The sequence below is a fragment of the Ischnura elegans genome, chromosome X, assembly GCF_921293095.1.
Source record: "Ischnura elegans chromosome X, ioIscEleg1.1, whole genome shotgun sequence".
NCBI classification, from domain to species: domain Eukaryota; kingdom Metazoa; phylum Arthropoda; class Insecta; order Odonata; family Coenagrionidae; genus Ischnura; species Ischnura elegans.
In genome coordinates, this window is record NC_060259.1 from 85,454,842 (window position 1) to 85,526,930 (window position 72,089).

The 72,089-nt window shown below is 37.8% G+C and overlaps 1 protein-coding gene and 2 long non-coding RNA genes across 9 annotated transcripts; 2 read left to right on the top strand and 1 right to left on the bottom strand.

The window, feature by feature from the left end:
- Positions 1-12,153: 12,153 nt before the first annotated feature.
- Positions 12,154-39,959, bottom strand: LOC124170701. Of its 5 annotated transcripts, none has more exons than XR_006867539.1 (3): positions 23,163-23,513; positions 22,185-22,692; positions 12,154-12,980 (listed from the first exon to the last, which is right to left on the bottom strand). XR_006867539.1 is itself a non-coding variant. In XM_046549606.1 (2 exons), exons 1-2 carry the CDS (start codon positions 39,223-39,225, stop codon positions 12,967-12,969), a joined length of 714 nt encoding a protein of 237 aa, XP_046405562.1. In that variant the 5' UTR covers positions 39,226-39,959; the 3' UTR covers positions 12,154-12,966. The 5 variants fall into 5 exon arrangements, 1 of the variants encoding a protein (XP_046405562.1); XR_006867538.1 differs by having other exon boundaries at positions 23,157-23,513; XR_006867537.1 differs by having other exon boundaries at positions 22,950-23,513.
- On the top strand, positions 27,218-27,917 carry LOC124170710. Its single transcript, XR_006867563.1, has 2 exons — positions 27,218-27,444; positions 27,703-27,917. It is a non-coding gene; the product is annotated as an uncharacterized LOC124170710 (long non-coding RNA).
- LOC124170708 lies at positions 30,587-53,954 on the top strand. Of its 3 annotated transcripts, XR_006867559.1 has the most exons (4): positions 30,587-31,161; positions 31,419-31,926; positions 52,013-52,693; positions 52,784-53,952. It is a non-coding gene; the product is annotated as an uncharacterized LOC124170708 (long non-coding RNA). The 3 variants fall into 3 exon arrangements; XR_006867560.1 differs by having other exon boundaries at positions 30,597-31,161; positions 52,013-53,954; XR_006867561.1 differs by lacking the exon at positions 52,013-52,693 and having other exon boundaries at positions 30,597-31,161; positions 52,784-53,697.
- The last annotated feature ends 18,135 nt before the right edge of the window (positions 53,955-72,089 follow it).

Genomic DNA, 72,089 nt, shown 5'->3' on the forward strand with positions numbered 1-72,089 from the left:
TATTGCATCTTCAGTATTATCAGTGGGGAATCTTGTTCTTGCTTTTCAACCGTTGCGCTATCAATCCACCCCTGCTTCGTCAAACAGTATCGCGTCCCTTTACAGCCGTTTTCAGTCCATGTGGTCCATAAATGCACTCCTATAGTTCACACTTCTGTAAGAAAGGACTAGTTTATCCGCAAAGGCGGTTAGTTTCCCACTGAAAATATAGATTACACAGATGGTTGATTTTTAATAAAAATCATACTGGACCTAACGCTAATCCTTGAGCCACTCCAGAACAGATATTATCGGAACTTCTATGGCTATTGTAGTACCTTAAAAAATTTAAGGAAACTTTCGAAATGAGTTTATTGAAATGCTACGAATTTCTGCCAGATGTGGTATATCCAAAAACATCTTGTATTTTTATTGTATCAAAGGCTTTTTTATAACTATGCATACAGCAGCGGTTTATTTATTACATTTAATGGACAGGGATATCGGGGTGATAAAGTGTTGCAAGCGTCCTGTGTACTTTTACCTATCCTAATACGAAGTTCATTCTGTAAGTGCTTAAAATTTCCGAAAAATCGCTCTCCTAGTTTCCAGTTTCCAAAATAAATGTTAGTCAGAAATTAGCACTTGTGGCTCGTGCGCAGTTGAAGTTTGAGCTGTATCCATCTCATAGTTTCTTTTTTGTTACCGATTGTTGAGAACAACTTTTGCTTACAAAAAATTATAGAGCTGAGAGGATACTAAAATCGAACGTATTGGTGCATATACAATTTGTTTTTATATCTTTTTCTAAAGACTTATTGAACGACCCTCGTACTATATTGAGTGTCACAGAACCACTTCATTTTCCGTAAAATTTATCAGTATTCTTTTTACAAGTTTTTCAAGTACGCTAAAATAAATTTAAGAAATCAAGAAAAGAACTTTAATAAATAAAAGAAATCGTACGGTAAATGTGAATACACGTTTTCGATCGATTTTTTTTGTGAACGGAAACAATAATTTCTTGCTTTAAGGATGCAGGGAACCTTTCATTTGGCAAGCTTTCATTGAAGAAATTGCAAATTACATCTGCAATGTCTTATATGATAATTTTGTCATACCAGCATTATTTGATCTGGACGGGCAGCTTTTTTAAAGATTGGCTATTGACAATTTTTAATACATCAGGCGTGGTGACTGGTTCCAAAACGGAGTTCAGGCTTAGATGATTTTTACTATTTGATGAATTATCAATCATTGAATTTATTTTTACAATTGGCTACAATTTAGTAGACTCAAATGTACTTACGAACTCCTTTTTGAAGTCAATATCAATCATAACTGGGTCATTTAAGGTCCGATTTCCTTGTATTAGTTCATGCATCCAAAATTTGTTTCGCTCCAGTTAATTCCTTGAAGATACTCCACTGTTTCTTTTTATATCGATTTACTTTGTTCAATTGCTCCATGTAATAGGAGTTAGCCGCATTACGAACACATATACACAGTTTATTTCATATTTTTAAGCACTCTTTTCTCAAGCCGTTATTGCGCGGGTGATGGCGTAGTTTTTGAAAACGATTTTTTACGCGCAGCTTTGCTCATCGAGGAGTCAGTGATCCAGGGCTTTAATTTTACGGCAAGTTCATTCCTGACAATACTTAAGACTCATTTACACATGTTAACAGTATGTTTGAAAATGTAGTAGAAGTTTAGGAAATTTCATGTTCTTCATTCAATACTTCCCAAGAATACAGTCGAACATTTTCATTTAATGATTTACGGCAGCAATACTATAGCAAAGTGACATAAGATGGTGTACTTTCGTTTTCCTAGCGAGCAGAAAGATTGGAGATTGGGTTGGACTGGAGAGTGATGCGTTATGCCTAAATGCATAAACTTGGCTCGAAGGTCTACATTAAATGTGTTGAAGAACCGAGTGATTACATGATCTGAATAGGTAACTCATTGTCTAGTAATTCTGGTTCCTTCATTTATTGAGGTAGTCAAGCCACATGAACTCATGATGATTTGTGAACTGCTTGGAATCGCAGCTGGGCATTAGTAACTGAACATTCATATCACCGACTATTACTAATTTTTGAGATATGACCCTTGATTAGGGTTCAAAATGTAAAACAAATTGATCAATAGAAATTTTTTATCCCTGTAGACGACAAAGAGATCAAATATACAAAACTTGCATGAAACACTGATCAACAGTAGGGCTTATATGACAAGGCCTCAGTACGGTTGTTATGTCATGTCTTATAAACGGTAAAACACCTCTTGCTCTTTCAAAGGTATTATAATTTCCATAAGAATAGTGCCTACCCACTCACTGTACATAATTTAATCAGATTATATTTATATTTAATTCAAAGGTATAATATCCGGCAACTGTGACTATTTAAATGTGAAAATAGTAAATTAAAATTGCGTCTAACACTTCGGATATTTTGATGGAAGATCAATAGGGAATTATTCCATTAAAGGCATTTACAGTAATATTTACATCCATAAGTTTGGCTTATAGTCTAGGTATACCTTCTATACCATTGAAGTATGAATCACAACAGCAATGATAAAAGATGTTTTACATCATCCATGATGCTAACTACAATTGTGGGCTCCTTTTCTACTTTTCGCATATAAATTTTACCTCCACGAATCCAAAGATACTTACAGTGCTTATCATTATGCGCCACCCCACCTTTCTACCAGCACATAAGGGTCTCATTAATGTAAACAAGTATTATCGTTTTCAATAATATGCAGACACCCATCAGACCCATTTTATTGATGGGGCCGTGTCGGTGACCACTGAAAGGGTTGGCACTCAATGCAAGCTGCTTCCTATTCCTTTACATCGCCGACGAGGTCGGACACGGATGAAGCGCGTACGATGTGTACCGGCTCCCGGATTTCGAGGGTACGGCCTATGTCCCCGCTTTGTTGGGTCCCGATAAGACTTCGCGTAGCTGCGACCGGCATAAAAGGGCAACGAAACGGATATTTGCGTCATTCATTCGTTTGCGTGGGAAAATATGAGACGAAAATTTGCTGGTTTCGTCTTCCTTGTCAAAAACCTTCCGGGCGAATATTTCCTTTGTTAGTAGCGAAAGGGTTAATTAGATGTGGCGCTTAGGAGGGGCGAGGGGGTCAAGCCGATTGTCACCCAATCTCAGGTGGGGGACCTTGCAAGTATCACGTATTTTTTCATTAAAAATGATTAAACACTTTAAAAAAATAAATCTAACGAATGAAGGTTAATTAAACGTATTTACACTAAAAATTCGCACTCGATTATGTCGTGATAATAACGCATGGTTATGGGTCATGGTTTTAAGTTATTTAGTTTTCATTTTACCACTAAGATACTTCGGAAAACATAGAAATAAGGTTCACTTTACTGTCTCTTTTGTTTCCAGTATCAATTTCAACGATTTATGTAAAAAGCGAAAAATTTTGTTACATAAATATTGACTCTGATTATGGATGCTTCCGTACTAATTTATCCAAAATAAACTAGATAAAGTTAAATCGTGATCTCGGTAGAACAAAGCAGCTTTGAATTCCAATTTGTACAAATCCTAAACAGTTGAATAATCTTGCTCTACTTGTAATATACTAACATCGTGTGGTCAATAACTCCAATTTTTTATTTATGTATGTAAATTTTTTGTCTCCCTATTTAAAGAAATAGTTGATACGTTGTAATATACTGCCGAAAATGTTTGTTTGCTATGTATTTCTTTGTTACTGCTTATTCTACGAATTCACTAGTATTGCTAATATAATAATTAAAGTTATATATTTCTAAGTTAGTTTAAAAGTCTGATTTCTAAGTCTGATGTTTAAAAGTCATTGAGAAAATATGTGAATTTCTCGAGAATTTTTTGGTTGTCCTTCATTTTAAATAAACAGCCTTCGTTTTAGTATCCATTTCCTCGATTTTTTAAGACAAACGGGTATAATAGTTTGAATCATTCCACCTCAATTCCAAAAAGCTTGTCCCTTAGGGTCTCAGATTTTGATGTTTTCATGGTTGATAGTTTATAAATGACGCTATAGATCATACTACTATGATATAGACTACCAGTCTATGAGTAAACGTCCATAGACTGGTATTAGGAATAATCAGAGAGCCGCACGGGAGAAAAAGTAAACGTTTAAATATTTTCAAAAAGATATCATTCAGGAGTTGATTTATATTTAATTTTTGTAATTCTAAGGTAATTAATGAGCCTACACTCTAAAGAATAAAAGCTTTGGTCAATTCTGAAATGGATTATTCGAGAAAAGTTTCCAAGTAGGCTTCCGCGGAGTTTATGATGAATTCTGCTGGTTTTTCCGGGTATTCTTCCGCGTTTATCCATTTTGTAGGATGATATTTCGCCAACTGGAAGGTTGGCGAAATATCGTCCTACGAAATGGATAAACGCGGAAGAAAACCCGGAAAACCAGCAGTATTCGAGAAAAGTTGATTAACAATGTTTTAAACATTTAAGTATAACAATAATAGGGAAGTGCCCTTATAAATTTCTTACTAAGAGTGTTTTCCGAAAGGACTAAGCTCTTGAATAAGCAATAAATAACGGCTCTAAGACTACTTGATATGTAAATCATGGGATTTATATGATTTAAGTTGGAGTGACCCATATTTAATAATCTAACCCCCGAATTTAATTTAATTTTTTGCTCTCTCCTTAGGTGCAAGCCATCCCCGGACGTGAAGGGAAGGATGAAGGGTGGAGCAGGAAGAATGAAGAAGAGAAGAAGACATTGGCCTCGCGGGACATCCAATGCTTACTCCTTTTATGTGTTTCGATGAGATTTGACTCGAATTTTAATCCAAATTTTTGCCTTTTCATTTTCAGAATGAATATTGAAGAAATAGAGCACCATTCATCGACTTGACTTAAAGCTGGGAAGAGAGCAGTTTTCCTCGGACGCTGTGCATTGCCGTATATTTTCATCAGGTTTACATCAGGTTATCTTCAACGTGAAATGGTAAATTAGGGCCGACTTGAACCACACAACTGGAGTTATGAGAGACTCCTGGTGGAAAGTGAATTCACCCTCGGTTATCAAAACACGAGCTGTAGGTAACAATGGTACACGAAAGGTAACGGCTCGAAGGAGCAAGTTTAGAAAAGTTTCGAAACAGCGCTGAAACAAAGGTACCAGAAAGTGCACTAAAAAGTTATTTACTACGAATGAGACCGGTCCTAGGAGACAAAGAATGCATTCTTAGGCAGGAAATCCATGTGGGTATTTTTGTGTGTGTAGTTTTTTTTAAGGTATTTGGGTGGTTTTTGTACTAACACCATTTATTACAGGAGTGAAGAATGAAGAAAGAAGACGTAGCTGAGGCCCCGAAGATTGAAGACATCGCAGGGGGCCTCGAAGAATGAAGAGAGAAGATAATGCGTGTGTGTATTGGGATTGAATGGATATTGATAATCCCTCGCCTGAACTGAGAGTATTTTTTTTGTACTTAATTGTAACATGTCTGTAACTCTTTCCCTTACAGTCATGAAGATTGAAGACATCAAATTGAGCTCGAAGAACGGCAAGAATCCGATTGCGTGTGTTTTTTATCTATCGTGTGATTTCGTGTGATATTTTTCTGCGTGTGATTATTTATATTTGCGTGTGCTGCGAGTATTTGTGCGTTGCGTCGCGTTAGGGCTTGCATGTCAGTGTTCTTTATTTATTTGTTTGTGCATGCACTAATCTTACCTCTTCACAGATTCAAGCCATCGCTGGACTTCAAGGAAGGAAGAGTGAAGACTGCACGAAGAAGAGGAGATTGAAGACGCAAGTATTCACTGAAGACAGAAGAGGAGCATCGTTAGAAGACGCGTGCGATATTTGCGGCTTAGTTTTGGGCCCTTCTGGCAAATAAATAAAAATTTGCGTAAGGCTAGGCGTTTTTTACGTGCGTTAGTTTTAGTTTTTTGTGCCGTGGTTTTGCATTACATATTCCATTGCGTCATGCAGGAATGTGGCGGTGGCTAGGTAGGAAATTTATGATTTCCTATTGATGCCATTGTCACGTTCTTGTGTGCTGCTTTGGACTGGTGCAAATCCTCGGAAGGGTTATTTATTTCTGTATGCACTAATCCGCTCTCTCCCTAGGTACGCAAGCCATCGCTGGATGTGAAGAGAAGAATGAAGATTCATCGGAAGAAGAGAAGACAGAAGATGTATGGCATCGCGGGACCAGAAGAAGACGACATCTTAGCTTTGGGCCCTTCTGGCCAAAAAACATAAATTTCCGTAAGGCTAGGCGTTTTTTCCCTGCGTTAGTTTTAGTTTTTTGTACCGTGGTTTTGCATTACGTATTCCATTGCGTCATGCAGGAATGTGGCTGTGGCGAGGTAGGAAATTTTTGATTTCCTATTGATGCCATTGTCACGTTCTTGTGTGCTGCTTTGGAGTGGTGCAAATCCTCGGAAGGGTTATTTATTTGTGTATGCACTAACCCGCTCTCTCCCTAGGTCCGCAAGCCATCGCTGGACATGATGATAAGGAGAAAGAAGATACCTGGAAGAAGATGGGATGGTGCACCTAACCGAGCCGGCTTCTTGCGGCTCTACATGAGTTGCAGCAGATAAGGAGCGGTATGATCTCATAATATTCATTCAAATTTGGTTCATTTTTCCCATATAAATTTTTAAGTTAACGAGCTGCTTGAGAATGTTCAATTTTGCATTCATTAACGGAACTCAATTGTGCTCATGCTTATACTGAACTTCTGAATTGCCCATAATGCCATCAAAATTAATTAATAAACTTAATATCCTCCTGAATTTAGTCATTGACTACTTAGTTTGAAAATTGTACTTGGTACTAAGTAACTGGAAGCGATATTACATTGATCTATTAACTTTGAATTGAATTGAAAGGTTGAGAAAAAATATTGCAAATATTTTTTTGTGCCAACATTTTTCTGGATGACTCATAATCACGCATCAACGTATTTTCTTTACTAATGTTTTTGAGCCAAAATATCACCTCCCTTAACAGTGTCCGCAAAATATTTTCACATTATGAAGCAGTCTGAATAACTTTTATATATAATTAGTTTCTAATTATCTGTTTAATCATTACAAATTTTATTCTCCATCATGTTTTTGCATTCTGAAACAGAATTATTTAACTATTTTTTGTCCTTTGAAAGTTTACCCTCTTCACAATTAATCCTTAATTTTTCCTATTTAAACTAAGATATAATTCCATTTGATTAGAATTATTTTATCATAACAAGTATTATTACTTAATTGAATATTATTTTAATTTCCTTTGCATTACGGGAAAGTTTATTTTTCACTCAAAGCTTTTTAAATCTAATTTAAAGGTGAGCCTATTCACTGTGTAACGTCCATGCACCATAAGAAAATTTATCGATTGATTCGGCCATGAAGCCGATTTTCGAGGACATTGCTTTGTCTCTTTATGAGTGTTCGTTTTTTTTCAATTGCAGAGTTCGTTGGATAGTATTGTGTGAGTTGACTACTGGAGGCCTCGATGAAAGCACGTGCAAAGAGATCGAACGAATACAGCTCGTTGGCGCAGGCAGACGGTAAGATTTCATTCATTCTTCTTCCAAGTTTTGAGTTCAGTTCAGAGCCATTATTTAGTGATCACATAGGTACACCATAATTTTTACATTCAGGAACCTCGATGATAAAGGTAATGATTGCGTGAGAAAATAAATTAATATTTTCACTTTTCCAACGCAAAAATATTTAACTAAACCGCACCCAAAATTAAGATCTCGCGCTTTTTTGTAACACTCACAAAACTTACATCGTGTGGATCCCGCGCTGAATCTTCATTTCCATTAAATTTGATAATTCGAATGAAGGACAGTTATGGGGATTTTCGTGAATGTTTCATAAGGATTTACTTTGCTGTTTAATTTTCTCAATGTAATGTGGTGGTCGAGGTTTCCAAATTGGCCTTGCATTTGGTAGGTAACTCAGCATCCCTCATGCGCGCTCAAGTAATAACTTCCTCGGAAACCCTACCTGAGGGAAACGTGAGATTCCGGTCATAATTTCTACCTTTCTGAATTTTTCCGTGAATTATATATTCCGAGTATAATTGACATATTTTTAAAAAAGTCGCCACAATAATGTCACAATGATCGATACTCTTTTTTGTTTAATTTTGGGTAGTTATTTCCGTTGACGCTTTTTTTCCTTGCTATTAAATATTTATTATGCCAATAGTGTCGGAAAAATCAGTATATATTTGTCATTATTTTCGGTTACTTTGTTTCTGAAGTGATTACTTAAACCTCTGGCTCCATATTTCATGGATGGACTCCATATACATAATAATAATAATTAATATATTTGTAACTTCTGTTTTCGTGTTTTTAAATATTTTCATCGTATTGATTTTTATAATTTCATTATAGTTTTCCATTTTATAAACTAGTACATATATGGTAGTATAATAAGTGGTATATTTTTGCTATCAATTTTTAGTATTACCCATGAAGTCCAAGTAAGTCGTAAAAAAAAAGGTATACATAAATAACACACTCAGCTCACTGTAATGGTTTCCGGGAAAATTTTTAATATTGCCCATTCATATCTTTAAAATGTTTAAATAATAATTAAAATACATTGAAATATGGCCGATGAGATTAGCGTCAAATAATTTGGAATTACCCACTCTTGCATTTTTTTAATTTAAAAAATTGCTGGACACTTAAAAAGTTAATATTTTCTAAACGTCTTCCTCGAAATGATATTTCTGAGCTGAATGTTAACTTTTTAGGTCTCCCCATTGTTGGATTATGAGAATTTTTTTTGGTATATTACCACAGGTCAAGCTTGTGGACAACGACAGCGATTGCTTTTGGAGACAACTGTTCAGGTCCATGACATGGACACCTGAAGGTTACTGCGCCGACTACTAGAGACTTGAGGATTTTATCATGAAGGAAGGAAGAATGAGGATAGGAAGAAAGAAGACACCGAGCCTGAAGATGGTTTTTTTGCATTTTTTGTTGCAATTATTGTACAGGGTGTTTGTATATTTTTTATTATTGCATGTATTTTTTCCAGCTATAGTTAGGATTTGCGGCAGGAGAGTAGGGATTTTATATTGCGTCCTACCGTCGAGTAGAAATAACTCAGATTAGGCAGGTCTTCGTATACCGTGGCCACGATTCTGTATTTAGGCGTTTAATTAATTCAGGCGTATAAAGCAGTATTTAGGTAGGCAGGGCTGTATGAATGGATGAATGTGATTTTATGAATGAGTGAATGGAATGTGATTTTATGAATGAATGTGTGCTTGTAGTAGTAGTGGTACTAATGGTGGTGTTAGTAGCAATACTGACACTAACTGTCCCTTCCTTTCACTAAAAATCCCTCCCCACCCTCCCTCCCCCTCAAAATCCAAACTGCTCCCTCTACGTGGGGAGGGGGATAAACAGAGGAAAGTCTATACCAATCAATTGTTGATTTTAATGAATCATTTATGTTATATCCTGCTTGAATTATAGCGTTGGACTTTCCTCTGGCTAAAGCAGTATGGTATCCTAGGGCAATTTCATATTCTGTATTTATTCTTTGTGCTTAGGAGGTTTGAAGTGATAGAATGTTATCAAATTTTTGGCTCGTATAATTTTGTTCTGTTTATAATGTTTTCATTTTTTTGTTATTTTAATTCTTTTGTTTGAAATATGCTTCATGGTGACATTTATTTTTCATTCACTTTTTTATTATCTTAGCTGATTTTATCCACCAATTTTTGGTGTTTTTTTTATATATATTTAATATAAAATTAAATATTAACTTATACTCCCATTTAAGCATATTTTTTGTAAAATACATTTTTATTCCTCCTTTTTCGTTGGTGTTGGGGATTTTTTGTAAAATGCATGATTCAACTTTCTCTACATTCTAAATTTGGCAATAATTTTTCTATTACCCTTATGCATATTGTTTTTTGTAAGCATATGTAGAATTAGCTTGAATTAATAAAAATTTGAAGTACTGTGCTTTTTGAATCCCTTTTTTGGGTAGGCTATTCTTTTATGCTATTATAATGAATGTGATATTATGAATGAGTGTGTCCTTGTAGCAGTAGTGTTAGTGGCACTAACTGTCCCTTCCTTTCACTAAAAATGCCTCCCCACCCTCCCTTCCCCTCAAAATCCAAACTGCTCCCTCTATGTGGGGAGGGGCTTTTAATATCTTTGTAATCGATGACATAAAATAAAACATTTTACATGTAATTTTTGTGAAAATTAAAGTGCTGGTGCAAATCCAGTAAAATGGAATGCAGTTAAGGTATTGACAAAATTTCACTTTTGTCAGTTGACAATAAACCTAAATAAAGTGAACATATTCAGAAAGCATCCATCAAGGTGCAATTACCTACATTGGCCATATATTGTGTGCATAACAATATTTTAATTCATTCAATTGTATGCAAATAGGCAATTTGTTAACATTGTTAATCCATTTTTGGTAATGTTAATATGACATTGTTACACAAAAAGAAACATGTATAGGTACATGTATTTTTTCGGCTACAGTTAAAATTCACAACAGGAGAATATGGGTTATATATTAACTATATAATGCTGTTGATTATAAATAACTCAGACTAGGCAGGCCTGCGGACATCGTGACAATGAGTCCATATTATGGTGTTAGATTAATTCAGGCGTTCATGTTGAGGTATTTAGTTAGGTATAGCCTTAATAATGGATTGGATAACAATAGATGAATGTGATTTTGTGAATAAGTGTAATGGTTCTGGTAATGCTTGATCAGTATAAATTGTTCTTAATAATGTACGATTTAATTTTTTATGAGCATAGGGGTGTATTGGGGGCGTAAACATCCCCCATATTTTTCCCCTGGAGGTGACTACCTGCAACGCAACTGCTGAGAAGACCACAAGCCCTCCAGCACTCCAATATACAAATTATGTGGTTACATTTCATTATGTCTTCCAGTAATCAATGAATTTTTATATTGCTGAATGATTATTTCATCGTTAAGTAGCAGAAAAGTTTTTGACGAGTGTATCGTTGTCTGATACCTCCATAGCAACGACAAAAGAGTATCAGTGCAGGCAAGCCGTATAACACCAAAATTCTCCATACCTTTCTGGCTACGTGGCTGACTGAGAACTCAGTAGCGATCTGCTAGGTCAGTTCAACCCTGAAAATTAGAACCTCATTTGCATAGCTAATTTGAATTTTTTTGTTAAATATATAACTCTCACTGTTAGACAGTAAGATTGAGGGTAAGGGGCTTTGGGATATCAGCCTGGAATATTTATACATATAAGATGAAAATATTCCAGGTGGGGCACACACAGTACAAGACAATTTAATAAAAATATTTCCTAACCCTGAGGAAGAAGGTAGCAGGTGCCCCTGAAAATTTATTTATTTTCATCTTTAAGTGTGTATTTTACTGTGTGCGCCCAACCTGGGACATTTTTGTGCTATACACCTCACAGAGGAATTTTCTGAATTATTTATACACATAATGGTAAGCAGGGGCAGATCCAGGATTTCTTTCTGGGGTGGGGTGGGGTGTCACAAGCGCGACCGTATCCAGGATTTTGTTCTAGGGGGCACAAGGATACTTCCTAATACAAAGCGAACGCAATGATTATGGGACTGTATTAGAAGTATGGCATATTTTTTTAAGGTTCTGGAGGAGCACTAGCCCCCATGCCCCATCCCTAGGTCCGCGATTTTAATGGAGCAACAAGATGGTCCTCTACTTGGAAATTACATATCTACAAAGATACCTTCTGACATAGCATACGACACTAATTCTGGCCTCAAAAAATATCCCTTTAAGGATAAAATGACGTCCCAGAAGGAAATTCTTCGAGATTATAGCCTTTGTCCCCACGGCAAGAATAACATGCAAGAAGGTATATCTGTAATTTGCTCCACTTGACCATAACCGTGACGTATACGAACGACAATTCATCCCCCTTTTCAACGCTTTTTTATCTATTGTTCGACGAGGTAGTAAGCGGGAAGGGAAGCTCTGGGTCGTTAATAAAAAATTAACGCGTACTGGATGCCATTCAAATAATGAAATTCAGTGGAATATATAATCTATGGAGATCAATGGGAGAATAAGGGTAAAAAATTATGATGCAATGCAATTAGATAGCCAACTAAGTCATCAAATTTTAATGCATCCCTAGGTACATTCAATGAAATATAACTTGGCTTTGGCATGGCATGGTGATGATGTGACGATGCCTTTGATGACATCAATCGTGTGATGTGTAAGACAATTTGGCCATGCAGGGAAAAATCACCGTAACACACCGAATTAAAAAATCAAAGCGTTCAATTAATATTATTTAAGCTAATATAGTTCATCGTGAATGACCTACTGCTCTTACACAATTTTTCGTGCCATTGCATGAACAGGATGCGTGACAACTAACAATTTTGATTTTACAAAGAGCAAAGGAACAAAATTTGGAACTTGATCACCTATTGTGACATAAGAACCGTGAAACTAATAATATTGCCTCATAGGTTGACGAGAGTGAATAATGTTTTTGGATATCAATTCCATAATATTGATCCATTTGTGATAGTTGTAGTTTTATCATATTTATCTTGCATGTGACGTTATCCAGCACTGTGTCATGTGGTATTCTAACAACCTGGGGTTGTACATTCAGCTTCGACAGTCTCTCCAGCCCTTCGTTGTATGCCGTTATCAAGGACTTCCTCTTCTTCTCAAGCATTTTCAATTCGTGTACCATTTCTTCGTACTCTTGGATATCGGAAGCCATATCTGATGTACCTCTCCGCTGTCTTCCTCGCAGCTGGGTTTCACCAGCTACCATTCTTCCCAGAAATCCAGTTCTGCCTTGGTACTGGTTTCTTTCCTCCATGGATGAACGGCAATGGTTTGGGAATGATGTCTTCTTTCTCTACCTTCCCATGCATTGCCGTAATCAATGCGATACGTCTGCGAAAAAAAGAAAACATATTGTTATGGATAATGTTTAGCTGATCTCTAAGGTATTATGAGAATTAAATTTTGTATCGTGTCGGTCACCTAGAAAGTCGCAACTCTTTGATAGAAAATTAAGATAAGCTTCGACCAAAAACATCCTTTCCATGTATTTCTTTCTCTTTTAAGTTCAGTGTAAGAAAACACGAAATTTGTCACCCAGTTTCCACGAGTTGGTAACTTCATTGCATTTTATGGTTCATTTCTTCGTTTTTAGGAGATCATAAATTGAGTTATCGCTAGTGGTGGCGGGTCCAGGATAGGGACAAGGGGACTAGGTGCGGTCCTGATGGGCCATTCCCAGCAAGGTCGCAGCTAGGAATTAAGGCTGGGGGGGGGTTTAGGGGCGATTAGAGCTTAGGTGTGTGGTAATCCCGCCAGGATAAGCGGGAGGTGCGGGGGCCCTCCCCCAGAAAGTTTTTAAGTTAAATGGTTCAAAGTGTTGAGTTTTATGACTTTTTGAGGGATATTTTATTAATCCTTACACTCTTCTAAAAGTAAATTAATCAAATTAAGCATAATGGATTAAAACTAAAAGTTTCTCTCACACGGAGAAAAAACTTTGTATAAGTTACCTTCCCTATGCTGTTGCAGCAAAATTCGTTTGTCAGTATAGTGACAGCAAAACTCACCGCAGCCTGAGCAAATGGCGTTTGTTGCCTCTGCTCCGCCAAGCAAGCAATAGTCATCACAATGGAAAAGGTAGAAATGCACTTTACCTTGACGATGACTGCAAATCTATTTGTTTCTTAAGGAAAATAATAGCTTGCCTTACAAACGCATTTCTAAGAGTTACAAATTCAAGGTTACCAATAGCATTTGCACCTCAGCTGTTGGTCGCCTCCTCCAAAAAAAGCATACCAACTTTACAGTTACCTTCTAACATTACAGTTTGAAACAGCAAAAGCGTAGCCTTCAAAAGGACGCTCCAAATATTCATCTACGCCACAGAACGGTGCCGAATCAGGATGGTGGATTCAACACTCTTGAAGAGGGTAGCTCCTAAGGTTACAGCACCAGAAAAGTTTGGCGCTGCAACCAGAGAAGTCGTGCAAGGCAGTTATCCTTGAGACAGGTTCACTGACCCATTGAATCAGGAGCAGCCATAAACGCATCAACACCCAAAGTGAAAAGGTACTCATCAAAACTCACAGTTTGTGCAACATAACGATCATTATACTTTGTTTTGGAAAGAAAGATTGGAGTGAATAATAATAATAATATCTTGACATGAATTAAGACATTGCAATATTTCCACTGAGTTTTATTACCAAGTCTTGAGATAAAGTTTGGCCTGGTATGCTATGCTAGCATTACGAATATCTTGTATGATGTTGGGCACGATATGGTAGAAGTACCACGTCCATCGTCAGAATCGGCCGTTAAAATAAGAAAGAGAAATAGATGAGAGGGGTTTCCGTGCCATAACTTTCGTTCAAATACTGCTATTTTCAAATGGCGCACACGATTCAAAAGAGGGAATATGCCATGCACACGATCAGAAGACTCGGAAGTGGATATTAGTCACGTGCGGAGGCAAGTTTCACATTCACACCCCAACTCTCCGTTGTCGTGTGATTGGGCACATCCAGTCCACGGGATGGAAGAAGTTTTTCAATCGCTCTCTTCTGCTGAATGCTGAGGCCCCATAAATAAATCAGCCCTCTGCCTTGGATCGTGCTCACACGATTGGGGGCATTGAGTTCACCCCTCTATATAGTCCGACTGCCGACAATTGTCTGAGGACAGCCACAAGGGCATAGTTCGGGGTATGGGGTGAGGTTTCCAGGTAAGAATGGGAAACGCACACGTTACTTGTAAAAAAAAGAATGCTTCCATGAAGAGAGGAGGCGGAAGGGACAACGACCCTGTTTTGGTGATTCGAAGGAAGGGCTTGTTTTGGTTTTTCGGGCTTGTTTATTTGCTTCATACGCATGTGACAACTGTTGTATGACTAGGCGAGAGCGTGAGGTGCATTTTGGGGCCAGTGATTGGCTGCAATCCGTGCTGGTGGAGGGTTCTACAGTCCTCCTATTTGCTGTGTCATTGGGCAACTCTCGCTGGCCGGACTGTAGTCAGAGAGTTTTCTGGAGAGCGATTGCGATAATATTTTACTTAATTTACAAAACCTTCAGTTCCTCAGAAAGAAATAACCCTGGGCGGTTCATATGCCTACGATAAAAGCATCGCATGGGAACGGATTAGCGAGGATGCATGTGCTGATTCACAAAATTCGGAATGGAGTATTATTTTTGACATACAGGAGTCTTATATAGGAGCTTTTAATCATTGCCAAGAGATTCAAAGGATCTGATGTAAGAAATAGTAATTTTTAATTGTGCTCGCATAGTACATAGCCACTGAGGGTAACCCGCATCTAAGTTGAGCCATTAGTTTAAACAAATTTCAGGGAATGTGCAGAAGTGCGTCACAGTTCTGCTGATATGATGTGAAATTTTGAATTATTAAGAAATTTGGAGAGTACGAAGAAGAGATATTGAAGATTCACTATGATTGGTCTCTAAGAAGATGGCCTCTGCTATCAGCACAGAAATTCTGATTTTAAATTTTTTTTACAGTTGATTACTCGGCGGTGCTGAGTCCTCGTTCGATAACCTAAGGTTTATTGTAATCTTACACCATCTTGGTGATAATTGTGATTTTCCTACATGGCAATAGCTGACAATGTCTTGATCAAACTACATTCCGATGCACATATGAAATATCGAAATAACATCGCTGGATAGCATGCAACGGCAGGTAATGTTGCCCTAGTTTTCCATAAGTCGGAAATCAATGTAAGTGTGCCAATCTAACTACAACAGTGTTGCGCTTTCAACTTTCATACCTCACACTGGAGGAGATGCAGGGGGTTTCACTACGATGTTAACTCCCGCACTTTAAGGCCTGGTTACACGGTACATTAACACGAACCAGTTAATGTACATTTGGATACGTTTGTAACAGAACATTTACGAATGCATTAACCAAATTAGAAGAGGTTCTATTTTCTATGCATGCATTTTGGCGTTCATTCTTGCGTTAATAACGTTAAGACATTACACCCGTACATGCTAATTTATAATTCGTGTAACCAGGCCTTAAGACTTAGCCTATTATATTATTATAGTGATGAAGCCAGCCACAGAGGATGGGGGGGAACTAACTCCCTCTCCCACTGTCATCTTCCTCCCACTCCCATCCCACTGATAACTGCGAATAACAAAAGATGAAGGTAAAACGGGAGCAAGCAGAGCGTACTCAAGGCCATAAATCACATAAATGCATGGACATAACTGGCTTCAGGTGTTGTAGATCTGACACACATCTTGTATTTTTAGTTTAATGAACAGATAATACAAAACATAATAGTTAATGATCGCTCAGAGGTGCATCACCCTCGAGAAATATCTGTCGTAAAACCGAGCGTACACAGTGGAAGGAACTTTTTGACCTTGCAAAATCCGATTTATTTTACATGTAACACATATGCCAATTGGCAGTACAAGGACTATCACTCGCAAAAACGCCATTCTCGTAAAATGCCATACCAGCAAAACCGGGCTTCCACTGCATAAAGAAATGAAAAATTGAATAAGGCATGAAACTAAGAGGGAAAGGGAGGCTTGGTGGAAAAGACAGTGTGAGGACATGGACAAGTTTCAGAAGGAAGGAGAGGTAGGCACTTTGTACACAAAAGTTAAGTTGCTATAGAACAGAAAATGAGGCCAAGCAATGTATAAACATAAGGCTAAAGACAGAACGATGCTAACCAAGTGAGAAGAGGTACAGAGTAGAGTAGAGTATCTGTATGGTGGAAGGAACAGGCCGGAGGGATTGACTTTAGAGGAGGGAAGTGCAGTGGAGGAGGATAAATATATGGCCAGGGGATCTTAGATGCTGAAATCTAGAGAGCCCTTCATTACATGAAGGCTAGGAAAGCTGTGGGCATGGAAAAAATAGAGTGTGAGCTTCTGAAGAATCTATGTAGGGAAAGTAGGAAGGATTTATCAAACTAGTACCAAGGAACTATGAGGAGGGATGTTGGCCAGAGGATTTTGTGAAGACTAGGACGTGCATTCCTGTTTGGTGGATTTCAAAAAAGCATTTCATAGAGTGAACTGGGTAAATTTAATGAATATTCTCAAGAAGATAGGCTTAGATTAGAGGGATAGATGTAAGATGTAGAGGGAACATTTGTAATGCTTATACGGCCCAGGCTGCATAAGGGAGAATAAAAGAGGAGGAGGAACGTGGTGGATATGGTGGGTGTGGAGAGACAGCTTCTGGATGAGATACGGAGAAGACAGAAGGTACCTATGGACAGAGCACTTAGCACTAAGCTGGGAGGGGATGTTGAAAACAGGGTAAGAGGGTAGAATGTTAGGAAAACTTGGGAGAGGAAGGAAACGAATAGGTTTATAGTAGGGATGGGTCGAATAGTAGATTTCTCGAATTCGAATATCAAATCATTGCTCGAATATTCGAATACATCGAATTTCGAACACCTCAAATACTAAACTATGAATGTGAGAATGTTTGACTAGGTCGCATATGCAGCAGGAAACCCAAGTAATTGTGATTGCCTTTAAAGGATTCAAACAGCTGATTAATGGAATATTTTAATTTTATGTAAACAATAGGGTAGTTTCCTTCATTAAAAAAAACAAAAGGCATTGATTGCGATTCGGTACCCACAATTACTGTATTCATAATACACAAATTACTTGGTTTTAGAAATCCCAGTTTAGACAAATGTTAAATGGTCAATTTTAGCTGCATTTGAAAAAGGCCAGATTGGTGCCCATGCGATGCCGCTCCACGTGACGCCACAGGGACCTAGTTGTTGAGGAACTATTTCTTTTGTTTGTATCCATGCGCTCACTCCGGCCGGCCAAGGGAGTCAGTCTCGTGGTCAGTCAGCCTCGCGCAATCGTCTTGGGTGGACGTGTGGGACAGTTCCCAATCCTTTCAAGATCATTTAGTTTACTTTGTGCTCTTCTTACTAGTGTAATTTCATTAAAGGAATCCTGATAACAAACCAGCATTTAAATTAATACAGTCCACTATAATTCAATACCCAAACATTTTGGTCCTTCGTCAGCGGATTCTTCTTGAAAAATTACGCACACGCACTGCGTCGTAAGAATCGAGCCTTTAGTTCCCCTTATCATCCCAAGCAGCTGGCCGCGAGGGGAAGTGACCAGCCCGGACTGAATGCCGTGCAGAAGAGACACGCAGCCGCCTTCTATCTCCGCTATCGCCGACGATATACGCGCCGTGTCGAACAAGTGCCGACTCAACTCAACACCCCATCCCTGTTCGTGTGGTGCCGCACTCAAATCAGAGGCTCATCCAAGGTCAGATCCTTCCATTCCTAAACCTTTTTAGTCATTTTCCCATATGATGGATTCAATAACAAAGGGCAAATTAATAAAGCAAAGGGGCGTGATTAAGGGAAAATTAACACGTGCTCTCAACTACGTCAACTCATTCTCCGTGAATGATAAGCTAAAAAATTTACATGCTAGGCAAGCCAAACTTAGAGAAATATGGGATCAATACGATGAAGTCCAGTTACGCTTAGAAATTGAGGATGAGGAAGACCATGGCGCGGACAGAGAAGATTTTGAACGCATTCATTTTGAAGTCGAAGGGAATATTATGACCATAATTAATTCCCAGCCAATAGTGAAACATGAATCTTCGAATAAATCTGAGCGATCGAGCCAATCCAATCAAAGTGAGACGCCAGATATGAATAACATAAAATTGCCACGCATAACACTGCCTAACTTCAACGGAGAGTTAGGAAGCTGGAATCAATTCAGGGATACATTTGAAAGTCTAGTTGTGAATAATCAACTACTTTCTGAGGTACAGAAGTTCCATTATTTACTATCTGTGCTAAAGGGTCAACCAAAAGAGCTAATTCAAAATCTACCTGTAACATCAGCTAACTTCAAGGTGGCATATGAAATCATCTGTGAACGATACAACAACAAAAGATTAATTGCAATGCAGCATGTCAGAGCTCTACTTACGTTACCAAGTGCTCACAAGAATTCGGAACCAGAAATTAGACAATTAATTAATCAAGTGGTTAGCAATAAAAATGCATTGGAAGCAATGGATCTACCCATTCCTATTGGAGGACTTGCTGATTTCACAAATGATTATGGAAAGGTTGGACAAAAATAGAAAAATTGAGTTCGAATGGAGGTTCGATAACCATGATTTTCCCAGTTTAGAAGATTTGAAACAATTTCTGGAGGGAAAATGTCAAACTCTGCAGTTAGTACAGGCTGAAAAACCAAATGGTAGTGAAACGGAGGATAAGTTTAAACAAAACAAGAATCACAAGAACTTTAAGCAGAGTTATGTAAACACCATCACTGCATGTGTAGTGTGTAAGGGATTGCATGCCTTATTCAGATGCAATGAATTTATTTCAATGAATGTTCAAAGACGAATTGGAATAATCAAGCATAAATTGTGCAACAACTGCTTAAGAGGGAATCATTATGCAATGGAGTGTAAATCGAAACGCTCATGCTTCAAATGTAATCGACATCACCACACCTTGTTGCACCAAGACAAGCCACACCACGTCGAGTCACCAAGAGTCAATTCAGAACAGACAGGAACAGGTCAGGATCAAGAAACCCGTGCTTCAGCACAGCCTCACCTGAGTTATTACACAATGAGAAGAAAATCAATATCGCAAGTATTACTGAGCACAGCCGTCATCCAAGTCAGAGACAAGACTGGACGGTGGGTCAATTGTCGAGCCTTACTTGACAGTGGCTCACAAACACATTTCATTACTGAACATTGTGCACAACTTTTGGGAATACGAAAGAAAAGAAACCATATCCCACTACAAGGATTCAATAGCATCACGTCATCAACCACTCACAGTGTGGACACAGAAATCAAATCAATAACGACTGATTTCACTGCTAAATTGAATTGTGCTGTACTTCCAAAAATTACAGGCAATTTACCAACAACACTCATCTCTGCAAGAATCTAGGTTTGCCAAGAAATATTCAATTAGCTGACCCAAGATTTAATAAACCACAAAAAATCAACATCCTAATTGGAGCAGAACTGTTTTGTAAGTTACTGTTGCCAGAGCAAAAGACCAGACCTGGACCATACCCAGTTCTTCAAAATACAAAATTGGGTTGGATCATAAGTGGAGAGTATAAAACAGATCAAGACCAAGTAAATCAGACTCAACAACTAACTTTGCTTGCAAGAAGTGATTCCATGCTGGAACAACAGTTAAGTAAGTGGTGGGACATCGAAGAAATGGAACAACCAGTTCATTCTAAGGAGGAACAGCTTTGTGAACAACATTTCACAATTCATACAGTACGAGATGACAAAGGCCGCTTTATTGTAAGACTACCAACAAAAAACGGCATTGAAAATCTAGGAGACTCTCGAGAAACGGCACTGCTGAGATTTCACCAAATCGAAAGAAGATTGGAAAGGAACATCGCCTTGAAGAAGGACTATACGAACTTCATGCAAGAATATGAAGAGCTTGGACATATGATATTGAGTACTGAAGAAGGAGGAGTCAAATATTATCTTCCACATCACCCGGTGTTCAAGGAAGTAAGCTCTACAACAAGACTACGAGTCGTCTTTGATGCATCTACGCGTACAACCAATGGAAAATCATTAAATGATATGCTACTTGTCGGACCCACAATTCAACAGGACCAATGGTCTACCACCATGAGGTTTAGGTTTCATCCAGTCGCCTTGACAACTGACATATGAAAGATGTATCGTCAGATACTGATGCATCCTGAAGACCAAGGACTACAAAGGGTCCTGTGGCGGAAAGATCCAAATGAGGATCTACAGGAGTATAAACTCACCACAGTAACTTACAGCACAGCAGCAGCGCCATTCCTGGCAGTGAGATGTTTGCAGGAATTAGCAATGAGAGAACGAGAAAACTATCCCGAAGCAGCAGAGGCCTTGACAAGAGATTTTTACGTGGACGACGGTTTAACTGGATCAGATACTCCAGAAAGTGCAATCAAACTACAAAGGGAACTACAAGAATTATTAGAACTAGGAGGATTTCAACTCAGAAAATGGTGCAGTAATGACAGGAAGGTGTTGGAAGCCATTCCAACGCAATTAAAAGAGCTAAACCATTCGTTGGCAGATGATGATAGTCAGATGGTGAAAACACTAGGTTTGAAATGGCTACCTAAATCTGATCAGTTTGTTATTGTGAATTCAATCCACAAACCTCTATTGCCAGTTTTGGATTCATACTGCACGAAAAGGAAAATTCTCTCTGTAATATCATCAACATTTGATCCCTTAGGATTAGTGAGTCCAATCACCATAACCTTCAAAATATTCATGCAGAAACTGTGGCAGTGCAAATTTAATTGGGATGAAAGATTACCATGTCAACTATTACAAGAATGGTTTTCTCTATGTAAACAGATCCCAGCAATGAATGGCATTATGATTAATCGTTTCGTGCTAACAAGAGGTTAAATAAGATCGATTGAATTACATGGATTCTCAGATGCTTCTGAGAGAGCTTATGGGGCATGTATTTACATCCGATCTACCAATCAAAACAATGAACACACAGTGCATTCTTGTGCTCAAAGTCAAGGGTAGCGCCCATTAAACAAATAACTCTCCCAAGATTGGAACTATGTGGAGCATTACTACTATCAAGATTAATGAAGAAACTGCAGAAAACGCTCATATTCATAAAATTGACAGCGTACATCTATGGACAGATTCAACAGTAACCTTGGCATGGGTGTCTGGATGTCCGACGAAATGGAAAACATTTGTTGCCAACCGAGTGGCTGAGATACAGAGCAGTACAAAAGACTGGAAGCATGTACCATCTCAAGACAACCCTGCTGATCTTATTTCCCGCGGAATATCTGCCGAAATGCTACGTGAGTGTTCCTTATGGTGGGCGGGTCCAGATTGGCTGAAACAAGATCCAAGTAATTGGCCGCAGGACGTAAGGAAGAGTGCTTTGACGATATTCCCGATGAGAGAAATGCAATCATTTGTTTAAATGCATGCAAGGTTGAAAGGCTATTCATTCATAATTATTCAACCTTTACCAAATTACAGAGGGTAACAGCCTACCTGCTGCGATTTGTTTCAATTGTCAACGGAAAAAACAGCATTCCTCTGCATCACTGACCCCGCATGAGTTGAAGGCAGCAACAAGAAAACTTGTCAAAATTGCACAAGTTGAATCATATTCATCTGATATGACTTCATTAAAGGAAAACAGCGTCGTAAATGGTAAGAGTAAACTCAAGCAGCTACATCCTTTTCTAGATGGTGAAGACATATTGAGAGTAGGAGGGAGATTGCACGCTGCAGAATTACCATACAATTCTAAACATCCTATGATACTTCCACCAAGGCATCATATCACAAAATTGCTAATTGAATATGAGCACCAGAGACTACTACACGCAGGACCTCAGCTGATGATTGCTTCACTTAGAGAAACCCTTTTGGATACATTAAATGATTAGGCCAGCAGTCAAGGCAGTGAATTCAACACGAATTATCACCCCATCTCCTCGTGCAAGGCCACAGATTCTTTTCTGATATCACTCGATGTGAAGTGCAGCTCACACACCTAAAATTAATAAATAAGAAAATAGCAACTAAATTACTGTCATTTCATTTTCAATTTAAGGCATTTCTGAACGAGAAATATATCTAATGACTTGGCTGGAAAATATAGGAGATAAATATACATACCTCAATGATTTTTTTTATATAAAACTAGATATAAGCATAAGATAATTTGAGATGATGAAAGCCGGACACAGTTAAATTCCGGTTCATTGCACCACTCATGATTATAAGAGAAAAACGCATATTTTCACTCACGGCGGTTCATCCACACTACTTAATAACATATACAAGTTTCTGACGAGACTCGATGAATTACTCATCATTGCTTTCCATGCAACTCATTAAGTGATCATTCAAAGAAAGTTATCAAAAATCCTATCTTTGTGTGGATATGTTACAAACATTGAATCCGCAATCATCTGACAAGCAAAAGATTTGTAAAAAAATTTCAATATCTCCTACCATCACCTGCTAAATACTTCCTTAAATCGATGCGACAGATTTTTTCTATGCTACATTAATTCATCAATTATATTTATCGCTTCCTCAAGTACAGTAGAGCGATAGATACTAACAAAAAATATCAGCTGAAAGACGATTTCGACGATTTGCGCCTTTTGCATGACGTTTTATGAAACAATGGAACGGCCGTTATTCGCGCTGTGTAAACGGGAAATTATGATCATACTATTGTGGTGTAAACGGGAAAGTATAGATGTGACCATGGTCGACACTTTTGTAGTGTATATGATAGGCTAACTCTATACAAATTGCGCAGGATGCTATCGGCCTCTCAGCTGTTGACGTTGTGTGATGTTAATATGGATGGACCTCCGTTCACCCTCCCTAAAGTTAAGATAAAAACTACGGTAGGGTTGAGTTATTCGAGTGGTTGTATTTCGTATTATAACAGCTATTTATTAAAAGTAATCGTGAGAACTAATAACAAGGCAAGGGATACGAGAGATTATGCTCGGAAATATATTTAAGTACTGCGATCGACGACCCAGAAATTCAGACCAAGAAGGAAATACCGTTTAGTTTACCGCTTAACCCATTGGTTGTTTATATAGAAAAGCACCCTATAAAATTTATTGACTTAGAAATAAAGAGCGGCTTTAAAATAAACATCATTTCACCTCCATGAATAACCTAAAAAATTAACATGTTAAAAAGTAATGCGTTATTTTCTAGCACCTTTCGCCGCGGTATTTAAGGAGAGAAAAAATTTATGACGCTTAACAACATTTATTTAAAATAAAAATCAGATATATACATTTTCCGGTAAACATTTCATATTGAAGAGGTCAAACAACATATCAAACAATGTCACAAGGCATGGCCATCAAAGCATAAATATTACTCCAGCAAGTGGAATAAATAAAAGCTGCCACAGGTTCTTAATTTCAATTTCAGCCGGAAACAACCTCCATAGATCGTGCCATTTGAAGTTCACCGATGAACCGTCACCAGCAACAGCTATCAGTTTCACAGGCACCACATTATCTGATGGAAAAATTTGACGAAAAAAACATGATCAGTACAAATGTAAGGGCTAATTAGAAAACTTTATGTGATATTACAAAAAAAACTAGTCTTAACATTCTATATATTAGACAAATAATGTTTAAAAAATATGAAGCCATAAGGAAAATAAATATATTGTCAATCTAATATTTCTAAACACCAAGACCAGTATAATGAAATAATAATGACTTCCGAATTGGAGAAATGTCTCGACAAATAGCATTATACTACCGTATAACTCAATACTGATTAAAATCAAATTTTACAAAAGAGAGGAAATTATTGAATTAATCTCGATAATGGTAGCCACACCAGGTTCTTCGATAATTGATTATATGACCAAATTTTCAAAGTTCACTCTAAAGAAAGTTTTAGCTGCAGAGAAAATTATTATGTTGTTCTAAATACCACATATATACATAATTTCACTCAGCACTCATGGATTTTCCAATATACCTACTGTATTGGAAGGCGGCTAGACGTCAATTTACTAAGTCTTTTCAATATGAGAACTTATATATCGTCATTTCCTCAGTAGTTCTTTCATGCTCTCACTAATTCATACAATATTCGTTCATTTCATCTCCAAGAAATACTTCATCTTTAATTATTTCCACAGATTTTCATGCTTCACCGATCACAATAAGGAGTTTTACCTGCAAGAGTAAGATGGATTAATTAAAAAATACCACGCATAGATATGATATCACTCAGTACCCTTGGATTTTCAACATACCTAGAGTATAGTAAGGCAGATAAATATCAATTAAGGTACCCTTATCGATAGGAGAACAAATATTGACATTTCATCTATGTTCTTTCATGTTCCACTGATTCATAAAATATTTGTTGATCTCATTTCCAAGATCTTATCTGCTTATGTTCACAGGTTTTCATAGTTCACTGATCACAACAAGAAGTTTTACCTGGAAGGGAAAGATGAATTAGTTCAAAATACCACTTATATATTCCATATCACTTAGTAGCAATTGATTTTCCAATGTACCTTCAGTATTAGAAGGCGGCCAGATGCCAAATTAGCATGTCTTTCGGAAATAAAGATATATATATTGTCATTTCATCAGCAGTCTTTTCATGTTCCACTGATTCATACAATATTTCCTGATTTCATTTGTTAGAAGTACAACTCATCTACTTATGTTCACAGATTTTCATGGTTCACTGATCACAATAAGAAGTTTTAAAAAGAGGAGAGGGCCTGAAACACTGTGGGAGTAGCACCAGCAGGGGACAACTTTAGGCGATCTAACTCGTAACTTTTCACTTCACCGTTCTTATTCATGCAAGTTACTCTGTGTAGGATATCCCGCTCAGCAAAATGCTTGAAGCAAACTATTGCGCTTGAAGAAAGATTCCAATCTTTCCGAGGGATATTCTTCAGCCACTTCTGTCTACTGCGTTCATCTTTGGTGAACTGGAACACAGTCACATACCCCTTGTTTTTGGTGGATAGGTAGTTGCTTCTGCAATATGCACACAACAACGCTTGGGCTCCTTTAATGAAAACAATGGAAAGTTGCATTAATAAAGATACTTTCGCAACGAGTAGCCATTCGTTGTTCAATAATATACGACGTTATTATAAACACAACTACACATAGTTATTCATAAGGCACACCAAATATAGCAATCAATGTTAACCCGAGAATAATAATATTGTAAAAACAACGCAGCATTTATATACCCGACAAATACGCCTCGTTTCATTTGTGTACTCTCAAGGTTACTTCGTGGCCGGCCGCCAAGAGACGCTATGCTTTGGATGAAATACTGCTGAATATCCACTCACAATTCACTGAGAATATCTTTAAACTATTTTACTTACCGTAAGGCAAAACAAAGAACAGAAAAATAATTCTTGTTCCCCCTTTTAAACCAGTATTGTTGCACTCTCAATTCCCCACCATTAATGGCCGGCCGGCATGTGACCGCAACTCTTTTGAAGTAATAAACGTGATTTTCCTCCTTCAGCTCCCAAAAATTATCTTAAAACTATTGTAAACTAATTATACACGTAACACTAATTCAGGTTGATTCCATTCCTTTTATCCATCATGGATACATCCATCTCTTTTCCACCATGGATTCCATGAACGTGTGCTGTCTGGGACAAATATAATTTTCCTCGATCGAGAATGTGAGCGAGAATGTCAAAAGCATTTAAGTCTGTGGTAAGAATTTATTGAGAAATAATTAAAACTATTAATTATTTCTCAATAAATTCTTATCTGCTTATGTTCACAGGTTTTCATAGTTCACTGATCACAACAAGAAGTTTTACCTGGAAGGGAAAGATGAATTAGTTCAAAATACCACTTATATATTCCATATCACTTAGTAGCAATTGATTTTCCAATGTACCTTCAGTATTAGAAGGCGGCCAGATGCCAAATTAGCATGTCTTTCGGAAATAAAGATATATATATTGTCATTGTTGGGTTGGGTTGGGTTGGGTTGGGTTGGGTTGGGTTGGGTTGGGTTGGGTTGGGTTGGGTTGGGTTGGTGGCAGCACCTGTACGAATAAGTTCAGATTTTGCCCGTCGAGTGGCAGTACATGTGTGCATTAACTCCGCAGTTCTCTATGTGTTCCGTGCTTCTCTTGTGCACCCACTCGCTGTGGTTGGGCTAGGTGGCAGCACCTGTACGAATAAGTTCAGATTTTGCCCGTCGGGTGGCAGTACATCCGAGCATTAACTCCACAGTTCTCTATGTGTTCCGTGTTTCTCCTGCGCATCCACTCTCTGTTGTGACAACAAATGAAATATGAGAATCGTTTTAATTGCTCTTTAAGTTAAAAATATACTTACGGTACCCGAGTACGTTACGAAGGGTTTTCTATATTCCAAAGGACGTGGATACGTAGAACCATCGTGAAACTGAGACAGTTAACAGTCATCTATCATTTTTGATTTATTAAATGCGTTTAATGATAATAAATTCTGCGGAAACTATCGACGGCTTCTTTTTCATCAAAATTTTTTTTAATTTTCAAGTATGTATCATTTCTTCAAATATTTTTTTTTAGAAATTACTATCAGTATTTAAAATTACGGTATTTTTTGTAGATGAAGCAGTAGAAATACTTCCATTAAATAGACATATTCCTATGCATCTGGTAGATATTTAATGATACTTGCCATTCCATGTAAGATTCTTCGATGGCCACTCCAAGAAACGAGTTCCAGCCGACAGAAATTCCTAGGTGGGTTTCTATCCTTTTATTTCATTTTGAACTCCACTATTATTCAGGGATATCCTAGTAAATTGGTAATTTATATCGTTATTAAAAGTGATTCACAAAGAGATTTCATGTAAGCATCGATCGGTGGACGAATTAGTGTTGGTTTCTCGAAAAAATCCTACGCGCGAGTGTATTTGGAGGTTGATTTTAATATTGTTTGTGTATTATTGCTTCAATAATTAATAGTTTTAATTATTTCTCAATAAATTCTTACCACAGACTTAAATGCTTTTGACATTCTCGCTCACATTCTCGATCGAGGAAAATTATATTTGTCCCAGACAGCACACGTTCATGGAATCCATGGTGGAAAAGAGATGGATGTATCCATGATGGATAAAAGGAATGGAATCAACCTGAATTAGTGTTACGTGTATAATTAGTTTACAATAGTTTTAAGATAATTTTTGGGAGCTGAAGGAGGAAAATCACGTTTATTACTTCAAAAGAGTTGCGGTCACATGCCGGCCGGCCATTAATGGTGGGGAATTGAGAGTGCAACAATACTGGTTTAAAAGGGGGAACAAGAATTATTTTTCTGTTCTTTGTTTTGCCTTACGGTAAGTAAAATAGTTTAAAGATATTCTCAGTGAATTGTGAGTGGATATTCAGCAGTATTTCATCCAAAGCATAGCGTCTCTTGGCGGCCGGCCACGAAGTAACCTTGAGAGTACACAAATGAAACGAGGCGTATTTGTCGGGTATATAAATGCTGCGTTGTTTTTACAATATTATTATTCTCGGGTTAACATTGATTGCTATATTTGGTGTGCCTTATGAATAACTATGTGTAGTTGTGTTTATAATAACGTCGTATATTATTGAACAACGAATGGCTACTCGTTGCGAAAGTATCTTTATTAATGCAACTTTCCATTGTTTTCATTAAAGGAGCCCAAGCGTTGTTGTGTGCATATTGCAGAAGCAACTACCTATCCACCAAAAACAAGGGGTATGTGACTGTGTTCCAGTTCACCAAAGATGAACGCAGTAGACAGAAGTGGCTGAAGAATATCCCTCGGAAAGATTGGAATCTTTCTTCAAGCGCAATAGTTTGCTTCAAGCATTTTGCTGAGCGGGATATCCTACACAGAGTAACTTGCATGAATAAGAACGGTGAAGTGAAAAGTTACGAGTTAGATCGCCTAAAGTTGTCCCCTGCTGGTGCTACTCCCACAGTGTTTCAGGCCCTCTCCTCTTTTTAAAACTTCTTATTGTGATCAGTGAACCATGAAAATCTGTGAACATAAGTAGATGAGTTGTACTTCTAACAAATGAAATCAGGAAATATTGTATGAATCAGTGGAACATGAAAAGACTGCTGATGAAATGACAATATATATATCTTTATTTCCGAAAGACATGCTAATTTGGCATCTGGCCGCCTTCTAATACTGAAGGTACATTGGAAAATCAATTGCTACTAAGTGATATGGAATATATAAGTGGTATTTTGAACTAATTCATCTTTCCCTTCCAGGTAAAACTTCTTGTTGTGATCAGTGAACTATGAAAACCTGTGAACATAAGCAGATAAGATCTTGGAAATGAGATCAACAAATATTTTATGAATCAGTGGAACATGAAAGAACATAGATGAAATGTCAATATTTGTTCTCCTATCGATAAGGGTACCTTAATTGATATTTATCTGCCTTACTATACTCTAGGTATGTTGAAAATCCAAGGGTACTGAGTGATATCATATCTATGCGTGGTATTTTTTAATTAATCCATCTTACTCTTGCAGGTAAAACTCCTTATTGTGATCGGTGAAGCATGAAAATCTGTGGAAATAATTAAAGATGAAGTATTTCTTGGAGATGAAATGAACGAATATTGTATGAATTAGTGAGAGCATGAAAGAACTACTGAGGAAATGACGATATATAAGTTCTCATATTGAAAAGACTTAGTAAATTGACGTCTAGCCGCCTTCCAATACAGTAGGTATATTGGAAAATCCATGAGTGCTGAGTGAAATTATGTATATATGTGGTATTTAGAACAACATAATAATTTTCTCTGCAGCTAAAACTTTCTTTAGAGTGAACTTTGAAAATTTGGTCATATAATCAATTATCGAAGAACCTGGTGTGGCTACCATTATCGAGATTAATTCAATAATTTCCTCTCTTTTGTAAAATTTGATTTTAATCAGTATTGAGTTATACGGTAGTATAATGCTATTTGTCGAGACATTTCTCCAATTCGGAAGTCATTATTATTTCATTATACTGGTCTTGGTGTTTAGAAATATTAGATTGACAATATATTTATTTTCCTTATGGCTTCATATTTTTTAAACATTATTTGTCTAATATATAGAATGTTAAGACTAGTTTTTTTTGTAATATCACATAAAGTTTTCTAATTAGCCCTTACATTTGTACTGATCATGTTTTTTTCGTCAAATTTTTCCATCAGATAATGTGGTGCCTGTGAAACTGATAGCTGTTGCTGGTGACGGTTCATCGGTGAACTTCAAATGGCACGATCTATGGAGGTTGTTTCCGGCTGAAATTGAAATTAAGAACCTGTGGCAGCTTTTATTTATTCCACTTGCTGGAGTAATATTTATGCTTTGATGGCCATGCCTTGTGACATTGTTTGATATGTTGTTTGACCTCTTCAATATGAAATGTTTACCGGAAAATGTATATATCTGATTTTTATTTTAAATAAATGTTGTTAAGCGTCATAAATTTTTTCTCTCCTTAAATACCGCGGCGAAAGGTGCTAGAAAATAACGCATTACTTTTTAACATGTTAATTTTTTAGGTTATTCATGGAGGTGAAATGATGTTTATTTTAAAGCCGCTCTTTATTTCTAAGTCAATAAATTTTATAGGGTGCTTTTCTATATAAACAACCAATGGGTTAAGCGGTAAACTAAACGGTATTTCCTTCTTGGTCTGAATTTCTGGGTCGTCGATCGCAGTACTTAAATATATTTCCGAGCATAATCTCTCGTATCCCTTGCCTTGTTATTAGTTCTCACGATTACTTTTAATAAATAGCTGTTATAATACGAAATACAACCACTCGAATAACTCAACCCTACCGTAGTTTTTATCTTAACTTTAGGGAGGGTGAACGGAGGTCCATCCATATTAACATCACACAACGTCAACAGCTGAGAGGCCGATAGCATCCTGCGCAATTTGTATAGAGTTAGCCTATCATATACACTACAAAAGTGTCGACCATGGTCACATCTATACTTTCCCGTTTACACCACAATAGTATGATCATAATTTCCCGTTTACACAGCGCGAATAACGGCCGTTCCATTGTTTCATAAAACGTCATGCAAAAGGCGCAAATCGTCGAAATCGTCTTTCAGCTGATATTTTTTGTTAGTATCTATCGCTCTACTGTACTTGAGGAAGCGATAAATATAATTGATGAATTAATGTAGCATAGAAAAAATCTGTCGCATCGATTTAAGGAAGTATTTAGCAGGTGATGGTAGGAGATATTGAAATTTTTTTACAAATCTTTTGCTTGTCAGATGATTGCGGATTCAATGTTTGTAACATATCCACACAAAGATAGGATTTTTGATAACTTTCTTTGAATGATCACTTAATGAGTTGCATGGAAAGCAATGATGAGTAATTCATCGAGTCTCGTCAGAAACTTGTATATGTTATTAAGTAGTGTGGATGAACCGCCGTGAGTGAAAATATGCGTTTTTCTCTTATAATCATGAGTGGTGCAATGAACCGGAATTTAACTGTGTCCGGCTTTCATCATCTCAAATTATCTTATGCTTATATCTAGTTTTATATAAAAAAAATCATTGAGGTATGTATATTTATCTCCTATATTTTCCAGCCAAGTCATTAGATATATTTCTCGTTCAGAAATGCCTTAAATTGAAAATGAAATGACAGTAATTTAGTTGCTATTTTCTTATTTATTAATTTTAGGTGTGTGAGCTGCACTTCACATCGAGTGATATCAGAAAAGAATCTGTGGCCTTGCACGAGGAGATGGGGTGATAATTCGTGTTGAATTCACTGCCTTGACTGCTGGCCTAATCATTTAATGTATCCAAAAGGGTTTCTCTAAGTGAAGCAATCATCAGCTGAGGTCCTGCGTGTAGTAGTCTCTGGTGCTCATATTCAATTAGCAATTTTGTGATATGATGCCTTGGTGGAAGTATCATAGGATGTTTAGAATTGTATGGTAATTCTGCAGCGTGCAATCTCCCTCCTACTCTCAATATGTCTTCACCATCTAGAAAAGGATGTAGCTGCTTGAGTTTACTCTTACCATTTACGACGCTGTTTTCCTTTAATGAAGTCATATCAGATGAATATGATTCAACTTGTGCAATTTTGACAAGTTTTCTTGTTGCTGCCTTCAACTCATGCGGGGTCAGTGATGCAGAGGAATGCTGTTTTTTCCGTTGACAATTGAAACAAATCGCAGCAGGTAGGCTGTTACCCTCTGTAATTTGGTAAAGGTTGAATAATTATGAATGAATAGCCTTTCAACCTTGCATGCATTTAAACAAATGATTGCATTTCTCTCATCGGGAATATCGTCAAAGCACTCTTCCTTACGTCCTGCGGCCAATTACTTGGATCTTGTTTCAGCCAATCTGGACCCGCCCACCATAAGGAACACTCACGTAGCATTTCGGCAGATATTCCGCGGGAAATAAGATCAGCAGGGTTGTCTTGAGATGGTACATGCTTCCAGTCTTTTGTACTGCTCTGTATCTCAGCCACTCGGTTGGCAACAAATGTTTTCCATTTCGTCGGACATCCAGACACCCATGCCAAGGTTACTGTTGAATCTGTCCATAGATGTACGCTGTCAATTTTATGAATATGAGCGTTTTCTGCAGTTTCTTCATTAATCTTGATAGTAGTAATGCTCCACATAGTTCCAATCTTGGGAGAGTTATTTGTTTAATGGGCGCTACCCTTGACTTTGAGCACAAGAATGCACTGTGTGTTCATTGTTTTGATTGGTAGATCGGATGTAAATACATGCCCCATAAGCTCTCTCAGAAGCATCTGAGAATCCATGTAATTCAATCGATCTTATTTAACCTCTTGTTAGCACGAAACGATTAATCATAATGCCATTCATTGCTGGGATCTGTTTACATAGAGAAAACCATTCTTGTAATAGTTGACATGGTAATCTTTCATCCCAATTAAATTTGCACTGCCACAGTTTCTGCATGAATATTTTGAAGGTTATGGTGATTGGACTCACTAATCCTAAGGGATCAAATGTTGATGATATTACAGAGAGAATTTTCCTTTTCGTGCAGTATGAATCCAAAACTGGCAATAGAGGTTTGTGGATTGAATTCACAATAACAAACTGATCAGATTTAGGTAGCCATTTCAAACCTAGTGTTTTCACCATCTGACTATCATCATCTGCCAACGAATGGTTTAGCTCTTTTAATTGCGTTGGAATGGCTTCCAACACCTTCCTGTCATTACTGCACCATTTTCTGAGTTGAAATCCTCCTAGTTCTAATAATTCTTGTAGTTCCCTTTGTAGTTTGATTGCACTTTCTGGAGTATCTGATCCAGTTAAACCGTCGTCCACGTAAAAATCTCTTGTCAAGGCCTCTGCTGCTTCGGGATAGTTTTCTCGTTCTCTCATTGCTAATTCCTGCAAACATCTCACTGCCAGGAATGGCGCTGCTGCTGTGCTGTAAGTTACTGTGGTGAGTTTATACTCCTGTAGATCCTCATTTGGATCTTTCCGCCACAGGACCCTTTGTAGTCCTTGGTCTTCAGGATGCATCAGTATCTGACGATACATCTTTCATATGTCAGTTGTCAAGGCGACTGGATGAAACCTAAACCTCATGGTGGTAGACCATTGGTCCTGTTGAATTGTGGGTCCGACAAGTAGCATATCATTTAATGATTTTCCATTGGTTGTACGCGTAGATGCATCAAAGACGACTCGTAGTCTTGTTGTAGAGCTTACTTCCTTGAACACCGGGTGATGTGGAAGATAATATTTGACTCCTCCTTCTTCAGTACTCAATATCATATGTCCAAGCTCTTCATATTCTTGCATGAAGTTCGTATAGTCCTTCTTCAAGGCGATGTTCCTTTCCAATCTTCTTTCGATTTGGTGAAATCTCAGCAGTGCCGTTTCTCGAGAGTCTCCTAGATTTTCAATGCCGTTTTTTGTTGGTAGTCTTACAATAAAGCGGCCTTTGTCATCTCGTACTGTATGAATTGTGAAATGTTGTTCACAAAGCTGTTCCTCCTTAGAATGAACTGGTTGTTCCATTTCTTCGATGTCCCACCACTTACTTAACTGTTGTTCCAGCATGGAATCACTTCTTGCAAGCAAAGTTAGTTGTTGAGTCTGATTTACTTGGTCTTGATCTGTTTTATACTCTCCACTTATGATCCAACCCAATTTTGTATTTTGAAGAACTGGGTATGGTCCAGGTCTGGTCTTTTGCTCTGGCAACAGTAACTTACAAAACAGTTCTGCTCCAATTAGGATGTTGATTTTTTGTGGTTTATTAAATCTTGGGTCAGCTAATTGAATATTTCTTGGCAAACCTAGATTCTTGCAGAGATGAGTGTTGTTGGTAAATTGCCTGTAATTTTTGGAAGTACAGCACAATTCAATTTAGCAGTGAAATCAGTCGTTATTGATTTGATTTCTGTGTCCACACTGTGAGTGGTTGATGACGTGATGCTATTGAATCCTTGTAGTGGGATATGGTTTCTTTTCTTTCGTATTCCCAAAAGTTGTGCACAATGTTCAGTAATGAAATGTGTTTGTGAGCCACTGTCAAGTAAGGCTCGACAATTGACCCACCGTCCAGTCTTGTCTCGGACTTGGATGACGGCTGTGCTCAGTAATACTTGCGATATTGATTTTCTTCTCATTGTGTAATAACTCAGGTGAGGCTGTGCTGAAGCACGGGTTTCTTGATCCTGACCTGTTCCTGTCTGTTCTGAATTGACTCTTGGTGACTCGACGTGGTGTGGCTTGTCTTGGTGCAACAAGGTGTGGTGATGTCGATTACATTTGAAGCATGAGCGTTTCGATTTACACTCCATTGCATAATGATTCCCTCTTAAGCAGTTGTTGCACAATTTATGCTTGATTATTCCAATTCGTCTTTGAACATTCATTGAAATAAATTCATTGCATCTGAATAAGGCATGCAATCCCTTACACACTACACATGCAGTGATGGTGTTTACATAACTCTGCTTAAAGTTCTTGTGATTCTTGTTTTGTTTAAACTTATCCTCCGTTTCACTACCATTTGGTTTTTCAGCCTGTACTAACTGCAGAGTTTGACATTTTCCCTCCAGAAATTGTTTCAAATCTTCTAAACTGGGAAAATCATGGTTATCGAACCTCCATTCGAACTCAATTTTTCTATTTTTGTCCAACCTTTCCATAATCATTTGTGAAATCAGCAAGTCCTCCAATAGGAATGGGTAGATCCATTGCTTCCAATGCATTTTTATTGCTAACCACTTGATTAATTAATTGTCTAATTTCTGGTTCCGAATTCTTGTGAGCACTTGGTAACGTAAGTAGAGCTCTGACATGCTGCATTGCAATTAATCTTTTGTTGTTGTATCGTTCACAGATGATTTCATATGCCACCTTGAAGTTAGCTGATGTTACAGGTAGATTTTGAATTAGCTCTTTTGGTTGACCCTTTAGCACAGATAGTAAATAATGGAACTTCTGTACCTCAGAAAGTAGTTGATTATTCACAACTAGACTTTCAAATGTATCCCTGAATTGATTCCAGCTTCCTAACTCTCCGTTGAAGTTAGGCAGTGTTATGCGTGGCAATTTTATGTTATTCATATCTGGCGTCTCACTTTGATTGGATTGGCTCGATCGCTCAGATTTATTCGAAGATTCATGTTTCACTATTGGCTGGGAATTAATTATGGTCATAATATTCCCTTCGACTTCAAAATGAATGCGTTCAAAATCTTCTCTGTCCGCGCCATGGTCTTCCTCATCCTCAATTTCTAAGCGTAACTGGACTTCATCGTATTGATCCCATATTTCTCTAAGTTTGGCTTGCCTAGCATGTAAATTTTTTAGCTTATCATTCACGGAGAATGAGTTGACGTAGTTGAGAGCACGTGTTAATTTTCCCTTAATCACGCCCCTTTGCTTTATTAATTTGCCCTTTGTTATTGAATCCATCATATGGGAAAATGACTAAAAAGGTTTAGGAATGGAAGGATCTGACCTTGGATGAGCCTCTGATTTGAGTGCGGCACCACACGAACAGGGATGGGGTGTTGAGTTGAGTCGGCACTTGTTCGACACGGCGCGTATATCGTCGGCGATAGCGGAGATAGAAGGCGGCTGCGTGTCTCTTCTGCACGGCATTCAGTCCGGGCTGGTCACTTCCCCTCGCGGCCAGCTGCTTGGGATGATAAGGGGAACTAAAGGCTCGATTCTTACGACGCAGTGCGTGTGCGTAATTTTTCAAGAAGAATCCGCTGACGAAGGACCAAAATGTTTGGGTATTGAATTATAGTGGACTGTATTAATTTAAATGCTGGTTTGTTATCAGGATTCCTTTAATGAAATTACACTAGTAAGAAGAGCACAAAGTAAACTAAATGATCTTGAAAGGATTGGGAACTGTCCCACACGTCCACCCAAGACGATTGCGCGAGGCTGACTGACCACGAGACTGACTCCCTTGGCCGGCCGGAGTGAGCGCATGGATACAAACAAAAGAAATAGTTCCTCAACAACTAGGTCCCTGTGGCGTCACGTGGAGCGGCATCGCATGGGCACCAATCTGGCCTTTTTCAAATGCAGCTAAAATTGACCATTTAACATTTGTCTAAACTGGGATTTCTAAAACCAAGTAATTTGTGTATTATGAATACAGTAATTGTGGGTACCGAATCGCAATCAATGCCTTTTGTTTTTTTTAATGAAGGAAACTACCCTATTGTTTACATAAAATTAAAATATTCCATTAATCAGCTGTTTGAATCCTTTAAAGGCAATCACAATTACTTGGGTTTCCTGCTGCATATGCGACCTAGTCAAACATTCTCACATTCATAGTTTAGTATTTGAGGTGTTCGAAATTCGATGTATTCGAATATTCGAGCAATGATTTGATATTCGAATTCGAGAAATCTACTATTCGACCCATCCCTACTATAAACCTATTCGTTTCCTTCCTCTCCCAAGTTTTCCTAACATTCTACCCTCTTACCCTGTTTTCAACATCCCCTCCCAGCTTAGTGCTAAGTGCTCTGTCCATACCTTCTGTCTTCTCCGTATCTCATCCAGAAGCTGTCTCTCCACACCCACCATATCCACCACGTTCCTCCTCCTCTTTTATTCTCCCTTATGCAGCCTGGGCCGTATAAGCATTACAAATGTTCCCTCTACATCTTACATCTATCCCTCTAATCTAAGCCTATCTTCTTGAGAATATTCATTAAATTTACCCAGTTCACTCTATGAAATGCTTTTTTGAAATCCACCAAACAGGAATGCACGTCCTAGTCTTCACAAAATCCTCTGGCCAACATCCCTCCTCATAGCTCCATAATAATTAATTAAACCAATAAATGCTTTGACTTCAGTGACAGTCTTAGGAATAGGTGCATTAACTATGGCTGATATTTTAGACTGAGAGGTCTGCAGTCCCTCTTTGTCTATGATAAACCCCAGGTATTCTACCTGGTCCGCAAAAAACGTGCATTTGTCTTTTCTTACTGTAAAGCCTTTTTCACTAAAGCGCTTGCATACTTCTTGCAATCTACGAAAATGAGTTTCATTATCAGGAGCAGTGATAAGAACATCATCCATGAATACTGAGATACCTTCTAAGTTTTGCAAGGCTTGTTCAATTACCCTTTGGAATATTCCAGGAGCTGACGAGATTCCGTAGGGCATTCAGCAATAAGAAAAAAGACCCTTATGCGTACTTATTGTACATAGTTTTTCAGAGTTCTCGTCTAACTCTAATTGCATATAAGCTTGGCTCAAATCTAATTTGCTAAAACTTACTCCCTGCTGTAAATTAGCAAATAAATCTTCAATCCTAGGGATAGGGTATTTATCTGTTTCCAAGTACTGATTTAAGGTAACCTTAAAATCACCACATATCCTCATATCGCCGTTCTTTTTTAAAACGGGTACAATTGGTGTTCCCCACTCAGAACTTTCTATAGGGACTAAAATGTGTTCATCTATTAGGCGCTGGAGTTCTTTTTCAACCTTGCCTTTTATAGAGAAGGGTATTGGTCGTGGTTTAAAGTACCTTGGCCTAGCGTTTTCCTTCAGGTTAAGCCTTACCGGTTCTCCCTTATACTGCCCCAATTTGTCAGTAAATACTTCAGGAAATTGACCGAATAACTCGGCTTTCATTATTTCAACATTAGTATCCTTACTGAAACGTTTATCAATGGCACACAAGTTGCTCTTAAATGAAATATCTACTCCAAGCACTTTGAGCCACTCACGACCCATTAATGGATGTGAGCCTCCCTTAATAACATAAAAATCCAAATTTCTATAATACATATTTTCATAGCACACATCAACCGTTACCTTTCCTAAAGGTAAAATGGGTTCATTAGTATACGAACGCAGAGTGAGATCACAAGGCGACAACAATGTGCAAGAACTGAAATTATTTTTGTAAAATTGGTCACTACAAACAGTGACACTGGCTCCCGTGTCTACTTCAAAAGTTGTTTCCCGACCTTGAACTAAAACCTTAATTTTAACAGGGTCAACCTTAGTTACTTCTGTTACTCTTTCACTCACATTGAATAAATGTTGAACATCTTCAACGCAACCTTCGGAATGATCGTTACCCGAGATGCCTTTGGAATTACACACATTAGAGTGATCATCACTCACGAAATTGTGTTGCCCATTATGTGCAGATCTTTTATTTTGAAATTTAAACTGATTTTGCCCATTTTTCTTAAACTTATAACAATGGTAGTCTGGTATCTTACCAGATTCTGCTGACTTACACACTTTAGAAATGTGATTTCTCTTACCACATTTATGGCACACAACACCAAACAACCTGCACTGCTTTCTGTAATGGCCACACTGCCCACAGCACAAACACTGCACTTTCTCTAATCTTGACCTCTGGTTTGCTCCGCACCCATCCTTCGTCTGTGGACGTTGTTGTGCTGCCATCTGCTGGACTCGGCCGCTGCTGTCGTTGACCGTCAGCGTCGCTGCATCCTTCTCCACCGCCTCCACAAAGCAGACGATTTTCACTGCCTGGTCGTAGGTCAGGGCTGCCTCTCCCAGTAATCTCTGCTTGGTTGATTCACTTCTGATACCGCTCACCAATCGGTCTCTGAGGTAGTCATTAAGAGCCGCGCCAAACTCGCAGTAGGTGGATAACTTTTTGAGACTGGCGATGTACTCTGCTATGGATTCGCCATCATGCTGATTCCTTTTACTAAACTTGTATCGCTCGGCAATGAACGATGGCTTAGGATACAAGTGTTCCTGAATCAACTTCACTAACTCGTTTAAAGTTTTTGAAGATGGTTTTGCAGGCGTACATAGATCCCGCAATAAACTATAAGTTTTCACACCTACGACAGTTAGTAGGGTGCTCACTTTTTTTTCATCTGCTACATTATTGCAGTCCACAAATAGTTCAAAACGCTCAATATAAGAGTCCCAACTTTCCACGCAGTTATCGAATTCACCGATTCCGCCTATAATACCTGACATAATTGCTCCTTTTCTAAATGAATAACGGCGTACTTATTCACCGTTACCTGTTTAGACATCAAAATGTTCAGATTTTGAGTCCCCACGTGGTGCATGATAATGAAGGTACAACTTCCTTCCGTTTTAACTTTCGTAAAAAAAAAACTAACCGCGTACAATCGAACTGGTTGCATTGCACACACGGGTTGTAATTAATTTTACGGAATTATACGAAACTATACATCTCGTCGCCAATTGTAACGTACAGGTCTTGAGAGGGATTGGCTAATTGAAACTTCAGTGAACTGCATTTCGTGAGAGGCACACACAGACTGACTGACTCCGCCGGTTCTTTTCAGCCTTGCTTCTACAGTGGCGCCAATGTTGGCCAATCACATTTATTCTTTTTCATACATTACAACATACATTTTCATACATTACATATGTTGTCTCAGGTAGGGTGCAATTTAGGTGCATACTGCTATTTGTACTTTTCTTTTGGGTGTTCTATTTATATTAATGTTTACATTGTAGTCGTAAGATATTTTTGTCGTATATTGCTTTATTAATTGGTTACTCCATGTTTAGGTACGTTTTGTCAATTTGTGAATAGGTGACCCCGAGAAATATGACGAAAGTTGAGTGCCTAACTACCCGACTCTTCAGGTTGATTTAACGAAAAGTGGAACCTGTTCCAATCTGGTTTTTACATTTAGTTTAAAATTAGACTGTTCACACTATTAAGTACATCATCGTGAACTCTTTATTTTTATTTACGTTTTGCTGTATATTATATGAACCAGATAGCAAAATAGAGTTCATATCAATTCAATTTTAAGAAGAACTAGTTTCCCCAATTATGCGCAACTGAAGCAGCCTATAGGAATACATGTTTGTTTTCGTTTGTGTCCTTTACAGAGGATCACCTGCGTCCAAAGGCTCCGTTTTTATACGTAAATAAATTTGACAAAAGTTAGCAATAACACAGAGGTAGATTACATGGTTTGAAAAAAAATGTATACACAACCATAGACTATGAATTTCAACCACCAACCAACCATTAATAAGTAATCTTAAACAAATGATAGGTACTATCTTTTATCAATAATATGCCATTAATAGAATGTCATTGATAACTAACCATGGGCTTCCAAATGGATAAAAGGCAATTCTAAGGAAAGGCACTTCCAATGCTGCATGACTTTCAAAGCCAGAGAAGAACATTAGGAGTTGTAACCAGCTGATTATTCCTCCTATCTGGTAATTATCTCTCGTTGCTCTACGCCAATTGATGAAAATATAACTTAAGATTACTCAGAATGTTAATTAACAAAAGTACCCGCAATACTCAAAGTGCCAGCATTTATTTTATGAAATTTTATACGTGAACATCTCTCGCACGTAATTCAGTGCGCATAAAATGACTAAATATGCTTCAACATGTACTAGTAAGAAATTCTTGTTTACTAAAGAAACCTTTAACTATATATGTCCACTGGAGGTGTAATGAAAACATCGCAGATAATGAAGTTCATTCGAAGATGTATTGCCGACAATGGAAAACAAGGTTTGAATACAAAATTGAAGCTCAAATTTCACTCCATCAAAGAAGACTATAAATTTTACATTCTTAATGACCATAAGTATGTAAAAATTTAGATTTTCATTAAATACGTTGATTCAGAACATTAAATTGAAAGTTTTCTTAATCTTCTAAAGAAACAGTACACAGTAAAGGTACAGCAATACACACCGTGCAATTTCCAAAAATCAAAACATGTACTACTCAGTTTTTTGCTATTAGTTCTGGGAACTGTACAACTGCATTTACAATAGGCCGTCCAAATATCTTTCCTCCTTTTCAATAGAAATGATATATCCTGCCAGTGGAATTAAATACTTTTTATATCATTCATGAAAAATGTGTCCATATATTTGGTAAAACATAGGGGAACCCGGTGCGGAACGGGGCGGCGGGGCGGAACGGGGCAAGCGATTTTAAAGTGCGAAATAAAGCAGGAGTTAATATAACTATTCCAAAGTTGTTGTTTAACATATAAGCAACATCAATATGGGCTAGATATAGTTATTGCTGCTTGCGCAGCACCTTTTTTCGCGTTTAAAAAATCGCTTACCCGGCCGTTCCGACCCGCCACCTCGTTCCGCCCCGTGTTCCCCTATATATCAATTACATAGAATTCCAACGCGTTTTGCCCGGTCGTGTAAAATAACAGTCGCGCCATAATTCTTTAACCAAACTACTTTCAGTTTATAAATTACGTAGGTCTACGCGGAAGATGCTATATTTTGACTTAACACACTTTCTGATGTGACTGAGGTACCTACTAAGTAAATTATTATAATATAAATATCAATTTGATCTTACAATACCTTCAAATGAACTTCCAAACAGAATATCATCGATAGGCAAGAGTCAGGAGCAGCCTTGAACCATTTATTCCGTATAGCTTGTGCTTAAGGCACGGGAATGAATATCTTCTCCAGGCTTTTGTTTCGACGTCGAGATGAAATTTGGAACAAAAAATCATTTATAATTCTATTTTGAATTCATGTTCTCGGTACTAGACGACATTTTTAGGAAGTAAACTCCTCCGATTCCCGGAAACTCTCGCCGCGCTAAAGAGGGCGACGGAATACAGAGATACTCCACTGGTGACTACTGCCTTGTGACGTCACATCTCAATCAATGCACTGTGTTTCAGCGCAACATGAAATTTTCCGACTTTCAAAACGTTTTAAAGTGCATACCCCAGATGCAGGAAATAAAAGTGACGATACTAATGTTTCTTTTTTAGGCTAAAATTTCAAATTCAGCAAAAAAAAATTAGTGCACTTCCCTTCATAATAATCGTTTAATTCTCCCCAGGTGGATGGGCAAAAGAAAATAATACTTCTCGTTAAACGCCTTTGCCAGTATGGAATCTATCTTATGCACGCCCGTCCGATTGCAATTGATCCGACTGTGTTCAATGATTGATAGATTTTCAACCATAAAACATCGATAGGCCTCTTGTACAATAAAACAGCAGGCAGAAAAAATTAGGATGCACCGTGACCTGACCCTGGTATTCGCTCAATAGGGTAGTTTCCTTCATCAAAGAAAACGAAAGGCATTGATTGCGATTCGTTACCCACCATTAGTGTATTCATAATACACAAATTATTTGGTTTTTGAAATACCGGTTTAGACGAATGGCAAGGGTCAAATTTTATCCTCATTTGAAAAAGGCCAGATTGGCGCCCATGCGATTCCACTCCGCATGACGTCACAGGGACCTAGTTTCTACACGAGAGGATAGGAGTTATGCATCGTCTGAGGTTACCAATGCAAGCATGAGGCACAGAGCTCAGGGAAACATGTCTTAATAATCACCTATTAAAACTGGCTAATGTCGGAAAGTTTTCTTCGTTTGATAAGGTATTAATAAACCTTTTTTAAGCCAAGCGCTACCGTTCAGCAAGGTACTCAGCTATCCGCTAGCATCCTGCGACGTATCAGAGCTAAGCCTCGCCTCAAGGTCATCTCACCGGGCGGGAGGGGGAACCAGAAATACGACGTACGGAGATATTTCCCGACATTCATACTTAAGCGTCGCGTTTTCGCGCGCTTGAAAATTTTCACTTTTCATTTAATCGCGAAAAATAGATGTTGTCATTTAAAAATCTAAAAGCGCGAAATACGTACTCCAGGAGTAATAATCTTTCGATTAAGGCAATAAAAAAATAATAGGAAACCACCCTATTCTCTTGCTGTATAACACGTGACGAAAGGGTAGCCTTGGACCGGTCCCGTTTGAATCGCAGAATGGTAGGACCGATTCGAAATTCTGTCTCGTGGTTGTTTCAATTTCAGGCATTATTGCATTGAACGATCACAATAAATAAAAAACATAATAAAATCTAATGATTTGTTAATATTCCCGGGTTTCGGCACCAAAAAATATTGCGTCACGGGGCCGCTTTGTCCCTCCCGAACATGGACCTTATCTTGAGACACTACGGCCAGATGAAGATAATCGTCGAGGGACAAGTAGATGGCGAGAACGAAAAAGGAAGACCTTTAAAGACATATATGGAAAAGGTAAAGGAGGATGTGATATATAAGAAATATGCGGGTCAAAAAAGATTAGCTGGCAGGAGAATTGAGTTGAATTTTTCATTGACCATTAACAATGTCTGGCCGTCGAAGGTCAACTGGGATATATGAAAAGAGGGATATGTGGACCTCTGTAGTGGCATAGCCACTGAGGGGGGGGGGTGTTATCGGGTCTCAACCCCCTCCTCGAGTCTTTAAAAAAGGCACGTCAAATACAATGGCCTCAATAAATGACTTTTAATATATAACTTACAAAATTACTGCCTTTAAACAGTTGGGCATGATGTTTTCCAGATATTTCAGGGCTAATCACAGTAAAATTTTACTCATTTTCAATCCCAGCACGTAGACTGTACCATTGACTTTAGCACCCTTGAAAACCTTACGTTTGACACCTTGGTTTGACCAAGCTCCTTTTTGGACGTAACTGTCACATCAGTGATGACCATCCCTGTGACCTCATTATGAACAACGCTGGTTTGCTAATAAAGATAGTTCCGTTAATTTTCATTTTAATATCCAATCAGAGAATAAAGGAGAGGAATTAAAAAAGAACTTTATTGCTTGGAAAGGTCACAGGGGTAGCCTAAGGGTAGGCAGAGCTAAGTGCATCACTCTATATCAACGGTGCTCCTATTAAGTCGAGAAAAAACGGAATTCAGTTGATTCCGCGAAAGCGCTGTCTATTTTCAATTATTTTAACACTCCTTGGCTTGTTCAAACAATGTTCTAGCGAGATGCTTAAAAAAGCACTACATTTGACAATTTTGGTAACCGAAATCCTGATATTTGCCGCCTTAGTATAAAAACATGTCCAGATTCTTACTAACATTTACATTGTTCAGCTGTGTATGTGTGTGACTTAAATAAACACTCCCGAAAAATATAATTATATACTTCTCACCAGTGAATACGACTCAAATAACCTTACTATGTTGATATTTTTTTATGTCGAAACCACAGATATGAATGCATTAACCATAATAGGGTAGTTTCCTTCATTAAAGAAAATGAAAGGCATCGATTGTGATTGGTTACCCACCATAGTCATAATAAACAAATTATTTGGCTTTAGAAATCCCTGTTTAGATGAATGTTATTGGTCAAATTTTGCCTCATTTGAAAAAGGCCAGATTGGCGCCCATGCGATGCCACTTCACGTTACGTCAAATATGCTATACGAGTGGTGCATGCATACATTTCTGTACTGATGGGCTTGGGGTATTGCATACCCGCCAGGGTTAGCGGGAGGTGCGGAGGCCTTCCGCCGGAAAAATTTTAAGATATATTGTTCAAAATGGTGATTTTTACGGCCTTCTGAGGGATATTTACTTAATCCTCACACTATTCTATAACCAATAGTAATCCAATTAAGGAAAATCGATTTAACTTGAAAATTTCTCTGAGCTCTGGGTTTATCCCCCAAACCCCCCCCCCCTCGCTGTGCCACTGCATGCATGCATGAGGCACAGAGCTCAGGGAAACATCTATTAACAATCACCTACTAAAAATGCCTATGGTCGGGAATTTCCCTCCGTTTGATAGGGTATTAATAATCCTTATTTAAGCCAAGCGCTACCTGCAAGCAGGGTACTCTGCTACTAGCCTGCATCGTAGTGGCGGTCATAGCCTTGCACCAAGGTGAACTCGCTCAGCTTCAGCCGAAACCAGAATGTCGTCACACGGGCTTTTCCCAGCATTCATACTTAGCCTTCGCATTTTCACGCCCTTGAAAATTTTTGCTTTTCATTTAAACGCAAGAAATAGATATGGTCATTTCAAAATATAAAACGGTGAAATAAGTCCTCCAGGAGTTTAGTTTTTCGATTTAGGCAGTAAAAATATTGGAAACCACCATATTGTAGACATTGCTTCCTCCCAATAACAATTGAGAAATAGCTCTAAGAAACAGAAAGATATCAGAGAAACACCGACTGGATAAATAAAAATACCATTGGAAGTAAATAATTATGTAAAGATATACAAGAAGAGAGAAATGGAAAAAGCGCAGTACTTCAAATATTTAATTATTGTAAAAAATTCTGCATGCAATTACAAAAATATAGGAGAGACAAAGGCAATGAAATCGTTATAACTATAATATAGCACACAGGGATACTAAAATCGTTTAAAAAAATCCACAATCAGTAAAAAATAAAAAAAACCTATTAAAGAAACATGCATTTAATAGGCATAACAGGAATTATAATACCTCACAAATCACTATCATTTCAGACCAAGGCATAGGCGAGCAATAAAAATAAATATCACTAAAATATTCATCAGAATAAGATTTCTTTGATAGTGAAAAATAAATACAGCAGGTATATTTAAAAACAGTTTATTTCTTAAAAAAAAGACTGCAACACCCATTTCAATAATGATTGTAATAAAAAAGAATTTGAAAAAAAAACAGATTTAATGCTAAAAATTGGTGCATGCAAAGAAACTGCAAAATATAATCCTCCATAGTACATGAAATACCATCAGTAATACAATAGTTGACAATCAATGAAATAAAATTATATACAAGGAAAACTATGTAAACAGAACGAAATTACTCGAGCAAAATATTGGATAAAATTCCATCACCGTATATTTTCAAAGAATCATTACCGCATTTGAAATTACTCTTGGATACCAGACTGCTTTAGCCAGAGGAAAGTCTAATGCTACAATTCAGTTTCGAAGATTAATAATTCATTCGCATCATCAATTGAATTGCTTAGACTTTCCTCTGTTACTCCCCCTCCCCACGTAGAGGGAGCAGTTTGGATTTGAGGGGGAGGGAGGGTGGGGAAGGATTGATAGTGAAAGGATGGGACATTAGTGTTAGTGCTAGTGTTACTACTATTAGTACTACTACTACAGCAAACAAAATATCACTCACTCACTCACTCATCAAGCGACATTCATTCACACACCTACGATAGAGCCCATGATTAAGTTGCCATGGCAGCAGCCCCCAGTTTGAAAACACTACGAACCTAAATATATTGCTCCTAGCTAAGATACGCACGGCGACGACCTAGCACTTGTCGATATAAACTATTTTCCTAGTCGGTACGCTACGCATGTCGACAACCTAAGAATCTAGTTTCCTAACGGATTAATACCTACTCTCCTGCCTAAATCTCCCACGATGCTGTAAAAAAGAAATACATTACAATAAACAAATAACAATAAATCACACAGCAATTAAAAACACACAGAAATAGTTCACAGTTCACTGATGAGAAGAAAACAATTCCAGGCCTTCTGCTTCTTCATATTCTTCAATCTTCGACTCTTCGACGTTCGAGTTCGACGCATTTCTTCTCCATGACAACGCAGCATTCAGCAGAATCTCCAGCTGCAACAAAAGAAAGGATTTGTACTATCGAAAAAACTAACCACCACATCAGGGTTTAATCCCACGGCACTAAAAATTAAATTTGGAATTAGAATAACTACAGGCATTGTCAGCACTGGTTGAGGCACATCAAATAAACATTTAAATTATGCATGCAAAATGGTGTATTCGAGTATTACCGGAATAAATTTGTTTGTTATTTAAATAAGTGCCATTTACTATGCATAGGTGTAGACCTGTTTTTACATGAATGTTACGTAAAAACTTTCAGTCCCACGAATGATTCAGAAAATTTAAACATTTACAAATATGAAAACAAACATGAAAATAAGGAACTGGAGATATAAATTTAATTTTGAAATCAATGGAGAAATAAAAATAATATCGTCTCAATTGGGTCTCAATGAAGGATTCCAATTAATAATGTATAACCTATAACATAACTATAATAATAACCTATTAGGAAACAAAAATGATACCTCCAATGATAAAGCTACCTTCATGATCCATTTAAAAATTACAGTCATATCAAACAATATGACTAAGGGGGGGGGGACCACTCTCATAAGTTGTAAACGAACTTTTCAGTGCTAGGTAATTGCATAAAGAATAATAGCTTAATATCACTGGCTCATAAATATTGATATTCAATTGAAAAACTAAAAATATGGCACTTAATGAGGCACTTACAGTGAATCCATTTCCTAATGCATGCAAAATGATGTATTTGAATGTGACCGGAATAAATTGGTTCGTTATTTAAGTGGATATCAATTCCGAGTGATATTTAGTTCTATCAAAATAAACTACTCTATAATTTATCCAATTGATTCCATCAAAAAATTCAATGTATTAATTTAGTGTTCAAATTTAGTGCAATACATTCTAGTACATTTGTGTAGTGCTGTGCTAAAGCATTGCACATAAGATTGAACATCCATTATGCATTCGTGTAGACCTGTTTTCACATTAGTGTTACACAAAGATATTCATTACCACAAATAATTCAAAAATATTTGCAAATAGTACATAAAAATGGCACTGGAAATATTGATTTAATGTTGAACTCAACAGAGAAATAAGAGGAATAACGTCTTAATAGAGGCCCAAGGAAGGATTGAATTAAATAAAGTGAACCTACTTGGAAACAACTAGGAAAAAGCTACCCTCATGATCCGTTTTTGGAAAAAATAACAGCCTCATCAAAGAATATGACTAATGGTGAAACCACTGTCTTATGTAGAAGATGGACTTTTCAATGTAAAGACATTCCAAAAAGAAGAATAGCTCAATAAAATTGGCTCGTAAATATTCATATCCAACTGAAAAAGCATTATGCAAAGAAGCAATTTAACAAAATGGAATTATTTAGACTAACAAGTCAGAATTTCAGTTTAGCAAAAAGTGGTTTTTTTCCTTATGTATGAACAGAATTTAATTTTTTATGTGCAGGGTGGAAACATGGTAATTAGTTGAAATAACATAAAATTCATTCCTACCATTTCTCAAGTGCGTCCCACACGTGAAATTCCAGATTACCAATCCAGACTAGTTCTGCCCTCCTCTCAAATTTAAAATTGAGTTCCAGCGATGAGTTGCAGCTGTAAATAGAAAAATGCAAATTATATGAGAAACTCAACTTTACAAACGTGAAAAGACTGTAGAAAAAACTTTTAACTTTGAAAATTCGTTTAAGTAATAATGATAGCCAATAACAAGAGAATGATATTAGTTGTTTAGATAAATCATAAAATGGATAAAACAAGTTTACAGAATAATGCATTCATTAATTGCTCTCGCTGTCTATTACACTAGAATTGCCGAACATATGTGACATAAGTCTTCCCATTAACGTTAAAATTTAACTTGAAATGCAAAGTATGACTTCGACTGTACACTTAAAATCATACAATTTTGACAGAAAAATCCTCCTTTACACACTTTATTTTATCAAATAATTAAGGTTCTTGATTTAAAAGTGAAGTCTCGAAACATATGATTATGAATAAAAACGAAAAACATTCTTACTGTTACGTGATGGCGCCATCAACGGAGATTCTTCAAGGAACGGAGAAGCATGCTATACGTCTTCTTCGACCGTTGTCTTTTGATCGTCAAATCCGGCGATGACTTGAGGCTAGGGAGAGGTAGGATTAGTAGCACATGCAAAAATAAAAATAACCCTTACACAAAATACCCCCAAAGCCTCGCATACACTCCACGACAACATACAGAAGGCAGCTTTGCACCTAAAACAGTGGCAAAGTGCTATTTCTGTATGCTGCAATGGATTAGCGTGCATACAATACTTTGGTTCGAAAGGCTTAAAATAAACGCACGCATGAAAACGCCTAGCCTTACGTTACGCAAACATTTTGGCCCGAGAGGCCCAAATCAAAGCTAACACTCGCATTATCTTCTTGTCTTGGTCCTCTTCTGTCTTTTTTTCTTCAAATCCAGCGATGACTTGATTCTGTGGAGAGGTAGGATTAGTATGCACATGCAAAAATATAAATAACACTTCCCTCCCCTACCCTCCTAAAAACACACCCAAAATGCAAGACAAAAGGAAATTATACCATATCACACACACACCCCTACCTATTTTTGAGCTCATAACCTAAATAAACCATATCAAGGTTTATGAAGCATGCTTTTTTCCTATTCATTTTGATATCATACCTTAAGCGCTATTTTCATAATTTTCTCAACCTTGTTCTTGGCCAATTTTTATATTCACGTGATTTGGTACCATTTATCATATACCTCTCATTTATTTTAACCATGTAACCATTTATTCACCATTTTTTAATGTGAGAGTCAATTTTTGACTCTATGCATTGTGTTCATTTGATTGACGTCGTCACTGAGATCTCTTGTACCTTTATGCCTTGATTCATACCATGTGTTTTGTGTGTGTTAATTTGAATAAATGTGTAAAAGACGAATAAATATAAACCCTAATTATCGCCCGAAAATATCGCTCCTATGCCTAAAACTTGTAGCGATGAACAGCCTATCATTTCCCCGCCCACTGTTGAGTATTTCTCTTTTTCTTTGCAGTCCAATACTTGAATTTCTTCATTTGGTGATTTCACTTTTCGATGCTTCGAAGACACTTTCCCAAATCTTGATTCTGTAAAGAAGAAGAAAGATAATCCAAGTTAGTTTATACCTCCAAAATCACGGATGTCCACAGCAGCGCATAGAATTCAATCTTGATTCAATACATTTAGGAAATTATTAATACTTTAAAATTAAAATTATACAACTATGATAAATGAGAAACATTCTGAAAGCATAGAATGATGAGCAGGAAATGTCAATAATGTTAAGTATTATCATACATTAATGGATATTAGGTAAATATTTAACCAACAATTAAGGTTATGCCCTTTTGGAGCATTGAAGAGTAAATAACATGAGCAAAGTGGAAATCAAGTGAAAGCAAAGTCATAGAAAAATACAAAGTGGAAAATAACGTCTTGTTCTTATAATATTCCCATTCACTGATCTTCTATTGCTGACAAGCGAAATCAACAATAGCAAAGCCAAAATACAGCTACGTTTTAGAAAAAAATATTATTTTTAAGTGATCGTATTATGATTACCGTACCCGAAGGATTTCATTTGGTTTTTATTGAAAGTTGCTTCAATACTCGTGTTAATGCGTATTCACCGAAGATTACTTCAGTGGTGGCTTAGTCACTATTTCAATCTAAAAATCACACAACCAATTAGCGACAAAAACAAATGACTAGATTCAATGTATGCTGATCTAATGAAAATAACATTTAAAAAATAATCAATCCATCAATAGCAGAATTTCCATGTTTTACTAATCTCGCGAACATAAAAGGCCACTGCATCAACGTCATTCATGATTGAGAAATTAAGAGAGCAAACTATATGTACTATAAGTGCAAAGAAATAAAATAGTAGTGAGGAAAGGAAATATGGTTTGCAGTGGTAACAGGAGAAATGGGGAAATGAGAAATGTGGTGTCCACTCATGGCCCAGGATGATACTGTAACTCCCATACTGGCTTGTCAACTCTAGAAGGTACAAGTAGATTGTGCTGCAACAATATGTGCTTCTTGATATTCCTCAATGAGGTTTTTAACACAAATACAACCCAGTTTGGGTAAGACACAGCATAGAAAACTATGAAAGACACAAAAAACACTCACACAACTAAGCAGAATGCATTTTATGTGTTGAATATTATGCTGATGAAAATCTTGAAATTAATGATGACTGTGATTTGGATAATATGAGTCACTTATTTCCATGTGTACTAGTGAAGAGTACTTTGGAGACTTGCATCCTATCCTTGCAACTTCAATTTGATGGAAACCTAACATGAGTCCCAAGTAAAGGCCGTGGAAAATGAAGCAACGAAATTAAGCAAGGAAATATTATTGAAGAGCAAAGCTTTAGCAGTGTCAAGGACATACCCAGGATCAAAAGTAGGGGGGGGGGCAAGTTGGAAAGCTTAATGAAAACAAAATTTTAAGAAAATTATGAGAGCGATTTATTAGTTTTTAATAATTATCTGCTTGAAAAAATATTGATTTTTATTTTAGTTCCCTGTCTATACTAATACAGTTTTTCTTTAAAAGAAAATTCGTTCAAAACTTTCGCTTTGAACTAAATTTATTTTCGCTTCTGGGGGGGGGCAGCTATCCCCTCATGCCCCCCACTGGGTATGCCCATGAGCAGTGTATGACCCTTCAAAAGACCTATTTTTCATTAGTATTGCTTCTCCTGTTAGAGTGGAGGATGTTTTGGCTATTAGAGAAGGGAATGAAGAAAGGCCAATTGAATTTAGGTCCAAGATGTTGACAATCACGCAGCAACGATGTTCTCGGTTAGAAAGAGAAGCTTTGGGAATAATCATTGCTTTGTAGAAATTTCATAAGTATCTATGGGGCAGAAAGTTTAAGATTGAGACTGATAACATGCCATTAAAATCTATGTTCTCACCCACTAAAACGACACCAAAAGTATCTGCTCAATGATTGCAGAGATGGTCAGTCATATTGGGCAATTATGACTACTAGCTGGAGTACAGAAAATCAAGCCAGATGGGCTCAGCTGGCATGCTATCAAGGTAACTGGTTAAAGAGCATATGGTGTGGATGAAACTTGCAACTTTATTGTAGACCTGCCTGTCTCCTGTGAAACCATTATTCTCGAAACTGACACTAACCCACAACTAAAGGGTGTGACATCTCTTATCCTGAAAGGATGGCCAGAAACTTGTCCTGGTGCAGATATGAAGGTCTACTTTGACTCAAGGCATGCACTTTCAATTGAAAATGCTTGTATACTTCTAGGAGATTGAGTAGTTGTTCCACCATCTCTCCAAGGAAGGTGCTCATCAATCTGCATGAAGGTCATCCCGGTGTGGTCCAAATGGAGCTGAGGACCTGTTCCATCATGTGGTGGCCCAGCATCACCCAAGGATATTGAGGACTTTGTGGCCACATGTGACCGTTGCAGCAAGGTCAACTCTAAAGCTGTGTCCGCAGAACATGTTCCATGGACTCCCACAAGTCAACCATGGGAAGGGATTCATATTGAATTTTATTTCCTGAATGGTGTCACTTACCTATTGTGTGTTGACAGTTACTCCAAATGAGTTAAGATTTCGAGCATGTCTAAAACTGATGCCAATGCCATCATAGACAAACTAAGTTTGTGTTTCTTCGAGTGACAATGGACCCCCCCCCAGCCTTAATTCCTAGCTGCGACCTTGCTGGGAATGGCCCATCAGGACCGCACTTAGTCCCCTTGTCCCTATCCTGGATCCGCCACCACTAGCGATAACTCAATTTATGATCTCCTAAAAACGAAGAAATGAACCATAAAATGCAATGAAGTTACCAACTCGTGGAAACTGGGTGACAAATTTCGTGTTTTCTTACATTGAACTTAAAAGAGAAAGAAATACATGGAAAGGATGTTTTTGGTCGAAGCTTATCTTAATTTTCTATCAAAGAGTTGCGACTTTCTAGGTGACCGACACGATACAAAAGTTAATTCTCATAATACCTTAGAGATCAGCTAAACATTATCCATAACAATATGTTTTCTTTTTTTCGCAGACGTATCGCATTGATTACGGCAATGCATGGGAAGGTAGAGAAAGAAGACATCATTCCCACACCATTGCCGTTCATCCATGGAGGAAAGAAACCAGTACCAAGGCAGAACTGGATTTCTGGGAAGAATGGTAGCTGGTGAAACCCAGCTGCGAGGAAGACAGCGGAGAGGTACATCAGATATGGCTGCCGATATCCAAGAGTACGAAGAAATGGTACAGGAATTGAAAATGCTTGAGAAGAAGAGGAAGTCCTTGATAACGGCATACAACGAAGGGCTGGAGAGACTGTCGAAGCTGAATGTACAACCCCAGGTTGTTAGAATACCACATAACACAGTGCTGGATAACGTCACATGCAAGATAAATATGATAAAACTACAACTATCACAAATGGATCAATATTATGGAATTGATATCCAAAAACATTATTCACTCTCGTCAACCTATGAGGCAATATTATTAGTTTCACGGTTCTTATGTCACAATAGGTGATCAAGTTCCAAATTTTGTTCCTTTGCTCTTTGTAAAATCAAAATTGTTAGTTGTCACGCATCCTGTTCATGCAATGGCACGAAAAATTGTGTAAGAGCAGTAGGTCATTCACGATGAACTATATTAGCTTAAATAATATTAATTGAACGCTTTGATTTTTTAATTCGGCGTGTTACGGTGATTTTTCCCTGCATGGCCAAATTGTCTTACACATCACACGATTGATGTCATCAAAGGCATCGTCACAATATCATTATGGCATGCCAAAACCAAATTATATTTCATTGAATGTTCCTAGGGATGCATTAAAATTTGATGACTTGGTTGGCTCTCTAATTGCATAGCATTATAATTTTTTAACCTTGTTCTCCCATTGATCTCCATAGATTATATATTTCACTGAATTTCATTATTTGAATGGCATCCAGTACGCGTTAATTTTTTATCAACGACCCAGAGCTCCCCTTCTCGCTTACTACCTCGTCGAACAATAGATAAAAAAGCATTGAAAAGGGTGATGAATTGTCGTTCGTATACGTCACGGTTATGGTCAAGTGGAGCAAATTACAGATATACCTTCTTGCATGTTATATTCGCCGTGGGGACAAAGGCTAAAATCTCGAAGAATTTCTTTCTGGGACGTCATTTTATCCTTAAAGGGATATTTTTTGAGGCCAGAATTAGTGTCGTATGCTATGTCAGAAGGTATCTTTGTAGATGGTAACATTAGAATTTGTTGTAGATGCGTAGTTTTCCGCGGCGGTGTCTAGATGATGTTTCCATGTTCCTGGGTTTCACCGCGTGGATTTTCTTTGTGACAAAGAAAATCCACTTGGTGAAACCCAGGAACATGGAAACATCAATTAGAATTTGTTTACGCTCATCCTATTTAATCTGACAATACCACGGTATCAATATTTGTGAATACCACGCCAGACAAAGGCGATTGAAATATTAAGAAGTGGGGTAGTAGTCGCCGCGAAATGGATAAACAAAAGTAGATTGACTATGTAGAGTAGGGCAACTTTCAATTCTCCCATCTTGCACATTATTCTCGCTGTGAGGATGAAAGTCTTCAGTCTTAATATAAGTTGTCTCTGCGATGTGATTTTGGCCTTAAAAGGATATTTAGGAAGCCAGATATTAGGAAGCCAGATATTTAGGAAGCCATCGCCCATTGACGTCATCAATAACCTCGGAATGAACACACCCCAATAACCCCACCCCTCCCCTCCCTCCCCCTCCTGAAAAACCTGTAAAAAGGCTGTCACCCACGGCTATGTGCCTTTACAATGGCACAAGCTGCCGAAATCATGGTCGGTGATAATAAAATAGTGTGGAAGCAGACAAGTTGTTTTAATAAGCAGAATATGTTTACGCTTTTTCTCGCGTTCTTACTATTTCGTGGTTGTTGACTGTTCACTGATCGGGTGTCATATCGTCCCTCTCCACAAAGGCGGGATATTTGTAAAGCACCCCCTTCGCTCAATCTATTTTAACGGAGTACCTCCCCAAACAATGGCAAACAAAGAAGTGAAAGGGGGATGAATACTCGTACGAATACGTCACGGTTATAGTCAAGTGGAGCTACTTACAGATATACCTTCTTACATGTTGTTCTCGCCGTGGGGACAAAGGCTGAAATCTCGAAGAATTTCTTTCTGGGATGTCATTTTATCCTTAATAGGATATTTTTTTAATCCAGATATTAGTGTCGTATAATATGACATAAGATATCTTCGTAGATGGTAACATTAGAGTTTGTTTACGTTTTTCCTCGCGTTCTGACTATTTTGTAGTTGTTGACCGTTCATAGCCTTATCGTCCCTCCCCAAAACGGCAACCTTTTCGTAATACACCCCCACGATAATCCTCTTCTCACTGAGTGCCTCGCCGTACAATACCAAAAAAATCATTGAAAAGGGGGGTGAATTATCGTGCGTATACGTCACGGTTATAGTCAAGTGGAGCAGCTTACAGATATACCTTCTTACACGTTATTCTTTCCGTGGTTATACACAGGCCCGGTGATAGCTGATCTGGCACCCTGGGCAAACTGGGATCGTGCCACCCCCCCCCTCCCCCCCCATAATATTAGCATTAACAGGGGGAATAAAGGTCACTTTCGCACCGTTTTTTAATGATAGCCAGTTCCAAGGGCATGGGCATACCCAGCGATAGATAGATGTATAAATGATGTAAATGTATATTTCGAAGCAGTTGGAGATGAAGCACCTGAGAACATAATAGGCATTTTAATACTGCTGCATCTTCCTCCAAAATGCAGATTTTTAGTAATAACAACTAATGGAAACGAAGAAAAGAAACTAGCATAAGCAGAAGGATGTCTTTCTATGCTATTCTTCATTATCAATCCTTCAGATCTAAGGCCTGTACATCACAAGTTATCAAAACGGTTTTGCATTGCACATGATACATTTGCAATGCAAAACAGCTGTGTTCAAATGCTGTTCAAATGTGTGTTCAAACAGCTGCTGATTTGTTGGCCGCAGATGTGGAAAATATTGTTATAAAAATATATTTTTATTTCCACATTACACTGCGTATTCAAATGCTGAAAGAATTTTGTGAAACTGCGGAAGTCGAATGTAAGAAAATACTTGGTTACTGTAAAACGCGCTAGTTAGCTCTTTCGTCAACTGTAGATAGAATTTTAAAATTATACCACACTATGAAATCCTACTTTCTGTCACAGGTTTAATATCCTAGAATTTTAGAAGAGAGTTTTGAAAAAAAATCCCCAAATTTAGCTGGAGTTTATATCCAATCAATTATTTATACACAATCAATCACCTATTTTTCAAAATGCTATTGAAGTTATTGAAGGTGATAAAAGTTTGGTAATCGAAGTAGCCAATGGAGTTTAAAATTTAAAATTTCTGTTTCAAAAGCGGTAAGGGAGTAATTTTCTTCCGTTCACCATCGCTAAGAGTAAACGTGAGTTCGAAGAACAGGGAGCAATAAATCGTGCAGATATCATGATTCACATTAAAAAGTTCTACAATAATTGCATAGATTATTTACAAGCGCTTTAATTAAAAATTATGTTGAATATTTTCATTGGATTACATTAAAACATGAACTTAATTGGAATGACGTTCGAAAATCATTCAATCATTGTACACAAAATTTCCCATATAACAGTATTTCCGAAAAGGATCTTTTAACTGAGGACCATTATTTAAAAAAATATATTGGTTAGAAAAGGGTAAATCTTGGGCTTCAGCATAAATCTGGATGGAGTACAAATGGTTATAAATACTTCATCATTTTTAAACAAAGCATGTTCCATACAATAATGTATTAAAATTTAGGAATATTCGTTGCCCTTACCACAAACTAATGCTGCGACTGAACGCGTTTTTTCTACTGTAAATGAAGTACCTATGTGCATCAGAAAAATCACTATCAAGTGTTGACACTTTGAAAGTGAAAATTTCATGACCCTTTCCGCAAAAGAAATTAAGAAAAATATAACTCAAATATAAGAAATATGCCAAGGAAAAAAATTATACTAAACTTAATTTCAAATGCATCATATTTGTAAATTGTAATTGTGTTGGCATTCATAATATAAAAATACTATCTATCCCCTTGGTCCATGATGTTTGAATGGTCTATGAATGTTAAAATTTGGTCACCTTAGGTAAATATCTCGTAACGTTTAATGCTCTCGTATTACGTGTAAACATACAACGGCATACCAGGATCGTAAATAGGGGGGGCACCATGGTCTACAGGAGGGAAGCCATGGTCTAAGGGAGGGAAGCGATGGTCTTGGGGGAGGAAAGCTATGGTATAGGGGGTGAAGCCATGATCTAGGTGGGGGGGGCAAGCCAAGTTGTGACATTTTAGCATGGAAAAGATGAATGAAACCGGGATTTTAAGAAAATAATAGCAGCGCTTTATTAGCTTATGAGATTATTTTCTCGAAAAATAGTTTTATTTTAGTTACTTATCTTATACTAATACATATCATTTTTCGCTGGTTTGCAGAAAATTTGTTGTTTACTTTCGTTTCAATTTAGTCCTGATTTTGCTTAAAGACTTGTACGATTTTTGCTTCTCGGGGGGCAGCTGCCCTTCGCTGGGTACGACCATGTTTACATATGACATTCTTAATCAATGTATTTAGTACGATCGCTTCTTGTTTAATCTTGCTTTGAGTAACGTTTTGCACACAGTCAGGGCTATAAGATGCCTTAGTTCATCGTAAAATTATATTTTTTAATTCTATAATCATTTTGCCTGCCCAATATCTTCACTATTTAGTGACTTTGCAGCGGATGAGCGTTAAAATATCTCAAGCGCGTATTCGCTATATCGTCTGCATTCCAAACCGTGACGTCACGCTCACCCATCCCCCTCACTTCCCCGCTGTACGATGTTGGCCACAGCGTTCCGCCCGAACGGCAGGTCTAATTGATTATATGGTATAAGTTTGCCATAGGTAACATTTAAATTTGTTTACGTTTTTCCTCACGACCTGACTCTTCCGTAGTTGTTTACTGTTCAATGAACGGCTGCCTTATCGTCCCTTCCCAAAACGGCTAGCAATTCCTTATGACATTCCTGCGCTCATCCACTTCTCGCTTCCTACCTCGCCGAACAATAGATAAAAAAGCGTTGAAAAGGGGGATACATTGTCGCTCGTATACGTCACGGATATGCTCAAGTGGAGCAACCTACAGTTATACCTTTTTACACGTTATTCTCGCCGTTGTTATACAAGTCACAAATCTCCAATAATTAATTTCTTCGACGTCATTTTTGCAGTAAAGGGATATTTTTGGAAGCTAGATATTATTGTCGTATGGTATGTTAAAGGGCACCTTCGTAAATGGTAACATTAGAATTTGTTTTTTTTTCTTGCGTTCTTAGCATTTCGTGGTTCTTCATTGTTCACTGAACGGCTGCCTAATCGTCCCTCACCACAAAGGCGGGATATTTGTAAAGCACCAACTTCCCTCAATTCATATCCTTAAATCATGGGGGATAAGAGAGAATAAGCACCGTTTTTTAAAGAAAACCAGTTCCAAGGACATAGGCGTACCCAGCAAGGGGCAGGGGGCAGCTGCGACCCCCCCTCGACCCCCAGTAAGCAAAAATCGCATTCGTCTTAAAGGAAAATAAAATTTTGCCAGCAAATGATTTTAATAACTAATAAAGAGCTGTTACAGTTTCCTTAAAATGTTGATTTCATTCCCCTTTTCCATGCTTAAATCTTACCTACAACATGAACAGCCATACCTTCTTACACGTTATTCTCGCCGTTGTGATACAAGTCACGAATCTCCAATACATAATTAATTTCTTAGACGTCATTTTTGCATTAAAGGGATATTTTTGGAAGCAAGATATTATTGTCGTATGTTATGTTAAAGGGCACCTTCGTAAATGGTAACATTAGAATTTGTTTTTTTTTCTTGCGTTCTAAGTATTCCATTATTATTTTATTGCGTTCTTAGTAGTTCTTAGTATTATGTAAGCATGGAACTTAGTAGTTGCGTTCTTGCCCCCTTCCCCCTAGATTTTACCCTGGCTACGCCCTTGTCCTCGGAGCCTGCATGAGGAGGCGCAATTCAATCCTCGGAATAGTGGTTTTCGTAGCCACTTTGGTCGTATTTTAATCGACTTTAAATACTGTCCGGGACGCGATAATGAGTGAAACGCAATCCACTTTTTTTCCTTTACTTCGGAGTATAGTCTTGGCGAATGCGAGGAATAGTATTGAAGAGTTATGCATTTTATAAATCACACCATCATCATGAAATTATCGCGAAATCCAAACGATGTAGTTTGCGATGATTCTGAAGGCCGTTTTCGCTTTACAACTCAACTGTGACATCATATGATGACGCGCATTAAGGTAAATTAAACAATTTCGATTATCACAAAATCCGCATACTTCACAAAGGTGCCAATGAGTTTCCATGTCTTTCAGAACAACAGAGAAAATCGAGGAGAGTGTGTAGTAAATGACTTCTATCAAATAATTAAAACCAACATTTTTCTGAGCAGAACAATAAGTTCCTAATAATAAAACAAAATATGTGACCCCTTTCACCAGTTTATGAACTGCTCGTTAGGTAACGCTACGTCGGGTTTTTATCCACCCTTTAAAATCAGCCAATCCCCTTTTACAGATACCTACCCCTAATTAATAATGAGGCCATTTAAAAACGATAAGACAATGCTTGCCCCATTCCTAATGTTTAATATGACTCATGGCCGCATAAAAAATTGAATTTATATAATGAGCTGCGACAGCAATTTAAAATGATTTAAAATGAAAGGAAGAAATTTAAAGCGCGTGAATAATCTGATAAAAGTTAAAAACCAAGTATTCCGCAACGTGGATTCGGTCCAACAACCACAACCACTATAAGTCAGACGCATTACGATCACCACTCCCTCCGTGCATAATGTGCGTGTTGGAGTTCTTGTTCGGCGGGAGACGAAATCCAAGCGCAGTCGACTGACTTCCTCCGCTTACATTGTGTGTCTGAAGCTCCTTATTACACTTAAGGATCAATTTGGCATGATGGCTTCCCACCCTGTGGGCTCGGGTTCAAATCCCGGCGGTGGCAGAGAATTTTCAGAGACTGTCTGAAAAATGGGAAATAAATTTTAACCTAGTGGTATTTGCCTTTCAAATTACTTATAAAAATTTGTGAAAAAAACAGAAAGCCTCTTACTGATTACCAAGCACGAAGAAACTTTCCAACGAACTCATCCCCTAGCTATTTGATATGACGAAAGAAAGGGTTAGAAAGAAGATTTAGAAAGAAGATTTAGAAAGGGAGGTACTCAAGTACCTCTACATATGGTTGGACTTCCGAGTCGAATCAAAATATATTTCCCGTGACTGAGTACTTAATTGATGAAGAATTTGAACTGAAAAGTAATTTCCTTGAGTACATATTTCCCTTTTGCTGAGAAGAGTTGAACAGCGGTGTGCGTGAGTGGGATATTGAAAATAATGCCGTTACGGTAATCAGTGAAATTGCTCCAATTATCGTCGCTGCCATTGAATTAGATGAATGGAGAAACTAACCCCTGCTTTGCCAACGTTATAAATCCAAAAAAATAAATTAAATTGTGGAGTAGTCATAAATCTCAGAACCCCAAACGATGTGACATGGCCGAAAAAAAGTACTTATAGTAAGCGGCGCATGTAAAAATTAAGGCTAGGGGGCGTTTTGGGAGCAACTAATACTTTGGGGTGTGGGGGTATTGCATACCCGCCAGGGTAAGTGGGAGTTGCAGGTGAGTCCTCAAGAAATTTTTTTAAGATTAATGGTTCCAAATGGCGAGTTTTACGGTTATCTGAGGGATATTTGATTAATCCTAACACTTTTATATAAGTAATACTAATCCATTACGTAAAATGGATTAAATTTAAAACTTTCTCTGAGCTCTGGGGGGGTTTCAACCCCCAAAACCCCCCCTCGCTGCGTCACAGCTTATAGTCACCGGTAGCTCAGTTCCAAGCGAAATAATCTTTTCAAAATCTGGGCAAAATATACCTAAGAAACGAAAGAAACTTTCAGGAAAAAAGGTTCCCAGATTTTGTTTCTGAAAGTAAATATGTAATTAATTTGAAATGAATACATCAATTAGTGATCCAGGATTTTTTTAATTTTTAATCTTCTCTAAATAATAGCCTCCTCACCATCTCCATGTCCCAGAAACGCTTTGCTGAGTCTCACTGTCTCAACGTCTAATGACATGGATATAAGGCATGTATATCAAATCCACTCCTATTATAAACAAGAATTGTTGGGTTATAATTAAGTTATGACGAAATACCCCCTAAAATAAAAATAAAATGAAGAATGCGGTGAAAAAACATGGCAGGTTGAAAAATTGAAGGAGGTTCAGCATCAACTGACTTTTAAAGAAGCAGTAGAAAAATAATAAAACGTATGTCCAATAATTCAGGGGGAGAGAGGTGGGAAAGTCTACAGGCAGAAGCCGATTAAGTTCTTGCAGACGAAAAGACGTTATGGAAAAACCATGGGTCATGCAGGAAGTATTGGATCTCATTGAAGAAAGAAAAAAGTAAACAATGTGAGAACAGAGGAGGGGCAGAAACAAGAGAATAGGAAACAAGATATGCCGTAAAGCGAGGAAAAGCTACAGGAGCGTGGATGAAAAATATCTGTGATCAGAACAATCTTGTGCATGGAAAAGTAGAGGCCACCAATGGGAAAGTGAGAAACCACCCTGAGGAGAGGATGTGATACCGTTAGGGAAAAAATGGAGAACTAATGATTGATAACAAAGGGAAGAACAGCCTAGGAACGAATGCTTATGAAAACGAGAGGGAAGTAAATGAAGATGACATTATAGCCCCTATTCGTAAGAAATCGATGATGAAGAAACCTTTGGATAAATAAGCCATCCGCAACTGATGACATTCCAGCAATCTAATTAATAATACAAGAGAAAAAGCATTGAACCAGCTTGAAGCAGCCTTGAACACGACATGATAGACAGATAATACGATCTGGGACTCATAAGCCCGGACATAATTCGATTCGTATTCTTTCATTAAGATACTCCTAATTAAATAGATCATGGGCACTCCGTATTCATCCATCGCGTTAAAGCATGTCCACGAGAACCTCCCAGAGTAAAAGGATATTCCTTAAACTGCTACATAGATTCACATCTACCATCAGGCATACGACAATGTGTATTTGGAAACCCCATTTTGCATTCTAAGTGTTCAGTTGTAAGTCGAATTTCAACCTTCACTTCTTACACCTACCAAAACCTTATTAACCGATTGAGGATAAACATCTCCCACTTACAATTAGCCAACCAAATAACGTGAGGAGGAGGCTAACAAGCGATGGCTGGACAGCTTCTCATTGTAATCCAAACAAAAACAGATTTCATAGCTATCGCTTTCATGGCCAGACCCAGGATATCTTTCTGGAAGGGATACAAGGACAAGGATACCTCTTAATACAAAACGAACGCAATGAGAATGGGACCGTATTAAAAATATTGCACTGGCATAACTAGGAATATGCTTTTGGGGTGATGAGAGGGCTGTGGGGGGATGATCCAGCATTTGGGGGGGGGGGGTGAGAGGGGTTATTGGGGTTGGCCCCCCAAGAAACAGGGAGGTCAGGAAAAATTTTGAAAAACAACATGTCTGAAAATGCATGTTTCATCATTTTGGCATATAAAATTCAACTTTAAGAAGATGAAGTTATTACATATATATATAATATCCAGAAAAGATATTTAAATATTATTTTATTTCTCAGAGGCTTTGGGGGGGGGATAAAACCCCTCATTCCCCCCCATCGTTACGCCACTGAAATATTGCACATATTTAGAGGTTTTGGGGGGGGTAGGCACCCCCGTGCCACCCCCTAGGTACCGGCTACGATCACATTAGGCAATGATTTCCACCTACCAAGAAAAATCCTAGGAAATAGATCCAGCCCCATAATATTTCCATGGGGGTGACCTATCAAAATAGGTAACTTAGGTAATAGGTATCAGATTTAATCAAGAGCCCTAAAATTATATTAAAAATATATGTTTGCATACCTCGGTGAAGGTTTTTTTATTATTTTGTTATAATATTTCCACAGGGGTGACCTATCAAACTTGGGATTTGCGAGACGCAAATGAGAATTTTTTGATAATATATTGCGAGTGGGTAACTGTTGGAAGTGTAATTATGACCTCGGATACTACAACCGACTTCAAAAACGAGTACTGGATTTGTGAAAATTGAAAGAACAGAAAATTTAGAATTACCTCGAGAAAAAGAGGGGGTAGATCTGTGGATCGCTCCCCTAGACGTTTACAGAATTATAAATTGTTCATTTCCTAAATTAGTTATATCCGTTACCGAATGATACATATTTCCACTTAGCGTTCTCTCAAATTGGGACAATGTCTCTGAATTCAAAACGCAAGCGGCCAAGCGGAATAAAATAAATTCTCCCAAATCCGGAATTTTCAAGCTCCTTAAGGCTGCAAAGATTTCCACAAATATTGACATAAATTGTCTTAACTCTGCGTATACATAAAAAATTTCTGAAAACGAAAACATCTTATCCAAAAATGAAAACCGAGGAATGAGAGAATTAGGAAAAAAAATCGTTTAATTCTCCCCAGGGGGATGTATAATGCACTTTGCCGAAAGGAAGAGAAGCAATCATCACCAATGCCTCGCCTTGGAGAGAAGATATTAGATCGCAAAACTTTATATTTGCGGATGCATCATTCCATTAATTTACCACCGATTTAAATACATCACGATAAGCTGGCCATTAGAAAGCCACCAAGAAAATTTCGGAACGTCAATGGCTGGAAGTCTATATTTTCAAAACAGCACAGAGAAACTGGCTTTCCCATCCACATCACTCATGGGCAACGTCAAACTGTCAAAAACAGACAAAATAAATTAATAATTCTCTTGGAACTCAATTGCCATGATAGAATCTATCTTATGCACGTCCGTGCGATAGCAATTATTGCTGTACTCATAGATTAATGGGTTTTCAGTCAGGGAACTATTTTCACCTGTCCGTAAATACCCCATAGTTGGGATGTACGCTGACTTGCCCCTGTTATATTCTCAATTCACTTGTGCGACTATATACGAGACGGAAAGGGTAGCCTCTGAATCGCAGAATCGGATTGATTTGATTCGCAATTGTCTCGTGGTTATCTGACTCACAGGCATGATTACATTAAACGATCGAGATAATTAAATTATGTAAAAAACCAAGTGATTTCCAAATTTTCCAGGGTATCGGCCACAAAAATGTCGCTTTGTCCCGCCCGAACATAGACTTTATCTTGAGACATTATGGCCTGATTAAGATGATTGTCGAGAGGCAAGTAGATACGAATGAAATATATGGGACATGTAAGATGGATGTGAAAGATACGAAATTGCTTGGTGTGTCTGTTGTGTCTTATATGAGAATTGAGTGGAGAGCTGCTTCAAACCAATGTAAGGATTATTGACCGGTTATAATGATACTGAATTTAATAAAAATAATTGTGTCCACTACATAAAGTACAGCTACTCATATAGAGTATAAAGGAGCAAGATTGTTAATAATCTCAAGCATACAATATTACTTAAATTTGATTTTATTTGTTTATAAAATTGTCCACATACAGCATAGTTTGCCATTTTATAGTGGCACAGTATAACAAACATAAAAATCACAAACACAATCAAACATAATAAATTTAAATAAATAACAATATATTGAGTAAACTTATTGACCTTATGTGTTTCTATTAAGGTAGGAAAGAGCGAGGTTTGTAAAGGAGTGGTTTGGAAAGGAGAACGGGTCAATGTGATCTGAAAGGGAATTTATGAGGGAAGAGAGGATGGAACGTTTGGTTAGTGACAATCAGGGAATGGGCAAATATATGGAGGAGCGATTTGAGTTCGGGTGGGTCTGCATGGAACTTTGAAATTTAGATTGGAGACGAGATCGGGACAGTCTATGGCACATTTTAGAATGCTATGTATTAGTTTTAAATCAGATTTGAGGATTAAACATGGATTATTAGATACAGAGAGTGTGTGCAAAACAGTATCAGCGGACATATTACGAAGATGAGGGGCTCTTAACTATATTAGTGAACAAATTTGTCACACTTTTAAGAGTCAAAATATTGGGTGGGGCTGAGATTGTCCAAATGGGGGAGCAATACATTACAACAGGAATTAATATAGTTGAAAATTATGCAGGTAATGCTATCGGGTATGCAATTTCTGAAAAGGGGTAGAGGAGGCCAAGGAGAGACATAGCTTTGTTTTTTATTTTTGTAACATGCTCACAGTAATTTAATTTTTGATCCATTAAACCACCTAAGTTTTTGATGGTGGAGACTTGTCTGAGGGAAAGGGAGTTTAAACAATACCTGAAATCATAAGGGGACTTTTTTAGCGAAATTGAAATTATGCTGCATTTATTAGCAATTAGGCGGAGTTTCCAATTGTTGCACCACTCTGAAACCTTATTCAATACATTTTGTAGGTTATGGCAGTCTGCGACATTGTTAATTTGCTCAAAACTTTTGCAGTCATCTGCGTAAAAAAGGGTATGGGCTTGAGAGGTATGTACGAGGGAGGCCAGATTGTCAATGAAAAGATTAAATAAATATGGTCCGAGAACACTTCCCTAAGGTACTCCAGATGTTGTGGGTAACCATTGGGATGAACAGCCATGAAGTATTACACGCTGGAATCTTTTGTTGAGGAAAGAGTCTACTAGGTTTAGAAGACTTCCTTGCAGGTTAAAGTGATGAGAGAGTTTGTGAAGGAGAAGAGAGTGGTCAAGAGAGTCGAAGGCTTTCGAGAAATCTAAGAATATTGCGTCAAGTTGAGCTTTATTGGAGATGGAAACGACTGCATGATGCTGAAAAAGAGCCAAGTTGGTCAGGCAGGAGCCTCCCGGAAGGAAACCATGCTGATTATTTGATAAAAAAGGAGAAGTGAAGTAGTAGAGCCTGTTGAGAATAATCCTTTCGCAAACTGAAGATAGTATCGGAAATAACGATATTGGATGGTAGTTTGAGACTTCATCTTTAGGGCCATTTTTATGCATGGGAATGATGTTTGTTTGGGAGGGGAAGGTGCCAACGGTTCAGTAGGAGGCTCAATGGAAGAGAGAGGGAGGGAGGAGGCACAGTGTCCAATTAGTTTGGGGCTCAAACCATCGGGACCAGGGGATTTTGCAGAGATACTCGAATGCTTCTCTGGGATCTGTGATAATGTTAGATAGACAATGGTCACGAATAGTTGGGGGGAAGTGATCAACTTTATTAGAGAGAGTAAATGAAGGAGCAAAGCAATCTGTAAAGAATTTATTGAATGAGTTTGGCCTATCAGGGCCCCCAGCCTCGAGATTGTTTTGCATTCTCTCACCAGATAGAATTCACAGCCCACCCAATTCGCTTGGATACCTACAGTTGTGGACTTCCTACAGTTAAATAATAATCTATCCCAAATTTTGATGAAATTATGATTTTATCAACCAATTCAGGGGGTAAAGTCCATTACTATTTCAGAACCGCATCAGATAACCACAATGCGAGGATTATATGAGGAGTGGCGATAAGGAATTCACCCAGATTTGAACCAATGACTGCATATTGTGTTTGAGAGAAGAGGCCAACAGATAACGCCACTTGAGCCTTGAGTGCAAAGAAAACAGGTGCCGGCTTTATCCTGCTTTTAACGAAAGCCACCAAGGGCCCAAAATCTCAACGTCCCAAATGACGGGTGGAACACTGTACTTGCAGCTCCATGCACACAGCTTACAAGTGGGGAACGATCTTTAATGGGAAAACTTCCATCACCACCCATGTTTGAACACGGACATACTGATTGAGTTACCAAAACCCTACCTACCCAACACAAAACCTTAGCCTATAGATTCAATATAACTAGACACTAATACTATATATCTGGCGTACTATCAATTAGCTCACTATAAAACCTATTATATCCAATAGGTTTTATAAGTAATCTAATAGCTATTTCTTAAAAGCATCTTTCATATTGAAAAATGTAAAATAACGAAATGAGAAACTTAAATGATAACAACTGATGAAAGAGAGAAACTTTAGATTGGAAAAGTTTTGGAAATAAAAACACTCATATCAGACGAATTGTCAAAGAAAAATAATTAATAGTGAAACTAAGTAATAAGTAACAAACTATATAAATACGAATCCCAAGTTAAATACTATGCAATGATTCTGAAGGCTGTTAACATTATGAAACCTAGCCGGAAAGTCATGTGAAAACAGTGGTCTGGGGTGTTCGAGGGGCAGTGGCGTAGCCAGGAATTTCATTCGGGGGAGAGGGGAAACCAGGGGGGAAAATTTTTGAAAAACCAGGCAATAAGTAATGGGTTTTAAATTAATATTAACCTTTTTCAAAATCGAAAAAACTTCATTTGCTAAATTAACATTTTCGTAAATTCCTGATTTTCCATTATTTTGTTTTCTTTTATGAAGAATAATAATTGTGTTTTTTATATTTCGGGGGGTCCGGACCCCCCCCTGGCTATGCCACTGTTCGGGGGCCCTCGGCCCATGGTGGGACTCTCCTTAGCAAATGATGCAGGAGTCCTCTCCAGGATAATTTAAATAAAAAAAAACCCTTAAATGGCTTTTAACGCTGTTATAGCTCTTTAAAATAAAGAAAAAACTAGATAAAACTTTATAAAAATACCAATTTCATGAGATAAAATACTATGAAAAGTGAGATTTTCACAGCTTATGAAATTTCCAAATGTATTATGGCTACATTATCTATTTAGTGAAATTGTTCCTTAAAACTGCAATGAAATCAAAATAAAACCTCTAAAATAAGCTTTTCGAATGACCCTTCCAAAATAAGAATCAGGTTATCTTCCATCTTCTGCCACAGTGGCTTAGCTAGGAATATGCTTCGGGGGGATGAAGGGAGGTTAGTGAGGGAGTTGTTTTGATCTTCTGTTGATTGAATAGTGAAGCCCTACACCCCGAAAGACTGGGGGTGTAGGAAAATTTTCGAAAAATAACATGCCTGAGAATTCATTTTACATCATTTTAGGATTTAAAATTAAACTTAATCCAGACGCAGTTATTATATATCAAATCCAGACTAGACTTCTAAATAATATTTTGATTCCTCTATAAGGCTTTGGGGGGGGATACATTCCCCTCTTCCCCCATAGTTACGCCACTGTTCTGACACATTTCCTTTATATACTTTTATATCATCTTCTTACAATTAGTATGTTGTAAATAAAGCATCTAATGAAAACGTAGCATTTTATAATCGAGAAAAACATATTTGGCTCTATTAATCTGTGCCTTCCTTATAAAAATACACTTCACGATAGATGCGAACGAGCATTGTGGGAGCCCCCTTTAGCTCGTGGCCCTCGTCGATTGCCCAGACCGCCCCTGGATGAAGCATTTAAAAGTCAATCAACCAATATCGATTATCAAAATATTCCTACACTCCATGAAAGGTGCAAATAAGACGTCACCAGGCTAAATTATGAGTGAAGCTCTTACGCTACGCTGAAATTTGGCAGACTTCGATTGTAGTTCAAGTTCCCATTTGTTTTAGCTGTCTACTGAGAGGTTCTGCACTTTCGATGGTTTCAAATGATTAACTTTATCTGTCTGATCATGGCATAGTGTCGTAGGCTAGATTAAGTGGCGGTGGGAATGTGGGAAGGGATAATGGCATCTTGGAGACTTTGTGTTTAGCGGATGGTGATGGGGTATAGTCCCAAAGGGATATTAGGAGTTAGTTGTTTATAGCAGGGAAATATTTCTCGATCTGTGGAAGGTATGATTTCAAAATGAAAAGGATAGGGGATAGTTTAAGGTCTTTTCTAATGTTTTGTTTGGCATAATCCAGGGTGCTCCGAGAATTCTTCTAACTATGGCATTTTCTGTTGATTGAATAGTGAAGCTCTTTAATAAAAGGGCGCTCTCATACCTCTCTCTCTCTCCAAATGAAGCCAACGAGGAAAATTATTTAACAATGACCTAAGAAATTATTCCAATGGTCAAAAATGAATTATCAATATACACTAATGCACCATGAGCTATAATGGCAGTGAATAATCGATCATCTTATGTAATAAATGAACATGAAATCTTCAGTCGTCAAAACTTGACTAGAAGAGCATCAACTGGCCATTCAACTGGGTTACTCAACAAAGCTGAACACGAAGCAACAGGACACGTAATCGATTTTGAAAAATCTAGAATTGTCGCGAAGGCGGAATATTTCAAACCTAGACTCAACCGTGAAGCCATCAAAAGATATAAAGACAAAATAATTTCAACAGAGACAACAAATTTATAATCTGAAATACATGGAACCCAGTCATCTACAACATTCATTTCTCAAGCACACCCCTCCAGTCCTTATAAGAACCTCTCACACTTAACCTCTTACATCCAGAAGTTTCATGTAAGTGGCAAGAAACGTTAAAACAATAAATATACATCTAAACTATATTTAAAATTAAAAACATACCAAGGTACAGCCCACATTTCTTGAGCTGGTGACATCATTATATATATCTGATAAATTTAATAGTTCACGTGCACCTGATGAGACAAGGTAATAATTTCCAAGTAGAGGACCATCTTGTTGCTCCATTAAAATCACGGACCTAGGGATGGGGTATGGGGGCTGGTGCTCCTCCAGACCCTTAAAAAAATATGCCATATTTCTAATACTAATAATTTCATTGCGTTCGCTTTGTATTAGGAAGTATCCTTGTGCCCCCTAGAACAAAATCCTGGATACGGTCGCGCTTGTGACACCCCACCCCACCCCAGAAAGAAATCCTGGATCTGCCCCTGCTTACCATTATGTGTATAAATAATTCAGAAAGCCAAACCCTATCTTTAAAGCAGTGCTTTATGTTATGTACAAATACCTATACATTTCTTGGATAATAGTTTTATTTATTTTCTATGTATTTATTCCGCTTGGAAAAGTTGAGACCACCTACAGTATAGTGATGAACCACTTCAATTAAAGGCAGGTTAGATGTGTTACCCAAAGGCTTAAAATGGAAGACCGATGATTGAAAACGAAGACAAAGAGAAGAGACGAAAAGAATATCTGGAATAGTTGTGCAATGGAAACAGTATAAGAATGAATGCTATTCAAAAGGAAATTAAAGTTGATAAAGATGAAAGGGGAGCCCCAATTTCAAGATCGGAATTTGATGCGGTAGTAGGTCGCTTGCGATTAGTTAAACATCTAGAATTGACGATATTCCAGCAGGGCTAATGGAAAATGCAGGGAAAAACACGTTAAACTGGCTGCATAAAATCACAAGTGGACAAGCAACAATGAACCTCGCTAGTCCCAATCTGGATGACTGGGGGTGGGTACTCGCTCCGTAATAGCTCGTGATGTCATCAACTTTTCCATCAAAGTGCCAACACCATCGATTTTTCGTCCGTTATAGCTCAAGAGGTGGGCACGTGATTGGTCGTAAACGGATAAATAGTGAGTTAATTCAATATGAATTACAATAAAAGAAAGTCCAAAAAATGCCCAATTTGTCATTATGTATGTGCTAAAATTAATACTATTCACTCCAGCTGAGAAATAAGTCAAACTAATAAGAGACAAAGGGATAAAGTACTCAATAGGTGAGATACAATAAGTCAAGAAATTAACAATGTAAAACGAGGCATTATCATTACCTAATGCTCTCATGTAATTGTTTTTAACATGCTCGAAATTATTCTGAAGATATAAAACATCTTACTCCATCTGGTTTTTTGGGGTAGCTACCTTACCCCACTAAGAATATATAAATATAACCAATAACTTACCATCATAGGTGGACCTAGGGATGGGGTATGGGGGCTAGTGCTCCTCCAGACCCTTAAAAAAATATGCCATATTTCTAATAATATCATTGCGTTCGCTTTGTATTAGGAAGTATCCTTGTGCCCCCTAGAACAAAATCCTGGATACGGTCGCGCTTGTGACACCCCACCCCACCCCAGAAAGAAATCCTGGATCTGCCCCTGCTTACCATTATGTGTATAAATAATTCAGAAAATTCCTCTGTGAGGTGTATAGCACAAAAATGTCCCAGGTTGGGCGCACCCAGTAAAATACACACTTAAAGATGAAAATAAATAAATTTTCAGGGGCACCTGCTACCTTCCTCCTCAGGGTTATGAAATATTTTTATTAAATTGTCTTGTACTGTGTGTGCCCCACCTGGAATATTTTCATCTTATATGTATAAATATTCCAGGCTGATATCCCAAAGCCCCTTACCCTCAATCTTACTGTCTAACAGTGAGTGTTATATATTTAACAAAAAAATTCAAATTAGCTATGTAAATGAGGTTCTAATTTTCAGGGTTGAACTGACCTAGCAGATCGCTACTGAGTTCTCAGTCAGCCACATAGCCAGAAAGGTATGGAGAATTTTGGTGTTATGTGGCTTGCCTGCACTGATACTCTTTTGTCGTTGCTATGGATGTATCAGACAACGATACACTCGTCAAAAACTTTTCTGCTACTTAACGATGAAATAATCTTTCAGCAATATAACAATTCATTGATTACTTGAAGACATAATGAAATGTAACCACATAATTTGAAAATTGGAGTGTTGGAGGGCCCTGTGATCATCTCAGCAGATGCGTTGCAGGTAGTCACCCCCAGGGGAAAAATGTGGGGGATGTTTATGCTCCCAAAACACCCCTATGCTCATAAAAAATTAAAAGTCCATTATTAAAAACAATTTATACTGATCAAGCATTACCAGTACTATTATTATGCTTCACCCAAGCCCACCCCAATTCTGTAATCAATTTTCAATGATCTAGTGCGATAGAGTTTACCAACGTAGGCTGGAAGGTCCGATGGTATTGGCTAGAGTTTGGTAGGCCCCAGGCTATCACAGGTGAGGTGACCCCGGCTGGGGTCTCTGGAGGAACCGTGAAGTTGGTTACTGGTACTGCCCGGTCGTCTTGCCGCCTGTCTGTCTGGCTGCCGGCATAGCATACCACCGACCTCCTTACTCCTCGGCAGTCAGCGATCGAGAGAGAGCCAGATATCCCCTCTCTTCGTTGCGGCAACCGGTCTCCTCCTTCCCCTCTTTTCCCGTGCCTTCTCAGCTGACTTCCCCTCTCTTCGCCTCACTCTCTTCTCCCTTCCCCTCTCTTTGCCGGTCGCTCAGCTGACTTCCTCTCTGCCGCCTTAGCCAGGTAAACTCTACCGCGCACGGGTT

Coding starts and splice junctions, on each gene's coding strand:
- LOC124170701 (XM_046549606.1), bottom strand. CDS start 39,225: ATGTCAGGTATTATAGGCGGAATCGGTGAATTCGATAACTGCGTGGAA.